At 42.1% G+C, this 72,089-nt stretch overlaps 1 protein-coding gene across 13 annotated transcripts; it reads left to right on the top strand.

Moving 5' to 3' along the window:
• Positions 1-12,678: 12,678 nt before the first annotated feature.
• On the top strand, positions 12,679-71,698 carry FBXL4 (F-box and leucine rich repeat protein 4). Of its 13 annotated transcripts, none has more exons than XM_061623405.1 (11): positions 13,330-13,550; positions 13,867-14,030; positions 16,056-16,126; positions 21,544-21,678; positions 29,070-29,669; positions 35,431-35,776; positions 38,274-38,518; positions 50,962-51,175; positions 56,427-56,498; positions 62,182-62,494; positions 68,695-71,698. In XM_061623405.1, the coding sequence occupies exons 5-11, from the start codon at positions 29,179-29,181 to the stop codon at positions 68,856-68,858; spliced, it is 1,845 nt and encodes a 614-aa protein (XP_061479389.1). In that variant the 5' UTR covers positions 13,330-13,550; positions 13,867-14,030; positions 16,056-16,126; positions 21,544-21,678; positions 29,070-29,178; the 3' UTR covers positions 68,859-71,698. The 13 variants fall into 13 exon arrangements, with proteins under 13 accessions (XP_061479384.1, XP_061479391.1, XP_061479389.1 ...); XM_061623403.1 differs by lacking the exon at positions 16,056-16,126 and adding an exon at positions 14,637-14,808; XM_061623402.1 differs by lacking the exon at positions 16,056-16,126 and adding an exon at positions 14,637-14,824.
• Positions 71,699-72,089: the final 391 nt, after the last annotated feature.

Raw genomic sequence — 72,089 nt, 5'->3', positions numbered from 1 at the left:
TGTTCTCACAGTGGCCAACCAAAAGCCTGTGGGTAGCAGGGTTGTGGAGTTGGTACACCAAACCTTCGACTCCGACTCCTCTATTTTTCTACTGTCCGACTCCGACTACACCCCAAATTGCTTCCAACTCCACAGCCCTGGAAAGGGCTGTAAGTGTCTTTTTAAATTGGAAGCTCTCATAGGAGCATTTTTATCGGTGCCTGAATATGCGCTGATCTTGGCATCAAAGCATTTGTCTTCATCTGGGTCCTGTGTCATACATTGACACACAAAATGTTTTCCATCTTGAGTTATGGTGAAATGCTCAACTACAGCTGACTTCATGGAAAGCTTCTTTGACATTTTGAATTTATATTTTTAAAAATTTGTCAATCAACATTTATTTTGAAGCCGGAGTCAGAGTTGGTACATTTCTACCGACTCCGATTCCACCAAAAATTGCTTCTGACTCCGACTCCACAGCCCTGGTGGGTAGCCCACAAGCAGGACCAGAGTGCAAGAACTCTCTCCCTTCCTGTGGTTTCAAGCAACTGGAATTCAGAAGCATGCTGCCTCTGACCAAGGAGGCAGAGCATAACCATCATGACTAGTAGCCATTGATAGTCTTATCCACGTATTTGCCTTATCCTCTTTCAAAGCCATCCATTATGTGATCATTATATGAACTTTGATTGGCTTATCTACTGAAAAGTCTGAAACTATCAGAATAATTAAATTGATGGGGGAAATCCTTCAAATTCACTTTTAGCCCCCCCCATTCCTCAAATCAGCCTCCCCAACCATGTGTCAGTCAGATGTTTTACTACAACTCCAATCAGCCCCAACCAGCATAGCATATAGTCAAAAACATCTGGAGGGTACCAGATTGGGGAAGACTGTCTTAAACAATCTAAATTGTAGCCAATGCAAAGATATTAATGCCAGACTTTTTATTATTCTAAACTGTTCCAGGAACGGCATCCAAATTTACATAGCCATTTATTTCTATGGTAGCAGGAATTCATGCTAATTGTACATTAATTCCTAGGATGAATAATTGAGGTATCAGACACAACACCTCACCCCCCCACCTTAAATCTTGTTTAGTACTCAAAGTAACAATTTCTAAGCCATGAGTTAATCAAGAAAACTATACATAGGTCTTCATTAGCATACCAGAAATCAATCCACAAATGATAAAATCACTGAACATGCAGACTTAATGGTGCATAATTGAATCATGCTTAACTCATTCTGAACACATCAGTGTCTTCAGGTTTCACAGAAATTGTAATTTTGTAGATAGGAGGTAACAATCATCTACCTCAGGGAAAACATATCATATATACAGTTGCCAGGTGTCCGGTTTTCACCCAGAGACTCCAGTTTCTGGAGGTTCTCCCTGGGTCTCCGGGTGAGTTGCCCCAATCTCTGGACTCTTAGCTTTCATTTTTTAAAAAAATATGTTTCTAGGTGGTCTAGTTCAAGAGATATACAGCAAAATGTCACACACCCCATAACTTCTGCTAGAAGTCAGCTGCTCTAATCCCCACCCTTTCAGGTTTAGGGTTGTGATTGACTAGATTTGCTGACCTCTGGGCAATAGCTAGAACCCACTGAAAATCCTGAAAACAGATTCCTTTTCCTGTTTGTTTGCACATCAGAAGCTGAGTTCAGCAGCAGCATAATATACCAGGAAATCTAGAACTGAAGATCACAGCAGGGTCTTGGTAGGCATACACAGTAAACAATTTCAGTTATTATGCTTATAATTAAAGTGTTCATGCAGGTTTTTTAAATTACTTGCAAAAATAGCATATTATACATTTTATCTAATAATTTTTAACAAAAAATTGAAAAAGTGCATTTGCTGCAGCTAGGGTTGCCAGGTTCAGGGCCTGAGACGGGCAGAGGGAGGTATGGTGTTATGAGAGGGACATGCCAGGTAAGGGGAACGCGGCCCAGACATGTAGTGGCTGTGCCTTGTTCCGGTCCCTCTCATATCCGCAGGGTTGTTGGTTGTCCTCTCAGCCAACCCTCAGATCTCCAGTTGCTGCTTCTTAATGCCAGATCGGTACAAAATAAAACCTCCCTCATCCATGATTTGATTATGGATGAGGCAGCCGATCTGGCATGCATAACCGAGACCTAGGTAAGCGAGCAGGGTGGAGTTAGTCTCTCCCAGCTCTGCCCACCGGGGTATTTGGTTCAGCATCATGGGAGATCTGAGGGTCGGGGAGGTGGGGTTGCTGTGGTCTATAAGAGTTCCATCTCACTCACCAAGCACCATGTCCATGCAGTTACGGGTCTGGAGTGTTTGCACCTTGTGTTGGGCCAGAGGGACAGACTGGGAATTCTTTTGGTGTACTGCCCACCTTGCTGCCCAATGGCTTCCCTAACTGAGCTGACGGAAGTGGTCTCGAAGGTATTGTTGAGATCCCCCAGACTATTAGTACTGGGGGATGTCAACATCCATGCCGAGGCTTCTTTGTCTGGGGCGGCTCAGGACTTCATGGACGCCATGACAACCATGGGGCTGTCTCAACGTGTTAGTGGCCCAACACATACATCGGGGCATACTCTCAACCTTGTTTTTACTACTGGACATGGGGATAGTAATCTGGATGTGGGGAGTCTTACATCTCTCCCTTTGTCATGGTCAGATCACTGCTTGCTGAAGTTTAGACTTTCAGTGGCCTTTTCCCTCTGCAAGGGTGGGGGACCTATTAAAATGGTCCGCCCCCGGAGACTAATGAATCCTGATACTTTTCAAAGGGCTCTGGGCAATTTTCCAGCTGATAGGACTGGCGCTCCTGTCGAAGCCCTGGCTAATCTGTGGAATGCAGAGATGACCCGGGCAGTGGACATGATCGCTCCTGCGCGCCCTCTCCTTTGTAGAGCTCATACAGCTCCTTAGTATACTCTAGAGCTAAGAGCGATGAAGCAAGATAGGAGACGGCTTGAGCGGAGTTGGAGACGAACTCCCGACGAATGCAATTATGCGCTGGTTTGTGCTTCTACCAAGCGGTATGTAGGTGCGGTGAGGGCGGCGAAGAAACAACATTTCGCTGCCACTATTAAGTCATCTCTCTCCCGCCCAGCGGAGCTTTTTAGAGTTGTCCGAGGGCTACTCCACCCTGGCCCACAGGACATGGTAGATACATCGGTAGCCCACTGTAATGAGTTTGCTAAGCACTTCCAGCATAAGATCTTATGCATTCGTCGGGACCTAGATTCCCATTTTATGACAGTTAGTCCTAATGAGGTGTCTGGAACACAGTCTAGTCATGTTTTGTTGGATGAGTTTCAGTAGGTTCAGTTCGAGGACGTGGACAAGGTGCTTGGACAGGTACGTGCAACCACTTCGGTACTTGATCCTTGCCCCTCTTGGCTTATAAAAACTAGCAAGGATGGAACAGCTGGCTGGGCCAAGGAAGCGATAAATGCCTCTTTACGAGAGGGAATGGTCCCTGGCTGTCTGAAAGAAGTGGCGGTGAGACCACTCCTGAAAAAACCTTCCTTGGACCCAGAGGACTTTAACAACTATAGACCAGTGGCAAATGTTCCATTCTTGGGCAAGGTCTTGGAACGAGTGGTTGCTGACCAGCTCCAGGCGCTATTGGATGAAACCGATTATCTAGATCCATTTCAGTCGGGTTTCAGACCTGGTTTTGGCACTGAGACGGCCTTGGTCGCCCTGTGTGATGACCTATATCGGGAGAGAGACAGAGGGAGTGTAACTCTGTTGATTCTCCTTGATCTCTCAGCGGCTTTTGATACCATCGACCATGGTATCCTTCTGGAGAGACTTGCGGAGTTGGGTGTTGGAGGCACTGCTTGGCAGTGGTTCCGCTCCTACTTGGCGGGCCGTCTCCAGAAGATAATACTTGGGGAACATTGCTCGACACCATGGGTTCTCCAATATAGGGTCCTGCAGGGTTCGGTCTTGTCTCCCATGCTCTTTAATATCTATATGAAGCCGTTGGGTGCAGTCATCCGGAGTTTTGGAGTGCGTTGTCATCAGTACGCTGATGACACGCAGCTCTACTTCTCCTTTTCATCTTCTTCAGGTGAGGCGGTCGATGTGCTGAACCGTTGTCTGGACGCGACAATGGACTGGATGAGAACTAACAAACTGAGACTCAATCCGGATAAGACTGAGATGCTGCTGGTGGATGGTTTCTCTGGTCAGATGGTGGATACATACCCTGTCCTGGACGGGGTTACACTCCCCCTAAAGGATCAGGTTCGTAGTTTGGGAGTCGTTTTAGACTCTTCCCTATCACTCGAGGCCCATGTAGCCTCGGTGGCACGGAATGCGTTTTACCAACTTCGGTTGGTAGCCCAGCTACGTCCCTATCTGAGTAAGGAGGACCTTACATCAGTGGTTCATGCTCTGGTAACCTCACGTTTGGACTACTGCAACGCGCTCTACGTAGGGCTACCTCTGAAGACGGTTCGGAAGCTACAGCTAGTGCAAAATACGGCGGCCAGACTGCTAACAAGAACTAAGCGGTCTGAGCATATAACACCTGTTCTGGCTCGCCTGCACTGGCTTCCAATATGCTACCGGGCCAGATTCAAAGTGTTGGTATTAACCTATAAAGCCTTATACGGCGCGGGACCACGATACCTGCAGGAACGCCTCTCCCGTTATGAACCGGCTCGTACACTACGGTCTACTACGAAGGCCCTCCCGACCCATAGGGAGGCCCGGAGGGTAGTAACAAGATCTAGGGCCTTCTCAGTGGTGGCCCCCGAATTGTGGAATAGTCTCCCCGAGGAGGTACGCCTGGCGCCGACACTATTATCTTTTCGGTGCCAGGTTAAAACCTTTCTCTTCTCTGAGGCATTTTAATCTAAGTTATTTATGTAAATGTTGTAATTGGTATTTTAGATGATGTACTTTTATATTTGTTATATTGATCTTGTAATTTTATTATTGTATATGTTTCTATGTTTGCCGCCCAGAGAGCTGTTTGCTAGTCGGGCGGGATATAAGCTGAATAAAATAAAATAAATAAATAAATTTAGAAGAGAAAGCCAGCCAAGTGCAGGTGTTCTTGCAACACTGTAATGGGAAAAACCACAAGGTAGAATTCTCCCTTCCCCCTGCACAACTTTTAAAGATACAGAAGACCTCTTGGAGGCTGGGCCATTTTATTTATTTCTGACCTTACTCCCTTACATCAATAAGAGCAGTAACAGTAGTTCCATGTGCTCAGCTCAACCCCTTAAATTCACTTATGATGCACCTTGCTGTTTGCATGATGGTTTTATTCTTGCCCAATAGTGGTAAAAGAGAGTTCACATACTGAGAAGTGTGGCTGCAATCGTTGTTCCCAAGCTGCTGCCTATGAAGGTAGGCCAAATAATGTGTGGTTTCTCTCTGTCAGTTATTACTCACTAGAACTGGGTTTTTAATTTTTTAATAAGTGTTGTCCAGGCTTCTGGTTTTTTATCCTCTTTGTTGGCTGAAAAGCAACAGAATGGAGACCTATTGGGGTAAACAGGCAATTCACTACAGCAGACTTTTTAAGATAAAAAAGTGTCCTGAGTTACACAGCATTTTTTAATTTTGTTTTTCAAAAAACCATTTCAAAGCAACAACTACCCAAAGGAGGAGTACAAAATCTCTCCAGAGTACAGCTTTTTACTACTATAATTATTATCTTCAACATTTACTACCTGCCCTTCACCCAAAGGTCCCAGGGCGGCTTATAATCATTTAAAAATATAGCATTAAAGACAACAAAGCCACAAAATAGGGTAGGTCCTAAAAATATACGTCTCAGGAGTCCAAGGCCAGGGTAAAGAGGAGAGTCGTTAGCATTCACTTAAAACAGTGAAGTTGCCAGATGTACCTCACAGGGGAGGGAGTTCCACAACAGGGGCCATTACTCAGAATGCCCTCTCCCACGACACCAACCCCCTAAGGTTTGCAAAGGTGATGGAACTACCAGAAAGATCCTCTCTTATGATCTCAACATCAGAGGAGGTCTGCAGGAAGGAGGCAATCTTTCAGGTATTTGGGACCTCAGTGGTTTAGGGCTTTAAACACTACTGTGAGCACCTTCAACTGGGACCAGAAATGAACTGGCAACTGCAGCTGTTTTGAAAGAGGGGTTATATGAGATCTAAAGGGAACCCCAGACAGTAATCTGGCTACTGCATATTGGACCAGTTAAATCCTGGTCCAGGCAAAGTGAGGGAGACCCTCAAAGTACCCAAACAGCAGAGAGTGAAAAATGAGGAATTTTTGTTGCAGCCCAACACGTTTCAGGTGTTGACACAACCCTTTGTTGTACTTTTGCAATCTGCAAAAGTATATATAAAAACATCATTAAAATCAATTACAGAGTAAATTCTAAAATACAGAAAGAACTAAAAACATATATCTACTCAAAACAAACAAAACAAGACTCTTCATGATGCTGACAAATGCTAGAATACAAAGGAAAGGACAACCAAAATGAAACAAGAAATGGAAACTAAAAACCTTTTATTGGTTATACATAATCTCCACAAAAAAATATAAAAATGTAAACAAAGCTGTTAGCAAAGTAGGATTGACTATGATAGAGAATATGGAAGACAGAATTAAAATAGAAGACTCAGAATACCTTGTGCAGATAGCAAGCTGGTATCTCATCAGTATAGCAGACTAGATCCTTTAAAAACAGCTGGCTCTTAAAGGAAAAAAGATAAAGAGCACATCCACTCATGTGGGTGAAGTCACTTACTGAAAGCAAGTGGTTTCTGAATTCTAAAAGGTATATGATGCTGATTTCATTGAGAGTAGCTACTTCTTAAAGGTAGACACAAACATCCATATGGGCGGCACTAACTGAAGTGGAGTGAAGAGGACAATAAAAAGGGAAGAACAAGAGCCCTATTCCAAAAGATTAGAGAAATGAAAGGGAAATTTAAACCAAGAGTAGGGATGTTGAATAATCAATAAGGAAACCCACTGACTGACTGAGATGAAATAAAAGGAAGATGGAAACAATACACTGAAGAACTCTATAAAAGAGATGCCAGGATGTCAGATTCACTCATGGAGGAACCGTATGATGAAGGACCAGAAATTTTAGAATGCGAGGTGAAAGCTGCTCTTGAAATACTTGGAAGAAACAACTCAACAGGAAGAGATGGCATACCAATAGGATTGCTACAAGCTACTGAGACTGAATCTGTCCAAATTTTGACAAAAATTTGTCAACAAATATGGAAAACCAAAGGATGGCCCGCAGAGTGGAAGCGTTCAATATACATCCCAATTCCAAAGAAAGGGGATCCCAGGAAATGCAGTAATTGTATTGCCTTAATATCTCATGCAAGTAAAGTAATGCTCAAGATTCTACAATAAAGGCTTTTACCATATATGGAGAAATGCCAGACATCCAAGCTGGATTTAGAAAGGGAAGAGGCACCAGAGATCATATCGCAAACATATGTTGGATAATGGAACAGACCAAGGGATTTCAGAAGAAAATCACCCTGTGCTTTATAGATTACAGCAAAGCAGGTGTTGAAGCTCTTGTCGTGCTGTGGAACAATGAGGTGTGTTGGGCTGTTGACACAGTTGCCCGACTGCCCTCTCCGGCATTGTGGAGCCCAGTTTGCACCTTAGTACACCAGTGAGAGCTAAGGGCAATGAAACAGGCTGGACAACAGCTAGAGCACAAGTGGTGAAAGACGTGCTGTGAGGCTGATCGTACATGACTAAAACATCATAATCGTGCCTACTGCATGGCAGTGAGGGCAGCAAAGAAGGTCCACTTCTCTGCCACCATTGCATTCTCAAGTAGCCGTCCAGTGGAACTTTTCTGTATTATCAAGGGGCTGTTGACATCCAGGAAATGGAGTTTTAAACCCTTCAAAGGCCCTTCACAAGGCACTTTGAGGATAAAGTTGCTCACCTCCGTAGCAATCTTGATGCCCCATCCACATCTAGTATAGTCCCTAGTGAGGTTTCTGGTGCAAAGTCTGCAGCAACTTCTTGGGATTGGTTTCAGTTTATGCGGCCTGATGACGTGGACATGCTTGCGATGATGCAGCCAGCAATGTGTCCTCTCCATCCTTGCCATTTGGGGCTTATTAAAGCTTGCTGAGGGAGTTTGACTGAGTGGATCCAGGGTGTGGTGATCCGACAGCTCTTGAAAAAGCCCACCCTAGACCCATTGGTTTGTGACAACCACTGCCCAGTCATAAATACCGCCTTTTTAGGGAAGGTGAGTCAGAGGGTTGTGGTGCCGCAATTGCAAGTACTCTTGGATGAAACAGATTATCCTGACCCATTCCAATCTGGGTTCAGGCCTGGTTATGGGACTGAATCACTGTCAACCAAAAGGAGAGGGTTCCTATTGCAACAACAAAATACACAAAAAAGTCACTACTCAAATTTGCAAAGGAAAATGAAAAGCACTCTGGCATGCAGCTGAAATGAAAACTAGCAAAACAATAAAAACAAGCACAATGACTGTAAATAGTGGAATAGATAAATATATTAAGAGGCCCAAAACATGGGACCTGAAACAACATGTAACAATGCAAAATGCTGCCACAGTGAATATACTGTAGTAACATGAAAAAATATACAAGACAGTTATTCCGGATTGTTAAACTATTTCAATGCTTCTTCAGACATTCATACTACTCAAATTTCAGCAGCCAGCCTTGAGTCTCCCACAAATACCTCCACTGAAGAGAATGCAATGTATATAAGTTGCCAATACTGCAGCTCAACCACTATCTTCTTTTGGAGGTGATATGCCCTCATGTGAAAAAAATAGCCACTTCTAATCGGGAGGCTCCCGATTTTTTCAGTAGCCCGGGGCTGCTCCCGGATCCATCTTTGTTACTAGAGGCCCGGGTGACCTCAGTGGCTAGGAGTGCCCTTTACCAGCTTCAGCTGATAAGACAGCTATGGCTGCTTCTGGACAGGGATAGCCTGACCACTGTTGTCCATACACTGGCAACCGCCAAGCTGGATTACTGTAATGCACTCTATGTGGGGCTGCCCTTGAGGTTGGTCTGGAAGCTGCAGCTGATGCAGAGGTATGACTGCTCACTGGGGCAAAGTATCGCCAACATGTTACCCAACTGCTGAAAGAATTGCACTGGCTGCACATTAGCTACAGGGCTAAGTTCAAGGTTCTGGTTTTGGTGTAGAAAGCCCTATACAGCTTGGAACTAGGATACCTTAAAGATCATCTTACTCCTTATATACCTAGTCGATCACTATACTCTGCAGGTGAGGGCCTCCTACAGATACCATCTTATCAGCAGGTCCGTTCCGCACAACATAGGAACTGGACCTTTAGTACAATGGCACCTACCTTTGGAATTCCTTTCCCTTAAATATTAGACAGGTGCAGTCTCTGTTAGCTTTTTGGCGCCTACTGAAGACATGCATCTGTGTTTGAATTCCTTTTTAAGATGTTTTTAAAGCTTTTGTAAAATATTTTTTAAAGATGTTTTGTTCTAATATATTTTAATATTTGTTTTTATGATGTTTTATAGTGTTTTTGTTTGCTACCCTGGCCTACTGGGACGAAGGGTGGGATACAAATGTAACAAATAATACTAATAATATTGATTACATAGTGTTTTTGTGCATGAAGAATACCTCCCCCATACTCTAGAACTCAAGCAGTCCCAGCAGCTGCCAAAGGTGCTGCTGAAACACAAACCTTTCCTAAAATAACTTTTGACATAACAGCCACAGGCAGCTATTTATCTTATGATGATTTCCTACAGTACTTATTTAACTACCACATGGGAAGTTGGTTGTCTGCAGCTTTTGATCACATGGTGTTTTTTCACAATACTGAGTGGCAGGAAATGTTGGAAAGAGAAGCATGATAAAATTCTTATTATTACATCGCCAATTGTTGACTGCCTCCCTATGTGTTGAATGTATGGTAAGGAGCCATGGGGCAAATGATCAGTGCTCAGAAATAGGTTACAAGTTACCCTGGTTAAACACAGGGGTGGAAAACCTTTTTCAGCACAAGGGCAAGATTCCCTTCTGGGCAGCCTTTCAGGAGCCAGATCATAGTGGTGGGCAGGTTCAAAGGTAAAAGTGGGTGGATCAATAAATATGAAATGTACCTTTGTACAGTAAGCTAGCATCCATACCCACTCATACAGCACTTTCTATCTTCCATCCAGGCAAGCAAGAGCCATTGTCAGAGTTCAAGGACACAATCAAGCCAGGCAAAAACACTCAAGAGATTGCAAAGCAGGGCTACTGAGGGGTGTGACTGATGGAGAGGGGGTGTGGTGTGGCGAGAGTCCTCAGGGACAAATACAGGGGCTTAGGGGGGCGCATTTGGCCCCCAGGCCCCATCTTCGGATCTAACATGGCCAAGGGAGCCTGGCCTTAGCTACAAGTCCATTACCAATGGTGGGAGAAGGGCTGAAGACAATAATGTATTTATGGGCATAGAGCTTAAGACGGGGAAGCCCTGGGCCATGTGGGATGCAATGGTATTGCACAGAGGACATCCTTTTGCTTTGGTTCATGATTTGTCCTGGCCCAAACCACATTTTGGGATGGGCACCCAAAGTTACTCATTTATTTTGCTACAAATTCACATCTTCCTGAACTCCAAAGTAAAGTTTATAAGTCATTAACCCAAATGGAGACAATAGTCAAGAAATCAGAAGAAGGCTAGGACTGGGGATGGCAGCTATGAGAGAACTAGAAAAGGTCCTCAAATGCAAAGATTTATCACTGAACACTAAAGTCAGGATCATTCAGACCATGGTACTCCCGATCTCTATGTATGGATGTGAAAGCTGGACAGTGAAAAAAGGGGATAAGAGAAAAATCAACTCATTTGAAATGTGGTGTTGGAGGAGAGCTTTGCGCATACCATGGACTGCGAAAAAGTCAAAGAATTGGGTGTTAGAACAAATTAAACCAGAACTGTCACTAGAAACTAAAATGATGAAACTGAGATTATCATACTTGGGACACATAATGAGAAGACATGATTCACTAGAAAGGACAATAATGCTGGAAAAAGAGAAGGGAGTAGAAAAAGAGGAAGACCAAACAAGAGATGGATTGATTCCATAAAGGAAGCCACAGGCCTGAACTTACAAGATCTGAACAGGGTGGTTCATAACAGACGCTACTGGAGGTCACTGATTCATAGGGTCGCCATAAGTCGTAATCGACTTGAAGGCACATAACAAGAACCCTAAAATAAACACTGGAATACCCTACATCATCTATCTTCATGAGAGGAGAACAATAAATAACTTGGGATGCTCACCCGAAATGTGTTTTGGGCTACCACAAATCCTACACGTCTACAGTAGAGCATCCTCTATGAAATACCTTTGGATCCTGCCCAACCCAGAACTTCTTGGAGGGCATGGCATGTTCAAATGCATCTATGCACACCACAAATAGCCAAAATATATAGAAAAGTAAGTAAATGGGGGGTGCCCCCCAAATTGTGCTCCGGGCTGCCACATATCATACACGCATGCATACAGGAGAGTGTCTTCTCCCAGGTGCCACTAGATTCTGTCCAGCCTAGAGTTTCCTGAAGGAGCAAGGCTCAGTCAAGTGCAACTATGTACAGTAGCCAAAATATGTAGGAAAAAAATAAGTAATTGGAGGTGCCCATAGAAATATGCCTTGGGTCACAACAAATCATGCTCCACACATTTGGAGAATGTTCTCTATGATATGGCGCAGAGCTTCATCCAGATGAACAAATGATGGACAAGAGCATCTACGCATAGGTTCGAAAGTCAAAGTATGTAGAATACACACACACACACACTACTGGGAGTGCCCACACAAAGATATGCTTTGGGCCATCACATACACCCACGCATCCAGGAGTGTTATGCATGAAATTTTATTTTAATTATTTTTTATTTTCCAAAATGCAAGCTTATATTGAATACACTGGATTTCAAAGCACATTTTTGACAAGATGAACAATAGTAAGAACCCCTTAACACTCCCCCCACTGAAAGTTTCAGGTAACCAATACAGAGCAATTGTTTGCTTGTCTGAATTTGTCACTTGTCTGAGCCCACAAGAGCCTCCCTTCACAAGCTCCACTTGAGTCTTCGGGTCCCTCCCTTCTCTCTTTACTACCTGTTCTCAATGCACTTCGTCTTTTTCTACCTTTTCCCTCAAAGTGAGGCTGCAATTCTATACTAACCCCACCCACTTGGAGGTAAGTCCCACTGAACTGAGTAGGCCTTATTTCTGAGCAGACATGACTAGAATTGTACTATAAGCCAGAACATACAAACTCCCCCCGTCCCCCGTCTTGTGCCTTTCCCCCGTTTCCTAAACCTAGTTGCCTGGGACTAAGTCCCATTGACCTGAGTGGGACTTATTGCATTGAGAGTTCTCAAATACTGTACTTCAGATACCTAGTCTCTTTCTCACCCATCCACACTTTCTGGTTCCCTCTCTCCTTCTGCAGTGACTCGTCTGAGTCCACAAGAGCAGGCTCTTATCCCCCCCCCTTTCTCTTTCGCTGTCTCTCTTCATTAACTCTCTCACCTCCTCAGCACCTTCCCTCAAGTTCAACTCTGAAGTTTCATTATGCTGGCCTTTCCTTTCTCGCTGTGCTCAACTTCCCTGTTCTGGCTCTGAGGCTGCCACTTGATCTCATTTCCGGTTAGTAGCAGCAGCTGCTACAACCGAGATTGGCAGAGGCTTGTCCGTTCCTGTTGAGAAACTTGCACACATCAAAGCCACATGGAGAGAATGCTGGGGCAGATCAACAGCTGAGAAGAATACCCTTTAAAAGGCTTAAAGGTTTCAGGCAACTGCTTTCTCACGAGTAGCTGTACCCAGGTACAAGACAACATGCGAATTGCTCTTCATTTTACCCCTCTCCTTTCTACACGGCGTGGGACCGCAATATCTTGTGGAACGCCTCTCCCGCTATGAACCGACCCAGTCACTTCGCTCAGCGTCTAAGGCCCTCCTCCGGGTACCAACCCATCGGGAAGCCCGGAGGACAGTTACTCGATCTAGGGCCTTTTCTGTAGCGGCCCCGGAATTGTGGAACAGCCTCCCCGAAGAAGTACGCCTGGCGCCGACGCTTCTATCTTTTCGGTGCCAGGTTAAGACCTGGCTATGCTCCCAGGCATTTTAATGTGTTTAATGTTACAATTTTAAATCTCTTTGTTTCAGTTTATTTATTGTGATATTTTGTATTTCTGTATTTTTAATCTTTTGTACACCGCCCAGAGAGCTATTCGCTATCGGCGGTTTAAAAATGAAATGAAATAAATAAATAAATAATACAGCCGTCACGTCCTTCCTACCACTGTCGTACCACCTTCAAGTCCCGCCTCCTTCCCGCCGCGACCTCACGCAGCCGGGTTGATCGCACCTTCTTCCTGGCGGCAGCTCCGCCTTTTTACAAGGCCGGGGAAGGGGGGCGTTAACCATTTCGTCTTTTGCCGTGTAGGGTTTTTGGTTTTTTAAAAAAGCACGCGAATCTCTTAGAGACTCTTCTGCTGTGACATTTAGGCTTCCGCTGTTTGGAACGGTAGCGCGGTGGCTTGAGTGGGTGGTAATGTCGTCTTGACCGGAGAGGAAGGGGGGGAGATGGGGGGGAGAAGAGCGCGAGAGGAGCAACCGCCACTCGCAGGACGTTGGCTGCGGGCTGTAAGAACGCGTGCGTCGCGTGCGTGTGTGTGCGCGCGCGCGCCGTTGTTAGCCCGCTGCCGGTTGGTAAACAGACGCTGCCCCATCCCCCATCCCCAACGGTTCTTGGGCGTCATCTGGTGCTGTTATTGACGTCTCTCTGTGGGCAGGCTGCTCAGGGCAGAGCGCAGCGTCGTGAGGCCTGACGGTAATAGGTGTGTTCATCCCACTTTCCCCTGTAGGCCAATACTTGACATCGCCTGTAGAGTGTTCATCTGGCAGTCTCTGAAGGCAGGGCCGGTTCCTGGTTGTTGGAGTTCCTCTGGGCAATGTGCCTTTGGTAGATCCCTGTCCTCGTCTCTCCAGCGGGCCCGATCCTCCCTACTACACCACCTAAAGAGAAAGGGTGAGTGAGTGGGCCACACGCTCTCACTCTGGATGACGGCTCTGCTTCTTATAGGAGCAGCTCTCTCTGCTTATGTGCCACCAGCTTTGCACACAGTGTAAAGCCTTGTGCCAAGTCCTTTAGCATGTGGGCAGTATTCCTTGTTAGTCAGCAACAGGGCCTATTTTCCTCTAAATGTTGGAGGATATACTATCAGCATGGACAGTTTGGTCTGTTTTGAGTCAGGTTGCCCTATATTCTTTAAGCCTTCCATGGTTGTGCCATTGCTGATATCAGCATTATTCACAGCTGGGTATGAATTAATACTCTGGGATGAGCGGTCAAATGTAGTGGGATGCCTGCCCTTGGGACACAGAGCCTAAGATCACACAAAATGTGAATTTAACAATAAGCTACAGTGGCATTGCAGTACAACAGCATGAAGTGTAATTGAGGAAATAGTTGTAGCTGAATCACTGCTTAATATCATTAGAAATCAGGTATTTGTATTATACAGTGCTGGAGAGAATATATTAATATTAATATGTGTATATTTTGGAAATTTCTCTGTTAGTTTTACTAATATAATTTGAGTGAACATAAAGCTTTTCTGATCTTGATCCCAAGATAAGTCAAGATAATCCATTTACTGAAATGCCTAGACTCCAGTCATGCAGAGTCCACCAGGCCTCCAAAATTAAACACTTTGGGTTCAGCTTCCTTAAAGTTTATTTTGAAAATAAAAGCATTTGCAAGTGTCCCAATCATCTGAAGGTGTCAGGCATTAACTATCTGGACGGTAAGCATTAAACCAGGTGAGCAGCCTTTTTTCTCCCTGTTGAGGGCTGCATGCTGGCTGAAGCCAACAGTTGGTGTGGCCACACACTCTTGCCATAGGTCTGAACTGGTAGCTTGTATGGGGCTTTTGAAATTAGATGGAGGAGTGTTGGGCCACAAGTTGTCCACCTTTGCATTAGAAGGACAAGAAAAGCCAATGGATGGTAGCATTATTCATTTACAAAAGTATTTATACACCCCTTGCTTGGAAAACAGGATGGTATACAATAATATAAAACTTTGAAAGCACTACAGAACCACCATTAAAATGACTGGCTACTCAATAAAATTTTAAACTGAATATACCTGTTGGCATAAAAAAGTTTTCAAGACATGCCTGAAAGTAAAAAACAAGATTGCCTGCCAAATTTCTTCTGGAAGAATTTCCCCAGGGTGGGACTGGTAACACTAAATGCCTAGTTTTTAGTTGAGGTCTGCTGGGCCTCTAACACAGGGCATAACTAACAATGCTCCACTGTATGATCTTAGTGATCAAACAGGGGTATAAGGGCTCAGGCGGTCCTTAATATATCCTGGACCTGAGTTGTTCAGAGCTTTGTGCATCAACATAAGAACGTTTTTGCAAATTTAAGTGTTTTTCCCTTACCTGTTTTTATGGTGTTTCATTTCTTGCCTTAAGTGTGAAAGAGCTGTTCATTTCCACAGTGGATAGGATCTTATCTAATTAATAATTATTAGTGATTTTTATCACATGGATCAAGCTACCTTGTGATTTGATTTTAATAAGGCCTAACCTTGGATCTTCATAATTTAAAATTGCATGTACTATTTGATTTTGCTTATTGGAGTTTATTTCTGTATGTACTTCAAACAGTAGTGAGGTGTAAATGAGCAATACCTGTTAGTCACTTTAGAGGCTTTGACATTTCCTTTTAAAGTGGCCTTCTAGCAAAACATTATTTATACCCCACCTTTCTTTTCATGATAGAAACCCAAGGTGGCTTACATATAGTTCCCAGGCAGGCACTGACCAGACCTCACCCTGCTTAGCTTCAGCAGGGTGCTCGTTAATGTGCCTTCAGACCATAGCCTGGGACCAACAATATTGCAAAACATATTGCAGACCAGGGTGCTATTTACATTTGATACCTCAAACAGTAAATCCTGCAAGTTACTTAAACTATGAGAATTTAGTCTGAAACTTATGATGATGGAGTGGACTGTTGACGCTGATTGATCTCTGTTCAGGTTCAGAACATAGTGCCAGCATACCAGTTGCTGGAGATCATGTTCATGTCTGGATTGTGGACCTTCTATAGGTATGTTGCTTGTCCACTGAAAACAGAAAGCATCCTGAACTACATAGGCCTTTGGTTTGTTTCAGCAGGGCTCATCTTCATGTTCTTAAACCTGAGCAGATAAATCTAGACAATTATGCAGTCTCTTCATTTTTTCTTATGGGGAAAAAAGACTACATGGAAAGGAAGAGTTGTCAAAACAAAAGCTTTCCATTTCCTTTTCTACTTTGATTAATAATCTTAGAGTTATACAGTACTGTTGAAATGATGAAGGAAGCTATTGCCAACTTCTTGGCTTTGTCTTCAAAGAAAAATAAATAGTTTGCCTTTAAAATGGAGGGATCATTTAGTTCTGTGTAGTGCATGTTCTAGTAAATGACTTGTTACACAAACACTGCATCTTTAAAGAACTGTTCCATAATCCCTGTTGCAGATTCAACAGGTTATAAGCACTTCTCTGTGCCATTGAAGATAAACCGCTAAGAGCAGAGACAAGAAGATTCATTTGGGGCAACTTTGCTCATAACTTTGAAAAGATGTATATTTGTCAAAGTGATTCTGGAGTTAGTAAGGCACTTTGAACCTTTGTATTCTTTTTATTAAAATACAGGTTCATTTCCCCCCTTATGTTAATTGGGCACGTATAGTGTGTGAATATTGCCGCATGGCTGCTTAGAGTAGTGACTATGTTTTTCAAATGGATAATGTTGTTCAATATTTCTGTGCAATGCCAAAGCCATTTTTATTTATGTATTAACTTGTTTTATTTTGTAGTGCAAATTTTTAACTAAATAGATGTATTAAATATTTAATTTATAAAATGTATTTTAAATACTTTTTTATGCGTTTTGATTTACTGAGTGTGAATCATTTGGGTGTCAGTTTGAATCTTTGGACAACTTGATCTATTTGTTCACTATGGGCACCATTCTTCATTTGTCATCTATGGTGATGGAGCACCATTAATTAGAAAAAGGCAGGCATTCCATGTAATGCAACAAAATTCAACAGTGTTTTTAATGATGGCAGACTATCTAAAAAAAAAGTAAAGAAAAAAATAATAGGCCAGATGCCTCTAGTGTGAGGAGTTAATTACAGAATCCATTCTATAAAAATGTTCCTGGTAATGTGTGTCTGTTGGAATTGCTTTTTAAGGTTTTTTTAAAGCTTTTTAAAAAATATGTTTTGTTTTAATATATTTTGAAGTCTGTTTTTAAGATGTTTTGGAGTGTTTTTAGTGTTTTAAATGTCCTAGGCTCCTTCTGAGAGGAAGGGCAGGATAGAAAACTAATAAATAAAATATTTTGCATGATTTCAGATGCAAGATATTGACATCATGCCTTTTCGTCAGCCTTGTTTATTTTAAAATGACTTCTAAAAATGATGTTATATGTTTTAGTAAAGCATGCTTTCCTTAATAGTGAACCTAGAAGACAGAAATTTATAGCAGTCATTGCAGACCCAAATAGTATCAGACAGTCTTTTACTTTTACTACTACTACTACTACTACTACTACTACTAATTTTATTGATCACCCTTCATCGGTAGATCCCAAGGTGGGTCACAGCTATATAATATACATTATTAAAAGCAGTTTAAAACAAATTTAAGGTTATTTAATATCACTAAATATGTTTATAAACTTTTATTATACAGCCACGAGAGTGGTTGTATGCTATAGCCTGAGGGGATTTTTCACATTCCGCAATGTTAAATTGAAAATACCCCCCATGCCATTCTGATGCTTCCCATAAGCTCTTTTCAAAACAAAACCTTACAAAACTTATAGTCCTGAACTCAGAAATGCTTGCTTAACAACTCTCTCAATTTTCATGGCGATCAAAGTCTAGAGAGAGAGAGAGAAAAAAACCAGACCCCTTTTGGACTTTTTTCTCTGAGTTCTCATAATCCATTGAAATTCATTAAAAATCAGCCATGTTCACAGAGGACCTGTAATCCTGTTACTGACTTTACACCATACTCTGACCTTCATCTTCTGCAGTTTAAAAGTTAAAAAAATGCCTGGCTGATTTTTAATTAATTTATTACATTTTGGCTGGAACCCTATGATAAGCCCAGGCATGATCAGTAAGAACCAACTGTTAGAGTTCTAAAAGCTGGACTCACAGCTGCTTGGCTTGCCTAATCAGGGGGCCACACCCACACCAGACTTTGATTTTACTTGAGACAGTCATGGTTTCCTTCAGAGAATCCTGGGAAGTGTAGTTTGTGAAGGGTGTTGAGAGGAGACTCATGTTCCACTGAGAGAGCTTCAGTGGCCAGACTGCTTTAACAGCCAGCCACTCTGATTGAAGTCTGTGAGGGAAACAGGGTGTCGCCTAGCAACTCTCAGCACCCTTCACTAACTACACTTCCCAGGATTCTTTGAGAGAAGCCATGACTGTCCAAAGTGAAATAAAGGCCTGGTGTGGATGTGGCCAGGGACAGCTTTGGTTTAAATTTGGGTGGGAGGCTACATGTGCCTGCTGTATAATAAAAAGGTGTGGGAAACGCTGAAAAGCAATGATACTGTTCACAGTTTTTCCTTTTGGAAAGGAAAGGGGCTTCCCCTCTGCCCAGTGCCCACCCAATCTCCTTCCCTCCCTGCCCCTCTCCCAGGTCAGTGTTGGACTACGGCCTAGGAGACCAGGGCTTGAATCCCCACACAGCCATGAAGCACACTGGGTGACCTTTGGCCAGTCATGGCCTCTCATCCTCAGTGGAAGGCAATGGTAAAACTACCTCTGAATACAATTTACCATGAAAACCCTATTCATAGGGTCAACACAAGTCGGGATTGACTTGAAGGCAGTCCATTTCCATTTTCAAACATGATTGCACAGAAATAAATTCTATTGAACTTCAAAAGTATGCAAGTGATCAAACCCACCCTCCCTTCTCCTTCCTCCTATTCCCCCCTCTTGCCCCTTCCCTCCCTCTTCCTTTGCCCCTCCCTACCCATCCCCTTCCAATCCCCCCTTCCTCCTCCTCCCCCCACTCCCCTTCCTCCTCCCCATGGTCAGTTTTACCTATCTTAAGCATGATTGCAAGGAAGTAAATGCCATTGAACTCTATAAGCATGCAAATGATCAAACCTGCCCTCCCCTCCCACTTCCTTTGTCCCCCTCGAATATGCTCCTTCCCCCTTCTCCTCCTCCTCCCCCTATCCTAACCATGATTGCATAGGAGTAAATCCCATTGAACTCAATAAGCATGCAAATGATCAGACCTGCTTTTCCCCTCCTTCCCCTCTCCCTCCCCTCTCTTCCTTCTTTCTCCTCCCCTGCTCACTCCAGCCCTCTCTCCCTCTCCCCCTGGTCACTTTTACTATCCTAAGCGTTATTGCATGGGAGTAAATCGCACGTAATTCAATAAACATGCAAATGATCAAACCTGTCCTTCTCCTTCCCTCCCCCTCCTGCCTGCTCCCATCCCAGTCCTCCCCTCTGCATGTCCTCCTCTCCTCCTCCCCTCCCCATCCCCTGTGGTCAGTCTCACCTATCCTAAGCATGATTGCAGGAGAGTAAATGGAGTGGATCAGTCCACTCTCAGCAAACTTGCACAGGATCCCATTTCTTACCTTCCGGATTAAAAAGCAGGGAAATTCACTAATAGGCAAAAAACCTTGCGGTTTAAGGACATACCTATAGCCCACAGATATTTCTATCAAACTTTAAAAAGCGGGGAAATAGGGCAGCTATAGTGAATGCACCAGGGGAGCAGGAGACCTGACCTCCTCTCAGATATTGGACTGCCCCACAAATTTTGTCAAAATGCAAACACAATTTGGGTTGGTCTTTCACAGTCCAATCCACTTGCTGTGTAGCGTGGAAGAATTTGGTAACGTGCCTCTGAGCATATGGTGAGTGGTGGCAACACCTGAAACCTGCCCAAATAATAGAAAGAAGACATGTGCTGTGCTGATCTTGTTTTAGCAGGGACGAAGCAACATTATTAAAACAGTTGATAGAGTTGAGATGGTCACTTTAAATATGTCTGATTTACTTTGCAATTTTAGTGAGGTTTCCTATAGGAAATCATTTTCTTTTGTTTCTGTTTCTGTGAAGATGTGAAGTACAGCAACACTTTGCAAAATTTACACTAAAAAAATTCCAAACATAATTGTGGAATTATTTCTTTATTACATTTGTATACCGCCCCATAGCTGAAGCTCTCTGGGCAGTTTACAAGAAATAATGGCACTGATGTCTGCAGAATAGTCTCCAGTGGACCTCAGGAGTGTCTCGATTTGCACAAGATAAAACAGTGGGAGGTGAAATATATTCTAGCAAAATTCTAGGTGTGCTCTATGTTTTTAATTGACCACGCCCACCTTGCCTTAAATAGTGGTTTAAACATAGCAGGCTCAAAACATGCATCCTCTTTTTTCCAACGGCTGGAGTCATTGCTGAAGTAGCAACATATTGTAATCAGTCTGATTTTACATCAAACTGCAGTATCAAATTCAACAGTTAATGCACCCAAAACAGAAATAGAACACAAAAGGCTGTCTTCACCATCATATGACAATGACCAATAAAAAGGCTTTGAAATTAATAAAAATAAATTTGACACAGATTTCTAGGATGAATAATGAGGGAAATAAAATTTTCTAGTTTAGATTCTCTGTAGAAACATTACTAACACAGGAAAGAAGCAAAGTAAGAAGAACACCAACAAACATACAAAAATATAATAATTCTCTATTTTTGGAGATGACAGGTGTTGCCACCACTCACCATATGCTCATTGAATGAAAGAAGAGTTTGCAGAGCATGTTAACTAATTCTGTTAGTGGGTGTATTTGGTGGGCTACATTGTTCTTACCACTAGAGATGCATCTATCAAGTTTTACTGCAACATAATGAATTGGAAGATGTTTTACTGCTTGTTTTACTCCTAGCCAATATAGCTTGACACTTGTGTTCATGCTGGTCTTATTTATAAAGAATTTTGTGAATGTGGAAGGTGAAATGACTGTGTCCCACAGGTGACAGGTTTGTAAAGACAGCAGTTTAGATCAAGACTAAGGCTGTAATTCTGTGCACTCTTACTTGGGAGTCTTTCATTTGGCCTCAGTTACTTCTGCCTAGGATAGAGTTTTAAGTTTGTTTTACGTGGGTCTTGTTGAAATCAATGGGATTTCAGTTACTCATGACTAACCTTTCACGCTTAATGTCAGTGGGATCCAAGAGTGACTTTGAAAGCAATCCTACACGTATTTATTTGGAAGAAAGTCCCATTGAGTTCATTGGGGCTTACTGGTAGCTGAGTGAGTAGCAGTAAGCCCCACTAAACTCAATGGCACCTGATGAATTCACGCTCAGTTGATCCAAAATATATAAAACAGTGATAATAACCTTACTTGAATTTATATTCCACAGTCATTCAAAAAGCATTGTTTTGTTGCTGGACTATCATTTCTTTTCTCCCTCAGGGGATGTCCTTAATGGAGTACTATTTCTGACACCTGAAGTCTAAAGTCTGACCTTGCCAGATGGATATATGGAAGACAATGAAGATTTAGTGGAGTCAGATTATTCTTTTAGAGTCAACTTGTTGTTCTGCTAGGGTGAGTGCTCTGGACTGTTGGTAGTTAACCATGGGTACTGTGGGGAGGAGAGAGACAGTGGTAGAAGCCTGTCTTTGTATAGACTAGTTTTGTTAGAAATTTGCTCAGAGTTACAATGCTTTCGCCACCACTTTACTGATTTCTGCTACAAGACACTTAGCAAAGAGGCTTATGCAGAATAGACTTGCTTGTTTTAAATCAGGAAAGTATGGATAATAGCTACTTCTGGATACAAATAGGGTGCTCTGGAGAAAAAGAGTAAGGGGTTCCTGTATCTTTTACTAGAAGGGAAGATGGAATTTCAGCAGATGTAGCTTGTCACAAAGCTTGATAGTAATTACTGCAATAATTATGGCATTTTCCATATGAGTCTGGCCCTCACTGCGGGTTATAGCTCCACCTATCGTGCGAAGGCAAGAATGTCTTTGAAGTCAAGACTAGGGGCGTCAGGCCCCTCCCACTCTCCAGTTCATTCTTGCCTTCCTACGAACAAGATTGAGATTTCAATAGCATAGCATTTAGCTAAGTCTTTGGTGTTTGTGTTTTTGTCTGACAGGCTGTGAAGGTTTTGTTGTTTGTGTGTATCCAAGTGCTTCCCTTCCCTCTGTCTTGTATTTAACACTGTTTGTGTGAAATTCCTGGGGAATTCCCTTGGGGGGGGCTTCTCCTTTGCCCGGGCCATTTCTTTCCCTGGCTTTTAGCCTTAGATCTTAGAGAGACTGCGGCTGCGGTTCTCTCTATTTTTAGCGGGAGCTTGCGGCTGCAGCTCTCTGCTTTACCCCTCATTTGTTTTAGTGCCTTCAGGAGTCACTTTTCCCCTACGAGGCCGTTTGTTTCACTGCCTTCCCGAGCTCTGCTGCGGCTTTTTGCCTCCTCGCGGACGTCCCTTTAAATTCACTCCGGGAGCTTGCGGCTGCGACTCTTGCCTGGGAGATTTTTCAAGCCCCGGCTGTCGCCCCCAGACTTGTGGCTTTAAGTTCTCGCCGCAATAGTCTCTGTAGTCGGTGGCGGCGGCTTCCTCTACCGCTCCTTAGCTGCTACGGTGCCTCATTAACGAGCCGCGATTTCGCCTTTCAGCCACCGGCTATCGCAAGCTCATGAGACTGTGCTAGACAGTTTTTCTGTCAGTTTCGTTGTCGCCCCTCAGTGTCCGCCATTACTCCTCCGCCATTTTGAGTGTTACTTTTCCCGCTCCGTTACGGGCGCCATTTTGTTTGTCCCGTTCTTTTCCCGCCCTTTTTGTTTAGACTTTCCTGCACTACATAAAGGGGGATTTTTTACCTTGAGAAAGCTTTTCTTGTATGTGAGTTATAGATAGGACTACTTAGCCCTACAAGAGTTCCTCTGTCACCTGGCTTCTACTACTGCCTATTGCAACAACTGACTCTCAGCAGCTATTGAACGTCAATGGCTCCATCAAGGCTGTGACTGTGCTCCAACCTATTTGAACTGCAAAGAGGAGGAATCACTCGTGGCTGTGCAGGCGGCTCATACGGCAGCACGCTTTTTGAACTGGACATTCTGCCCCCTTGTGGCCGTGTCACAGCCAGTTGCTACTGTACTAAACACAACTTAGTTGAACTGTACATTCTGCCCCCTCTGTGGCCGTGTACCAAGCCTGAAATATAGTCTGCATTATTCTGACGCTATTACCATCGTACATTCTGCCCCCTCTGTGGCCGTGTACCTAGCCTGAAGTATAGTCTGCATTATTTTGACGCTGTTACCATCGTACATTCTGCCCCCTCTGTGGCCGTGTACCTAGCCATCTGCCAGTGCATTCTACCCCCTCTGTGGTCGTGTACTGTGCCTGTTCGGGTCTCTACATTCTGCCCCCGCTGTGGCCGTGTACTGCACCCATAGTAAATATAAGATGGCGGAACAGCCAGACATGTCTCACACAGCCAAGCCACAACCATCTAAGGCAACTAAGACTAAGCATACCAAAGCACTGGCTAAGACTAAACATCTTTCCAGCCACAGCAAACCCAAGCGTCCACGCTATGCTTCTGTTCCGACCCACACCACAGCAGTCCAGGAACAGCTGACGGATATATTTCATCCCCCCGCTGCTTCTTCTGATGAGGAGGACTTTCCTGGCTTTCCTACTCAGCCACCGCTTAGCCAGCCTCCTCCCGCATTGCCGCCCAGGGCTTATCCTCCGTCACAGGCCACTGAGCCACCTTCTCAGGCACAACCATCTGCCTCAACGGGGCTGCAACTGTCCCATGAGTTCCTTTCGCAACTTCAGGGCATGCTATCATATTTCACTCAAATGCAGTCACCACCACAAGTCCCCACCGTACCTCAACGCACGGTGGATCAACGTGTGTGTCATGAGGCAAATCCTTCCTGCTCCCCAAATCCTTTTGACGTAGCTAGAGGCAGATGTATTGATGAAGTTTCGTATGGGGAGGAGTCAACCTTTGCTGATCACCCTGAAGGAGACGACTGGAGTGACTATTCGGAACATGAAGAGCATACATCATATCGCTTGTTCAATGCCTCCGAGTATCAGCCTCTAGCGCGCAGGGTAGTTAACATTCTTGGTCTCCAAGCTGCGCCTCCAACAACTTCCGCTCCAGCTACTAAAGCGGCCAGGGTCCTCAAATCCCCTGCGCCAACCGAGCACTACATCCCGGTGCCGGATCCCATTGCCAAACTGGCCACCGAAGAATGGTCTCATCCATTCCAAACTCGCCGCTTCAAGAACCTGGCTGACAAACTGTACTCCCTAGCTCCTGACTTTGCCACCAAGCTAGCCGTCCCCAGCATAGACGACCCAATCGCTAGCCTAGTTTCACGATCTCTTTTGCCTAGAAAAGGAGAATCCCAACTAAAGGATGCTACTGAACGAAGATTAGACTTCGCTCTCCGCAAAAATCATGAGGCCACTGCCTTCTCCATGCGTGCCTCCGCATCAGCTTCCGTCTTCTCCAGAGCAGCAATGATGTGGCTGGACGATCTTCTAGAGGACCCTAACCCTGATCCTGTCTCTCTCAGAAGGTCACTGATAAAGTTGCGCAAGACAGCGGCGTTTGTAGCTGATGCCACTTTGGATGCCACTCAACTGGGGGCACGAGCCATGACGGCTCAGATAGTTGCTTGACGGACCCTCTGGCTTCGCCACTGGCAAGCTGACTCTACGGCCAGAGTGAATCTCTCCAGGGCATTTTACTCTGGATCTTTGCTCTTCGGCAAGGAAGCTCTAAAGGCAGTGCTGGTTGATCCCAAAGACGCTCACAAACCGGTTTTGGCCACTGTCAAAAACACCGATCATAGGCCTTTCAGGCGATTTCCCCCCTTCCGCGCTAATCAGCCCTTTCGAGGAACGCGGTCAGGAGGACGAGGCTGCGACTTCCGATCCTATGACTCCAATTCCTTCAGGGGAACCTGGAACCAACGTTTCCAGGGCAGAGGTCAGTACCAAGGGCGCAGAGGTACCTCATCGTCCTCATATAGGGGAGGGTCTCGCCAGCGCAAACAGTTCTAATGCACTTCCTGTTGGCGGCAGACTACTTATGTTTGGAGACCAGTGGCTCCGTCTGACTAAGGTCGCCTGGATCAGGGACCTTTTTTTGTTCTGGCTATGCAATAGAGTTTTGGGCGACTCCACCAGACAAATTCCATCTGTCCCCTTGTCCCAGGGCGCCAGCCAGGCACAGCATCATGCAAACAGCCATACATCACCTCTTGGACATAGCAGCGATAGAGCCAGTCCCTACAACAGAGAGGTCAGAAGGGGTATACTCCCTCCTATTTGCTGTGCCCAAACGAGATTTGTCATGGAGGGCGGTATTGGACCTCAAGTTCGTCAACCGTTTTGTAACATACCGCAGGTTCAAAATGGAATCCCTCCACTCCATTACTGAAAGCCTGCAAGAAGGAGACTTCCTGGTTTCTATCGACCTAAAGGAAGCGTATCTCCATGTGCCCATTTGCATAGCCCACAGAAAGTTCCTTCGGTTTGCTTTTGGCCCCCAGCATTTTCAATATAGAGTGATGCCATTCGGCCTCTCCTCTGCTCCGCGAGTGTTTACCAAAGTACTTCTCACCTTAGTGGCTTACCTCCGGATTCAAGGGGTCCATCTCTACCCATATCTGGACGATATTTTAATACGGGCGAGCTCTGAGGAGCTGGCTCATCGTCATTTAACGCTCACCCTCAATGTTTTACAGGCCTACGGCTGGCTTGTCAGCTTTGACAAAAGCCATCTTCAACCGACCCAATGCCTACTACATCTAGGGGCGATGTTGGACACCCTGCAGGCGATGGTGTTTCTATCTCCAGATCGCATAAATGCCATCATAAACATCGCGGGCTCCTTGATGCAACAAACAACCACAGACGTCATGCTTCTAGCCAGGGCGCTCGGAATGTTCATCTCTACCATCCATATTGTGCCATGGGCTCGAGCCCACTCTCGCCACCTTCAGTGGGCTTTGTTGCCTTTTCAACAGGACATTGCCAACTCCAATCATCGCACAGTTCCTCTGAGCCCCACACTGCGTCTTTCATTCCGCTGGTGGACGAGGGTCCAACATCTTTCCAGAGGCACTCCATTCAGAGAACCTCGCAGGACTGTTGTCACCACGGATGCCAGTCTCATCGGCTGGGGAGCACACTGCAACTCCCAGTACGTTCAGGGAGCTTGGTCCACAGCAGAGCAGACTCAGAACATCAATTGGCTGGAGCTCAAGGCGGTCCACTTAGCTCTAATTCATTTTCAGTCTCTGTTCCCTTTGGACCATGTCCTCATCCGAACGGACAACACGTGTGTAAAATCACATTTGAACAGACGGGGGCACCAGGTCCCGTCCTCTGCAGGACCTAGCTTCCCTTATCTTCGTCTGGGCAGAACAACATCTACAATCCCTAAAAGCAGAGCATCTCAGAGGGATTTGGAATGTGACAGCAGACTGGCTCAGCAAACAACAGGTCATTCCGGGAGAATGGAAACTGCATGCGACCATATTCCAGCGTCTCCAGCGTCGGTTCGGCCTCTTCTCGATCAACCTGTTCGCTTCCAGTCGCAATTACCAGCTTCCCAGGTACTTTGCCCGATACCTGGACACAGCAGCGGAAGCAGTGGATGCTCTGTCCATACCGTGGCCAGACGGTCTTTTGTACGCCTTCCCTCCGATACCGCTGTTAGCCAAAACGCTGCGGAAGGCGCGGTGCGAGAGGGCACAGTTGGTTCTGATAGCACCATATTGGCCACGCCGACCGTGGTTCTCGGATCTTCTTGCAGTGTCAGTGATGGATCCTTGGACACTTCCAGTCAGGCCAGATCTTCTATCCCAGGGTCCAGTATGGCATCAGGATCCCACTTGGCTCAACCTAACAGCGTGGCGTTTGAACGGGGACATTTGAGGTCGGCGGGCCTGTCTGACGCTGTTATTGATATTATCTTAGCCTCGAGACGACCATCTACCACCCGTATTTATCAACATACTTGGGTGGCCTTCTCCAGGTGGTGCCAGTCGCACCACTGCGATCCATCCCAGGCCACTCTGCATCAGGTGCTACAATATCTCCATAGCGGCTTTATGATGGGACTCAGACCCAACGCTCTATGTCGACATGCGTCCACTCTGTCGTCCATTCTCTCAGTGTCCTCCACTGGTGCCCCTATTTCCTCACATCCGTTCATTAAACGCTTCCTCAGAGGCATTGCTTTACGTTCACCAGCCGTAGTTCACTGTTTTCCCTCATGGAGTCTGTCCAAGGTCCTCCAAGCTTTACAACGCCCTCCGTTTGAACCCATTAGGACTGTGCCTCTACGTCTACTGTCCTTCAAGGTCTTGTTCCTGATCGCCATCACTTCTGCCAGACGGGTTTCGGAACTGGGCGCATTGTCTTCTGCCCGCCATCTCTGTGTCTTTCACAAGGACTCTGTTGTGCTGAAAACTGATCCTTCCTTCCGTCCCAAGGTCAATTCAGTTTTGCATTGCAATCAGGACATTGTACTCCCTTCATTTTGCCCAAACCCCACTCATCCTCTAGAGAAGGCTTGGCATTCGTTGGATGTTCGGAGGGCTCTCAAGACCTACCTGTCTAGGACCCAGGAGATTCGACGAACGGAGTCTCTGTTTGTATCCTTTCATCCAAGGTCTATGGGGCATAAAGTAACCAATTCTACCTTATCCAGTTGGTTAAGGGCATGTATTACTTTAGCATATGAGTCCCTTAAGCTACCAGTTCCAGTTAGTATAACAGCTCATTCTACTAGGTCAGCTGCCACATTGGCTGCTTTTGCTACTAATGCTCCTGTTGCTGATATTTGCAGGGCTGCTGTTTGGTCTACCCCACACTTGTTTATAAGGCATTATAAAATAGATTGTTATGCCTCTGCCGATGCCTCTTTTGGCAGACGAGTGTTGCAACAGGTTCTTAATGACGATTAGCATGTGGGTGGTCCCTCCCTATTATGGGCTGCTTTGGTACATCCCGCAGTGAGGGCTGGACTCATATGGAAAATGGACCATTGGTCTCACCTGAAGGGTGATTTTCATATGAGTACGGCCCTCACGACCCTCCCAGTTGGAGGATGTACAGATATTTTACTAAGCTGTTATATATTACTGTTACACTATTGTATTTAAAGTTACTAGTGAAGTCAAGACTTCTAGTTCTGTTATATCGCTGTTAGAGTCATGTTATTATGCATGCTATTTTCCTGCTGGCAGGCCTGTTGGCCCTGTTCTTGTATTTTTAGATTTTTCTCTATAGACTCGCTGCGAATGAACTGGAGAGTGGGAGGGGCCTGACACCCCTAGTCTTGACTTCAAAGACATTCTTGCCTTCGCACGATAGGTGGAGCTATAACCCGCAGTGAGGGCCATACTCATATGAAAATCACCCTTCAGGTGAGACCAATGGTCCATTTTTGTAAGTTTGAGAATTCTATGTACTCTTTCAGCCCATTTGATCAATGTAGCCCATTGTCATTTTGACCCACAGTGGTCTGCTAGTCCATATTTGGAATGATGTGTGGAGTACTGTACAGCATAGCTATATAATAGTGCATATTAGGTGATCCTGCCTTTTTTTAGTAGCTTATGTTCAGCAGCCATTCCTGGATGTCTTTTCTTGCATAAAATGTCAGTGTTCTTCTGAGTAGATGTTTCAAGATTATCATTCTGAAATTAATTGAATGCTTTTTCACTATTACTGCTGTGAAGTTGTGAAAACTAAGATTTCAAAGTTTGCTTTTAAGGCAGTATGCCATTTTGTTAGACACTAGTAGTTTGATTAAATTTTTATTAGCTTGCTTTTCACATGTAATTATCGCAGTAGCAACTTAAAGTTGGCCAATGATAGCCAGTAAAAGCAATTTTATTTATTGAGTTGTTTTTGGTATTGACTGTGCTTTGTTTTTGTTATGTAGGTGCCCGGTATTTTTTTAAGCATCTCACAAAGAGGTAATGCATGTCTCTTAAAGATACCTGACCTTTAGCAACTTTTTAATACCTATCTGGACTTCACCAGCATTTCCCATGTTAACAGTTCTGAGCATGTTTTACTACATTCGCCTTCAGCAACAAGCCAGGACAGCTTCAAGGGGAGAACTTATGAACAATCGGAGAGCTGTTGAATCAAACAGAACTTTACCTATTGATGTTGAAGTAGTCCAATATGCCAAAGAAGTGTTGGATTTCAGTTCCCATTATGGTAGTGAAAACAGCATGTCATATACCATGTGGAATTTGGCTGGAATTCCTAATGTATACCCTAGCTCTGGTGACTTTACACAGACTGCTGTATTTCGAACTTATGGAACATGGTGGGAAATGTGTCCCAGCGCACAATCACCATTTAAAAGGACACCACCGAGTTTCCATAGCCATGATTATGTAGAACTTGCTTTTGATGAACCAGTTTATCCTACAGCAATACACGTTTTGGAAACATATCACCCTGGTGCCGTCGTTAGGATTTTGGCATGTTCTGCAAGTCCTTATTCCCAAACTCTGCCTACTGAAGTAAGGTAATTCACCTTATTTTCCTTTTCTTGGTATGGGATGTCAAAATAGTTAAATTAGAATGTCATCTTTTTAAAAAGAAAAGTGGGTAGTTTTTAAAAATATTTCCTGTCTTTTATGACTGAGAGATAGTTACAGAAGCATAGAAACTATGGTTCAATCAGAGGCTGACAATTCCGTTATGTATTATAATCACAGCACTGGTAAGAGTTATGATACAGTCTTTGATACTCAGTCACTTCAAGCAATTATCTTACAACTAAATATAAAAAATTATTTATACATATGTATATAGTCTTTGCATAATCAACTATGCCATTTTTTAATAACTTCTGGGTTGAAAAATCAGGTTCCTGGTTATTAAGTCAGTTTCTCTTCCTGGGAGAAAGGGCAGGATATAAATCAAATAAATAAACAAATAAACGATTTGTTTGCCTCTTTGCAGAATAATGTTAAAGGGGAGGGAAACTATCCCCAGAAGCTTGAAATATTTTCCCAACCTTGTAGATTTTTCATGGGCTTTGCAACCTTCCCAAAGGTATTTAGTGATCCTGAGTTTACTTGACATGATTTTACAGTGCCCAGACTCTATCTTGAGGAAATAGATTTGGATTGTGTTTTACCCCCATCCAAATGCAACTGGTAACTTTAAGGTGGTTTTTAAAAAGTGGTTAAAGGTGGTTAAAAAAAGTAGGACATTTGAGCTAAAACCTAATAGGTACACAACCATGGCATTAAAATAATTTACTGGAATATCAGTATTGCATTTTGCATGTTAAAAGTTACTAATCCAAATGACACCAATATTGAAAAAAAGCTTTCCTCATGTTAGGATCTATCACACTCCAGTGGGTGCCCTCGGGGCCTAGGGTCCCAGTTCTACAGATGTAAGCCTCTTACTAGCACTTACTACCACATACAGGCTTTCTGGTACAGCACATAAAAACTAACCAAATTCAAACACAGAGAATCTATAAGTCCAAACGCAGTCCAGAAGCAAGGTCAAGAAACAATCCATAGTCAGTACCACAGAGTATTCCACAAGGTGCACCATCCAAAACAAGAGCAAAGAGCCAGAGCCCTGCATTGTTTCTAGTAACTAGAAGACTCACGAGGAAGACCTTATATACTCTGGCCTCCAAGAGCACACCTTGACCACACCTGCTGGCAGTGAAGGAGTATTAGGAATTGCTTACTTACAAGAAGATACCTTACTCATGAGTAGATAAACTTTGAATCCATAGACAACTACTGTGCCATCACTCTTTGGTCTGGACCCAAAGCTGGCACTCTCGAGGACTCCTCTTTTCCACCAGTTCTTCCTCAGTTATCAACCAAGAGAGCTCTTCAAAGGGATCCTTAGCATTGGATTCAGGGAGCCCTGTTTGCTCGTTAAGGTCCTTGACCTGCTGGGTGTCTTCTTTGTCCTCTGAGGACTCAGTGTCCAGCACCATGTCAGGGCTAGGCATGACAGAAGACAGATGGAATCTTTAAAGTGCCATAGCTCAAAGTGTACTAGGGCAAATGTAGAGGCCTGCAGTTAATACTGGACATTTCTAGCTAATGCTTTTCTGATGACAATCCTAGGAAATACCTTTGCCTGAGGTCTTGGAGAACTGGTGAAAATCAGAATGTTGTTGTTGTTAAGTGCCTTCAAGTCGATTATGACTTATGGCGACCCTATGAATCGGCGACATCCAATAGCATCTGTCATGAACCACCCTGTTCAGATCTTGTAAGTTCAGGTCTGTGGCTTCCTTTATGGAATCAATCCATCTCTTGTTTGGCCTTCCTCTCTTTCTACTCCCTTCTGTTTTCCCCAGCACTATTGTCTTTTCTAGTGAATCATGTCTTCTCATTATGTGTCCCAAGTATGATAACCTCAGTTTCACCATTTTGGCTTCTAATTGTAGTTCTGGTTTAATTTGTTCTAACACTCAATTATTTGTCTTTTTCGCAGTCCATGGTATGCTCAAGGCTCTCCTCCAACACCACATTTCAAAGGAGTTGATTTTTCTTTTATCCCCTTTTTTCACTGTCCAACGTTCACATCCATACATACAGATTGAGAATACCGTGGTCTGAATGATCCTGATTTTAGTATTCAGTGATACATCTTTGCATTTGAGGACCTTTTCTAGTTCTCTCATAGCTGCCCTCCCAAGTCCTAGCCTTCTTCTGATTTCTTGACTGTTGTCTTCATTTTGGTTAATGACTGTGCCAAGGTATTGATCCTTGACAAGTTCAGTGTCCTCATTGTCAACTTTACATAAATTTTCTGTTGTCATTACTTTAGTCTTCTTGATGTTCAGCTGTAGTCCTGCTTTTGCGCTTTCCTCTTTAACTTTCATCAGCATTCATTTCAAATCATTACTGGTTTCTACTAGTAGTATGCTGTCGTCTGCATATCTTAAATTATTGATATTTCTCCCTCCAATTTTCACACCACCTTCATGTTGGTCCAATCCTGTTTTCCGTATGATATGTTCTGCATATAGATTAAACAAATAGGGTGATAAAATACACCCCTGTCTCACACACTTTCTGATGGGGAACCAATCAATTTCTCTATATTCTGTCCTTACAGTAGCCTCTTGTCCATAGTATAGGTTGCGCATCAGGACGATCAGATGCTGTGGCACCCCCATTTCTTTTAAAGCATTCCATAGTTTTTCATGATCTACACAATCAAACACTTTGCTGTAATCTATAAAGCACAGGGTGATTTCCTTCTGAAATTCCTTGGTCCGTTCCATTATCCAACGTATGTTTGCGATATGATCTCTGGTACCTCTTCAATTTCTAAATCCAGCTTGGACATCTGGCATTTCTCACTCCATATATGGTAAAAGCCTTGTTGTAGAATCTTGAGCATTACAGTAGGGCCCCACTCATACGGCGGGTTACGTTCCAGACCCCTGCCTAAAAGCAGGACTCATTCAATAGAATGGTGCCCGAAGCCCAAAAAATGCCGTAAAAGCAGAACAACCTCCGTATGTGTGGGGCCTTACTCTAATTGGAAGTTGCTGTATTAGCAGAATGCTGAAAAGTGGGTCCCTACTGTACTTTACTTGCATGGGATATTAAGGCAATAGTTTGAATTACTGCATTCCCTGGGATCCCCTTCCTTTGAATTGGGATGTATATTGAACTCTTCCAGTCTGTGGGCCATTGTTTAGTTTTCCATATTTCTTGACTAATTATTGTCAGAATGTTGGAGCAACTGAATCTTGGTGGGCCAGTAGTTTTATGTGTCAGGTTACTTTACATATGTTCATTATTGTCATAATCATCTAATTAATTGAGGCTTCAATCAAAGTTCATTTTATTTAATTATTTATTTTATATCCTGTCCATCTTCCAAAAGGAGCCCAGGGTGGCAAACAAAAACACTAAAAACCTTTAAAAACATCTAAAAAAGTAATTCCAACACAGTCACAGCCTGGGAGAAGGTCTCTACTTTAAAGGCTTGTTGAAAAATGAAGGTCTTCCATAGGTGCCAAAAAGAAAACAGAGATGGTGCCTGTCTAAAATTTAAGAGGAGGGAATTCCATAGGGTAGATGCCACAACACTAAAGGTCCGCGTCCTGTGTTGTGCATAATGGACCTCTTGATAAGGTGGTATCTGCAGGAGGCCTTCACCTGCAGAGCACAGTGATCGACAGTCTTTCAGGTAGCCTAGTCCAAAGCTGCATAGGGCTTGTACACCAAAACCAGAACCTTTAACCTGGCCTGGTAACTAACGGTCAGCTAGTGCAGTTTTCAGCAGTGCGTTGCCCCAGTGAGCAGTCGCACTGCCACATTTTGCACCAGCTGCAGCTTCCATACCAACTTCTAGGGCAGGCCCACATAGGTTGCATTACCGGAATCCAACCTGGAGATTACCAGGCTATCCCAGTCCAGAAACAGACGCAGCTGTCTTACTAGACAAAGCTGATAAAGGCACTCCTAGCCACTGAGGTCACCTGGGCCTCTTGCGACAAAGATGGATCTAGGAGCACCCACAAACGACAAACCTGCTCTTTCAGATGAAGTACAACCCCATCGAAAGCAGGCAATTGACCAGTTATCTGAACTCAGGAACCACCAGTCCATAGCCTCCATCTTGCTAGGATGCAGACTCAGTTTATTGGCCCTCATCCAGACCACCACCAAGTCCAGGCACTGGTCCAGGGCTTGGACAGCCTCTCCCAATTCAGATGTTGCAGAGAAATGGAGCTGGGTATCGTCAGTGTACTGCTGACACCTTGCCCCAAATCTGATCACTGCTCCCAAGGGCTTCATGTAGATGTTAAATAGCATTGGGGACAAGATGTTACCCTGCAGCACCCTACAACACAACTGCCAGGAGGCCGAAAGACAATCGCCCAGTGCTATTCTCTGAAAACGACTCTGGGGGTAAGATCGAAACCACTACAGTGTCTCTGATACCTGTTATTGCACTCTTTTTTGCTCTGTCTGTTCAGCACATATACTTTTAAACTGAACGTTCCTGTCTGATATTGTTTCATCCCAGTTAAACTTGGTTTTTACTAGAAATTCCAGCAGTTCTTGTCATAATAAAACTCTTTAATATTACGTTCTCAAATGGCCTTGACACTTCTATCTGACTTGTGCAGGTATTAATCTTTTGTGTCATTGATTCCTAGCATAATTGTGCTGTGATGCATATAGCTTCAATATTACCAATTAAGCTGTGGTGTCACTATTGAAAACTTTTTCTCCATTAACAGTAGAACATTGCACTCAAATGTCAGATGCGAGCCTTCTCTAGGAGTCATGTATATCAATAACAGATATAATTGTATCCTCAAAATATAGATTTATTTTTACAAATAGTTTCATACCTTGAACTTTTTATTCAAAAGCAGCCTGGAAAATTTCTAAAGCATATAACTCAAAAAGTGGTACCTTCTAGAATGTTGTCACAACTATCTCCATTCTAATTGGATATAGAGCCTTCTTACCATCTGTGAGTACCATAGATCCTAATTTGCTATTGGTACATTTTCCAAGGTGAATAGCCCTAGGCAACTTTATTTGTCAAGCCTCAGTTCTTGTTGTGTGGAAAGAACTTAATGTTGAAACCTAGTCTTCATTCTGGTGATCATGTAGGTGTTACCATAATGGATGGCTAGTAGCTTTTTCATTATAAAACCATTCCTCAGGCAAAATTGTTCTTGAAATGGATTAAGAATTCCATCCTATTGAGCTATTTCAACAATAACACCTATCTTAAAACTTTTATTTTTAAAATACTGGATTGCACAACTTGGACATGCACTAGGATGAGTTGGCCTCCCAAGAATAACCATTTCTTCAAGCACGACTGCCGCTTCAAGGTTAAAGATTACAGTGCCCAGGAGAAAAACTTCCAGCCACAAAATGTGTGCAGTACACATAGCCAGTGTCTGAAAAACATTCACATACACAAAAGTTCCACTTATGACTTCAACTACAATTACCTGAAATTCTTCAAATGATCCCTTACATTGTTTACTTATTGAAATGCATATTCACTGAGTTTGTTATCTGTTTTCACACCTAAACCTGTATAAATCTTGATATGTTCAAAGGAAATTAACTCTTCAGTTATTTGACTTTTTTCTGTGTGAGTTATTGGTTAAATTTTGTAAACTAGAACACTTAAGAGTGATTTATATCAGCCACATTTTTGTGTTTTTCATACCTGAACTTAATGTAATCGCTTATATTTATCTTTTTGCTTCTAATAATGTTACAGTATGTGTGGGGTTTTTTTCATAGATGGGATATCCTTTGGTCAGAGCCGCCTACCAAGGTAAATTCACCTCATGGACGTCGGTTTACACCCAGTATCAAACAGATAAACTTTCCTACAAACCTAATTCGTCTGGAAGTAAACAGTTCCCTTTTGGATTATTACACTGAATTGGATGCAGTAGAATTACATGGTTTAAGAGAGAGGCCTGTGCTTTCATGTAATACTTCATTGATTGATATGAATGATCTGGATGATGAAGAAGATGAAGAGAGAAAGAGCTGCAGCATGGACAGTCTTAATAAGCAGTTTAGTGCTGCTGCCTTCAAGGAATGGACAACTAATGGATACTTTGATAAATTGCCTTATGAGGTAAAGGAGTGGGGATTCTTACTAGACTGAAGCAGAATTACCATAGAAGTTAGAATACAGTGGTTCATTGCAGGTTCACATACGTGGGCAAGGCTTCACCTGCCCATGTTTTTTTTAAAAATCCCATTATCTTGCTGTGTTTTAGGAAACCATAGTTTCTTTCACAGTTGTGTTAAACAGATCCAAGTAATGTTTCATCAAAATTCCAAAATCCAACAGAATGCTAGCTAATATTTATTATTGTTATTATTATTAAACTTTGATCCCGCCCTTCCTCCCAGAAGGAGCCCAGGAAATATTTGTCCCCCATGGAAGTAGTTATCTTCTCTTGATCTGTTACAGAAGACATTTACAAAGTGTAGTTTGTCATTGGTCATCATGACTGTGATAAATGTGTTTTAAATGTTTTGTTTGTTATATGGTATTGATTATAAAGGAAGCTAACCCAGTTTTTGGAATTTCCTTTACTTTGAATATTCAATTAAATCAAATTGGGGGATGTATATTTTGTTTCCTCTTGGAAGGAAAAAAGGTTGTTACTGAACATCCCTCCAAGGTTCTTTTATTTTATGTAAACAGACTGTTTGAAAAGAAAAGAGAAAAACAGAAATAGACAGCAGCTGCAATTTCCCCCCCAGTAATACATAATAACCACAATGGTTTGAAAGAGATTCTGCATGTTATAATACTAGTTTTCAAAAGCAGATATTCAACAGCATTCTGGGAGTCATTCTGAACACATCATGTCTCCTCACATATTCATTATAGTATCAAATTATGCTTTATGCTAGGGTACACATGCACACAAACACATAAAAAGCACATTTCTGACAGACACCAGACTCTAAAGTAGTAATGATTAATGGCTGTTAGGCTGTAGGCTTGGAACCTGTTATCTTTGTTTAATCAAAAGCAAAAAAAAAAGTACTTCAGTTACATCTTAATGTCATAATCTTACTGACATTTCATTATACCCTTTTCATTTCAGGTATCATGAAGTGTAATTTTAGTCTAAAATGGGATTAACTTTTCTGGTGTTGATACTGACATGTTAAGAGATTTCTGTCTTTAATGCAGAGTTACTGATGTGTAGATTAACAGATACATTAAAAATGAAATTAAAGGGGACATTATTGAGTTTTTCATAGCCTTAATAATGCTACAATAGAAAAAATATGAGAAGTATAATTTTGTTCTCTTTGAAGATTACAATTTTATTTTTAAATCTTGCTTTACAGTTTTCATTGCAGTGGCAATGAATGTTGTCACTTTACCAGTAGGAACATAGGAAACTGCCTTATACTGAGTCAAGCCATAGGTCCATCTTAGCTCAGTATGGTGTACACTGACTGGCAGTGGCTCTCCAGGGTTTCAGGCAGGGTTCTCCCGGCCCTACCTTGAGATGCCAGGGATTGAACCTGGGACCTTCTGCGTGCAAAGCAGATACTCTATCATCAAGCTATGGCTCTTCCCCAAGCTACAGATCTTTGATTCACTGCTGTGTTGGTTCACAAATAACAGCTTGATCATATTTTTGTGACAATAAAAATGCTAACTTTGTTTTTTATGAGTGACAACAGCTCATAGTATTAGACTTGGGAGATAACTTGCCTCTTGCACAGCACTGACCTGATTCCAACTCCATCATCAGTGCAAGCTATTGGTAACCACTTGTGCTTTTGTAAAGTAAGTCACTCTGGAATCCTGCAAATCCAGAAAACCAAAATTATGTAAGAAAGCTAAAAATATCTCTTTGGCAACAATTGCAGCAGACTAGTTAATGTGAATTTTGGATCTTTGCATATTTGTTAATGACAGACTTTTCTAGTGACATGAGCTTGCGATGTTATACCTGACTCTTGTTTTGGCTCTGTGACGACATATAAGTCAGGTGGCCATTTTCTGAACAACTAGTAGTTGAGGTTATTTCTAATATTTATATCTTACATGTAATATTTAATCCATGGGGTCTCGGAGGCTAACTGTTCTTTTGTATGCATAGCGGACACAATCAAGCCGCATTAAATTCAGTGAGAGTGAGTTAAGAATGTTCTTTACTCTCTCATTGAAATTAATAGGTTTTAAAAAGTAGTTCAGCATGCCCAATAATGAAATAGCTGATTTTGCATGTTTGTGTTGGGAAGGCTGTGTGTGTTTAAAAGGAACTCAACGATGTTGTTGTTTAAACTTGCAAACAAAATAGAAATATTCATGCATGATTTAAAAAAAATCTTGAAAGAAAGAAAAGCAGATTTTTTAAAATAAACAACGAATGTTGCTTATATACAGTAAAAACGAAAAACGGGGTGGGGGGAAGAAGCACTAAAAAGAATGACTAGGAATAGAACATTTGTATCCTGTACTTTTCCCCTAAAATAAATTCATCTTTTAAAAATTAGTGAAATAATGGGGTATTATATGGTAAACTACAGTGGAAAATGTGACTTTTAAAGTATTGAATTATGGTGCGATCTACTTTTCTGTGCTTTTAATTCAGCTCATCCAGTTAATTTTGAGTCACCTTGCAGTCCCAGATCTATGTAGACTATCGCAGACGTGTAAGCTACTATATCGGCATTGCTGTGATCCTCTACAGTACATTCACCTCAGTTTGAAACCTTATTGGGCAAGGATAAATGACACAGCTCTGGAATATCTACAGTCTCGTTGTATCCTTGTCCAGTGGCTGAATTTATCTTGGACAGGAAACAGAGGAACCATTTCTCTATCTGCTTTTAGCAGGTCAGTGTTTATGTTTGAATGATGATGTGCTCAATATTTGAGAACCATCCTCCACCTCTGCTCCCCAATTCCTGAAGTAACCTTTCAGAATAGAGGAAATGTTCTCTTGTTTCTTTTTAACATGGCCCTAATCTGGCAACAATAATTCGAGATCAGAAATGGGTTTCTGCACATGGATTTGCAGCAGCAGAGGGGATGCAATGTGACAAATATTTATATTTTAAGCAACTGGCTTTTGTGCATGCTTTATTCCCTGTTAGAGGCAGTGTTCATCTCTTGGAAGTGCAGGGAGACTGTAAGGTCAGACTTCCTCTTTGTAGTCTCTTCCACTTTCTCCCATACCACTCTCCTTCTACCTGCCAAACAGTTAGGTGGCTTTGACATCTCAAGACATAAGTGTAGAGATGTGCGAACAGAAACCTAAGTAGAGCAAGTGGACTTGCTTCAGCTGTGCTTCAGGTTTCTTATATCATGGCAGTAATTTCCTATCTGAGAGAAAGAAGGAAAGTTTACTGGGTCAGAGAAGGTAGACTTCCTGAAGGAGAATTGGGAACATAATCTCATTTCTAAAAGATTAACAGTAACTATGATGCTAGCAAGGAAAGTTGTATTAAGAATATTGCAATTCTAAATATTAGTGCCAGGATTTGGATTAGATGGGTTTCAATTTAGTCCAGCCTTATGATTTTGGGATAGGCAACCTAGCCAGGGCAGCAAAACTTGAGTTCTCAACCTTTTATCCAGTCAAGTGAAATACCGGAAGAAGTATTGGTTCAGATTTGCATCACTGGTTACAGCTATCCAGCTTTCCATTTATGCAAATTCTCTTTTTCTAGGCGATAAACTCTATATTATATGACTATCAGATGGCTTATGAGAGCATGGTCAGCTGAAGAATATTAAAGCTTCTTTACTAGAGTGAGAAGTCAAGCTAGTGCAGATAGAATGATCCTATTTTCCATAGGAGGAATGCCATCATGCAGGTTATAGCTCCACCTATCGTCCGAAGGCAAGAATGTTTCTGAAGTCAAGACTAGGGGCGTCAGGCCCCTCCCACTCTCCAGTTCATTCTTGCCTTCGTCCGTGCAAGATATTTAGCTAGCTCTAGATAAGTGTTTGTGTATTGTGTGACAGAGTGTGGAGTTTTCTGTGTGTGTATTTTACGTTGTTCCCTTCCCTCTGTCTTGTCCTTTACAACTGTTTGTGTTACCATTCCTGGGGAATTCCCTGGGGAGGTTCTCCCTTGCCCGGGTGATTTCTTCCCAGGACAAAGCCTAACGGCCCTTTCAGAGAGACCGCAGCTGCGGTCTCTCTTCCTCAGCGGCGGACGCAGCTTTAACTAAGAACTGCGGCTGCAGTTTCCTACCCAGCTCCGCCGCCTCTTTTTTGTGCCCTTACGATCGGGAGCCTGCGGCTGCGGCTTCCCTTTGTCTTCGGCTTTTTTCCGGGGCGGCGTTTCCATTCTCCCTGCCAAGAGCCTGCGACCGCGGCTCTCCGCCTCCCGCTCTTAGCTGATTCTGCTCGTTAGGCTGCCTTGCCTCCCCCGACTCGTCCGCGACACTTAATATCTCGCCGAGTTGATCTCTGCAGTCCGCGGCTGCGGCTTACCCGTTTCCCGATACTATTCCTGCTACGGGGGTTCGCTGGCCGCTCTGCCTCCTTGATGGAGGCTTACCTACCTGATTTTACAGCCGCGATTGCGTTCCCAACCCCGCGGCTGGAGAACTATTTAAACACGTCTTTTTGCAGTTAAAAATTTCTGACAGCCCCTTTTCAGCTACTAGTGCTCCTCGCTGTCCGCCATTGCTCCTTCCTTATCGAAACCATTGTCTCTGTGCAACGTATCCGCCATTTTTGATTAAAATTTTCCCGCTGTTTTCACGGGCGCCATTTTGTTTGCCCCCTTTTTTCCCCTCCCTTACTGTTTAGTCTTTTTCGTCTTAACAGGGGGCCTAGCTTGAAAGAGCTGTGACTGGCAGTGAGTGTGTGTGCTGCAGATAGAACCCTATAGTGCCAACAGTTTCTTCCTACTAAATCTAGCTGCCTATTGCAACTATTCGACCGCTACAACTATTGAATCTACATATTCTCATTGACTGTCTCAAGGCTGTGGCTGTGAACTAAGCTGTTTGATTTGTACATTCTGCCCCACTCGTGGCCATGTACTAAGACTGTGGTTATTGTGCAACGCTGCCATACCGTGCAAAGCTGTTCGAAAGGGTACATTCTGCCCCATCCGTGGTCGTGTACCAAGGCTGTTGATACTGCAAAGCTGTTTGATCTGTGCATTCTGCGCCATCTGTGGCCGTGTACTAAGACTGTTCATATTGTACATTCTGCCCCACCCGTGGCCGTGTACCACCGCTGTATTAATTGTACATTCTGCCCCATCCGTGGCCGTGTACTTAGCCATCTGCCAGTGCATTCTGCCCCATTCATGTGCCATGTACTGAGCTTGTTCGGGTCTGTGCCATTCTGCCCCATCCGTGGCCGTGTACTGATACCCTTTAAAAAGTATATGATGGCTGAACAGCCAGAGACAACCCAGGCAACCAAGCCAAAACCATCTAAAGCGGCCAAGCATAAGCATTCCAAAGGCGTTGCCAAAACTAAACATCTTTCCAGCCACAGCACATCCAAGCGACCATGCTATGTCTCTGCTCCAGTTCCCGAGAGAACAACTCATGAACAGTTAACGACTCTATTTCATTCTCCTGCTGTTTCCTCTGATGAGGAGGACTTTGCTGGTTTTCCTGACCAACCAACGGTCAGCCAACCTGGGGCTTACTCATCTTCACTGCCTGTGGGGCCGTACATACCGCCGCCTCTACAAGAGCAATCCTCTACATCACCGGAGCTACAGCTGTCTCATGAGTTCATATTACAACTTCAAGGCATGCTGTCGTTCTTCGCTCAGAGACAGTTACCATCACAAGTCCCCACTATCCCCCAGCACAGTGGGGATCACGTTGTACACAATGAGACTTATCCATCATGCTCCCCAAATCCTTTTGACATTGCCAGGGGCAGGTTTGTGGATGACTTTTCTTGTGGGGAGGAGTCCCCATTTGCTCTACAAGCCAACGGAGACGAATGGAGTGACCAGTCAGAACATGAGCAGGATGCATCTTATCGTCTCTTTGACGCCTCAGATTATCAACCTCTTGCGTGCAGAGTATTAAATGCACTTGGTCTTCAATCTACGCAAACTGCAGCTGCCACTCCCACTATAAAAGGGGCCAGGGTGTTGAAATCCCCCACACCAGCAGAGCACTATCTTCCTGTGCCAGATCCCATTGCTAAACTGGCCAAGGACGAACCGTCTCACCCCTTACAAGCACGTTGCTTTACTGCCCTTGTGGACAGACTTTATTCTTTGGCTCCGGACTTTACCAACAGACTAGCCGTCCCTGGCATAGACGAGCTGATTTCCAGCCTAGTTTCCAGATCCCTTTTGCCAAGGGAAGGAGATTATCATTTAAAGGACACCACTGAGCGGAGTCTGGACTTTGCCTTACCCAAGAACCATGAGGCCACCGCCTTCTCTATGCGTGCTTCTACTTCAGCCTCAATTTTTTCCAGGGCAGCGATGATGTGGCTGGATGACCTCTTAGAGGATCCTAATCCAGATCCTGTTTCTCTGCGAAGATCACTGATAAAATTGCGCAAGACAGCTGCTTTTGTGGCTGATGCCACCTTGGACGCCAATCAGCTCGGAGCACGCGCTATGGCAGCTCAGATTGTTGCCCGACGGACCCTCTGGCTTCGTCACTGGCAAGCTGACTCTACGGCCAGAGTTAATCTATCACGGGCACCTTATTCTGGCTCATTACTCTTCGGCAAGGAAGCCCTAAAGGCAGTGCTTGTTGACCCCATAGAGGCTCGAAAGCCTGTCTTGGCCATGTCCAGAAACGTTGAGCGCAGACCTTTCAGATGTTTGCGCCCCATACTGCACGTCTCAGCCCTTTCGAGGAACGTGGCCCGGGGGACGAGGCCGCGATTTCTCAACATACGATTTCCGCTCCTCCAGAGGAGTCTGGCCCAGACGCTTCCCAGGCAGAGGTCAGTACCAGGGGCGCAGAGGTTCCTCAACGTCCTCATACAGGGGAGGGTCTCGCCAGCGCAGACAGTATTAGCGCAATCCCGGTTGGGGGCAGATTGCTTATGTCCGGAGAACATTGGCTGCGTCTGACTCAGGTCTCCTGGATCAGAGAACTTTTTTGTTATGGATATGCAATTGAATTTTGGGCAACACCTCCAGACAAGTTTCATCCCTCCCCCTGGCCCAGGGCACCAGCCAGGCACTGCATCATGCAGACTGCCATACATCACCTCTTGGACATAGCGGCGATAGAGCCAGTCCCTACAACAGAGAGGTTGGAAGGGGTGTACTCCCTCCTATTTGCTGTGCCCAAACGAGATCTGTCATGGAGGGCGGTATTGGACCTCAAGTTCATTAACCGTTTCGTAAAGTATCGCAGGTTCAAAATGGAATCCCTCCACTCCATTACAGAAAGCCTGCATGAAGGAGACTTCCTGGCTTCTATCGACCTAAAGGAAGCGTATCTCCATGTGCCTATTTGCATAGCCCACAGAAAATTTCTTCGGTTTGCCTTTGGCTGCCAGCATTTTCAATATCGAGCGATGCCGTTCGGGCTCTCGTCTGCCCCGAGAGTATTTACTAAGGTGCTACTCATACTAGTGGCTTACCTCCGGCTTCAAGGGGTCCATATCTACTCCTATCTGGACGATCTTTTAATACGGGCGAGTTCCAGGGAGCTGGCTCATCGCCATCTAACGCTCACGCTCCATGTCTTACAGGCCCACGGCTGGCTAGTCAACTTCGACAAAAGCCATCTCCAACCAACCCAACGTCTACAGCATCTAGGGGCGATGTTGGACACCCTGCAAGCGACAGTGTTCCTGTCCCCAGATCGCATAACTGCTATCACAGACATCGCAAGATCTCTGATGCACAAAACATCAGCAGACGTCATGCTTCTAGCCAGGGCTCTAGGAATGTTGGTGTCCACCATTCATATTGTTCCATGGGCTCGAGCTCATACTCGCCAGCTACAGTGGGCCTTGCTGCCGTTCCAACACGACATTGCCAGCTCAAACCATCGAACAATTCCCTTGAGCCCCACACTGCGTTTGTCATTCCGCTGGTGGACGAGGGTACAACATCTCACCCAGGGCACTCCGTTCAGAGAACCCCGCAGGACTGTCATCACCACAGATGCCAGTCTCCTTGGCTGGGGAGCCCACTGCAACTCCCAGTTCGTTCAGGGGGCTTGGAACACAGCAGAGCAAACTCAGAGCATCAATTGGCTGGAACTAAAGGCTGTCCACTTAGCTCTGCTTCATTTTCAGTCTCTGTTCCACTTGGACCATGTTCTCATTCGAACGGACAACACGTATGCCAAATCTCATTTAAACAGACAAGGGGGAACCAGGTCTCTTCCTCTGCAGAACCTAGCTTCCCTCATATTCGACTGGGCAGAGCAACATCTGCAATCCTTAAAAGCAGAACATCTCAGAGGAATTTTGAATGTGACGGCAGACTGGCTCAGCAGACAACAGGTGTTCCCTGGAGAATGGAATCTTCATCTGACCGTGTTCCATCTTCTCCAGGGTCGGTTCGGCTCCTTCTCTGTCGACCTCTTTGCCTCCAGTTGCAATTGTCAACTACCCAGGTACTTCGCTCGATACCTGGACACAACAGCGGAAGCGGTGGATGCCCTGTCGCTACCGTGGCTGGATGGCATATTGTACGCCTTCCCTCCAATACCACTGTTAGCCAGAACCTTGAGGAAGGCGCGGGGCGAGAGGGCCAAACTGGCACCATATTGGCCCCGTCAACCGTGGTTCTCGGATCTCCTTGCACTGTCGGTGACGGATCCTTGGACACTCCCGGTCAGGCCAGACCTCTTATCCCAGGGCCCAGTATGGCATCAGGACCCCAGTTGGCTCAACCTAACAGCGTGGCTTTTGCACGGCGACATTTGAGGTTGGCTGGACTGTCTGACGCTGTTATTGACATTATCTTGGCCTAGAGACGACCATCCACCACCCGTATATATCAACATACTTGGGTGGCATTTTCCAGGTGGTGTCAGACTCAGCACCTCGATCCTTCACAGGCTACAATACAACAGGTGCTGCGATATCTTCATGGGGCCTCATGATGGGACTCAGACCCAACACATTGCGTCGACATGCGTCCACTCTGTCGTCCATTCTCTCAGTGTCCTCTACTGGTGCCCCTATTGCGTCACATCCGTTCATCAAACGCTTCCTCAGAGGCACTGCTCTACGCTCACCGGCTGTAGCCCACCGTTTTCCCTCATGGAGTTTGTCAAAGGTGCTGCAGGCTTTACAACGCCCTCCGTTTGAGCCCCTCAGGACTGTGCCTTTACGTCTGTTGTCATTCAAGGTCCTGTTCCTGATCGCGATCACTTCTGCGAGACGAGTTTCGGAACTGGGCGCATTGTCTTCTGCCCGCCATCTCTGTGTCTTTCACAAGGACTCTGTTGTGCTGAAAACTGATCCTTCCTTCCATTCCAAGGTCAGTTCAGTTTTCCACTGCAACCAGGACATTGTTCTTCCTTCATTTTGTCCGAATCCTACCCATCCTCTCGAGAAGGCTTGGCATTCGTTGGATGTCCGGAGGGCTCTCAAGACCTACCTGTCCAGGACCCAGGAGATACGATGAACTGAGTCTTTGTTTGTATCCTTTCATCCAAGGTCTATGGGGCATAAAGTAGCTAATTCCACCTTATCCCGCTGGTTGCGTGCATGTATTACTTTAGCTTATGAGACCCTTAAGCTTCCAGTTCCAGCTAGTATAACCACTCATTCCACTAGGTCAGCGGCCACTACGGCTGCTTTTGCTACCAACGCCCCTGTTGCTGATATTTGCAGAGCTGCTGTTTGGTCTACTCCACACTCGTTTATAAAGCATTATAAAATAGACCGTTATGCCTCTGCCGATGCCTCTTTTGGCAGACGAGTGTTGCAACAGGTTCTTAAGGATGATTAGCACGTGGATGGTCCCTCCCTGTTATGGGTTGCTTTGGTACATCCTGCATGATGGCATTCCTCCTATGGAAAATGGACCATTGGTCTCACCTGAAGAGTGATTTTCATAGGAGGAATGCCATCACGACCCTCCCAGTTGGAGGAAATTTGGATGCCTAGTTGGAGGATACCTAGATTTCTTTTCTAGGGCTTTTATATATTCCTGTTACACTATTTTATTACATTCACTAGTGAAGTCAAGACTGCTATTAATGTTATATCACTATGTTAGAGTCATGTTATTATGAATACTGTTATTGTATTATGTCTCTGCTGGTAGGCCAGTTGGCCCTTTTTTCCTGCACTTTTAGATATCTCTGTGGACTCACTGCGAATGAACTGGAGAGTGGGAGGGGCCTGACGCCCCTAGTCTTGACTTCAGAAACATTCTTGCCTTCGGATGATAGGTGGAGCTATAACCTGCATGATGGCATTCCTCCTATGAAAATCACCCTTCAGGTGAGACCAATGGTCCAATTCCTCTTTATCATAGTTAAGGAATGGTGATGTACTTGCTATCAGCGAGTTTAACTGAAGCTCTGTTTGCACATTCACAATACTGTCAAAAGACAGAAAATGTTGATATACAATGCAGAAAAACAGTAATTCTTTCATGCTTAGTTGAGATGGAAATGCTGGAAATCATGGAAGACTGAACGACAATCTGTTTGTACTCTACTAATTTAAATGTGTGGTTTGCCATTCTTAAGCTAATCTATTAAAATTAGCAAAATGCATTTCAGACATTATATTTTTAAGAAGTCATTTGCCATCTAAAAGTTATTGGGTTAGATCTAGACTTGCCTTCTGCAATTGAAAGGTCTCCTGGTTGTGATCAAGTGAGGGAACCCACTGGAGAAAGGGACAGGAGCAGTTTTTTCTGATTTCCCCCATAGCTCCTCAATATCAACTCCCACACTGTTTCTGAAAGTTCCCTAATCTGCTGGTAGAGGCTTTCAGGGGCTACAGGGGAAGGAGGAATCTGCAAAACTTGTCTCCCTCCCTGCTTTCTGTAATGGAAGCATCCCATGAGTAGAACTCTGCTCATGGTTAGCCTGGGTCCACCCTATTGTGGTGAACATTTTATTGGGCTGCAGGCCACAAAACATCTTACTTTTTTTTTTAATCCTGTGGAGCAGTGAGTAAGTTTTCCTGGATTTTAGTTTTTAGGTAGCATGCCTAGTGTTTATATCCTTGGGGGTCAAACTTTAGATGAAATTTATAGTGTCATTTAAAAATAAATAGATAACTAGATATTTGTTTGTTTTTCTGAAAGCATTGAGTATTGATAGAATATGTATTAACTCCAAGGAAATAGAACAAATTAGAATAGTGATCTAAGAAATCTGACAAGCAAAGAATATATTACCATGAGAGGACAGAATGCTTCAGGCATGTGAACATCCTGAGGCAAAGCTGAAGGTAATTTAACTTAATGTCCATCTCCTTAGGGCAATATAAGAATGTCATGATGCTTCACTTTTGAGAATTACTAAGTTTGCTAAACTTCTGTGGTTGAGCTAAAAGGGGAGTTTGGGAAATGCTAAGTGGGACAATAAATCAAATATATTATGATATATTTGAATAATTTTATATTGCTGTATCAATGAAAGAATGGCATGTGAAAAGAAAATAATGCATAATCATGTTACATGTGGATAGTTTTGTTTTGGCATTAGCAGAATAGTATTTTTAACACTTCTTGAAATGTCAGTTGTAGGCAGGGCTGTGGAGTCGGAGTCGTGGAGTCGGAGTTGGGAGCAATTTTGGGTGGAGTCGGAGTCGGGAGCAATTTTGGGTGGAGTCGGAGTTGGAGTCAGTAGAAATGTACCGACTCTGACTTCCAAATAAATTTTGATTGACAAGAAGCAATTTTGGGTGGAGTCGGAGTCGACAGTGGAAAAATAGAGGAGGTGGAGTCGGACAGTGGAAAAATAGAGGAGGTGGAGTCGAAGGTTTGGCGTACCGACTCCACAGCCCTGGTTGTAGGGAGAATGAACTTTGTACTGCTGCATAATATTTACTATTTTTCTTAATTATTATTTAAATTTATTACCCACCTTTCTTGTCATGGATTATCAATACCTTGGCACAGTCATTAACCAAAATGGAGACAATAGTCAAGAAATCAGAAGGCAGCTAGGACTGGGGAGGGCAGCTGTGAGAGAACTAGAAAAGGTCCTCAAATGCAAAAAACTAAAAACTGAAAACTAAAGTCAGGATCATTCAGACCATGGTATTCCCGATCTGTATGTATGGATGTGAACGTTGGACAGTGAAAAAAGCAGATAAAAGAAAAATCAACTCCTTTGAAATGTGGTGTTGGAGGAGAGCCTTGAGCATACCATGGACTGCGAAAAAGACAAATAATTGAGTGTTAGAACAAATTAAACCAGAACTACAATTAGAAGCTAAAATGGTGAAACTGAGGTTATCATACTTTGGACACATAATGAGAAGACATGATTCACTAGAAAAGACAATAATGCTGGGGAAAACAGAAGGGAATAGAAAGAGAGGAAGGCCAAACAAGAGATGGATTGATTCCATAAAGGAAGCCACAGACCTGAACTTACAGGATCTGAACAGGGTGGTTCATGACAGATGCCGTTGGAGGTCTCTGATTCATAGGGTCGCCATAACTCGTAATCGACTTGAAGGCACATAACAACAACAACAACAAACCCACCTTTCACCCAAAAAGGTAGGTTACAAAAACCTAAAATCACAACATCGCAAAAAATAGGGTGGGTCCTAAAAACATACATCTCAGGTGTCAAAGGCCAGGGTAAAGAAGTGTGTCTTCATCATTTGCAGAAAATTTTACAGTGACGTTTCCAGATGCACCTCTGTGGGAAGGAAGTTCCACACCTTAGGGGCTGACACAGAGAATGCTCCCAGGCCACCCCCCTCGAACTTCTGTGTGGCAGAACTACCAAAACATCCCCTCTGCTGATCTCAACACCTGAAAGAGCCTGTAGAGATAGAGGCATTCTTTCAGATATTTGGGACCTAAGTGTGTCAGATTCTTTCGGATTACCAGAGATGAGATGCAGACAAGAGGTTTGCTTACAAAGAGTTAAAATTTATTGAGTAACTTACAGCATTCAGCCAAGTATTCCCAATAAAAGTGGATCAGTCCCACCGCTCTGCAGTAGCGGACGTCAGAGACTGAACACCCATACTGGGCACAGATCAGGTTTATATAGCATAAATCTTGGCACATAACATTGGCATACACATGCAGTTACATATATGATTGATGAGAGTATACACTTTGAAATAACATATTATGACATATAATTGGCTGTTCTGATCTTTTCACAGAACATCTTCAAAGCAAACTAATTGCTAAAAACTATAGTATCGTTCCAGGTGCACCTTAGTATCCTCCCTTGGCAAACTTCATAGCTATCATCTTTATCTTCATCTCTACTAACAAGCATAGTTTATCATTGACCGTTACCTGACTTATGTTCTAGCTGCACTATCTGCTCATTGACCGTCCTTCGACCCATCCATTGAATCTATGCCTATCAGGGCTCTCTGAAGTTTAACAAGGTACTTGCCAACATCATACTAAGCAAGCCAACTATAAAATACCTACTGATTAACATATACTTGAATACATGCCTAATTGGGGTCCTTTAATATCTTTACGCTAACAAGATACATTCCCAACATTATACTGGGCAAGCCATCATATCCTCATTAAAACACCTAGATACTGCAGTTGGCTATGAGATGATCTGACATACCCAAGGATGCTGGGGCCTGAAAGGAAATGCAGGCTTCCAGGCAAATCAAACTTTTAACTTTAAATCTGTTCTATTATGCTAAGGCCTGAAAAGGATACAAGCCTTCAGGCTAGCTCACAAATACTTATTGATCAGCTTAAGGCTAATATAACATGCTGGCACAGGGTGTACACTAAGTGATTGAGGGCTTTAAACACTGATGTGAGCACCTTGAATTAAGCCCGGAAACAAACAGGCAACTGATGCAGCTGTCATAGAGCAGCGGTTATATGAATTCTGAAGGGAACCCCAGCCAGTTATCTGGCTGCTGCATTATGGACCAGTTGAAGTTGCCGAGTTTAAACCACCCAGAGCTGGTTTAAACGCTTTTACTGTTTATATGCTTCAGGAGCAAGAAATACGTCTTGAGTTTTAAGTAGCCATCTCCTTTAAAAGTCGACATTTCTGTTCCTTACTTTGTAAATTATGATTAAAACAAAATTTATATTTATTCTATGTTCTTTTTTTGTTTAGTCAGTGAAAATCAAGGGATGCTTATATTAAGAATTTTTCTAGAAGTATTTCACTGAATTTGAATAGAATTGGCTTTCCACCTAATGGGTTATATTCAACTAAGTCCTACTCAGAATAAAAATTAAAATTAATGAAATTTATGAAAATTTAATGAAAATTCATTAAAATTAATGAACCTAAGTTAGTCATGTCTATTAACTTCAGTGGGTCTACTATGAGTAGAACTAGTGTTGAACACCACCCAGTGCTCTTAAACTTTGTAATGTAGTAGCGCTATAAAATTGGCCTCTAGAAGCCACTTCTTATGTTAATGAAATGTGTATTAAATAATGTGATGCTGAAATTCTAAGACTTTTGTTTGCTTCAAAATTTCAATTGTATGGTTCAGTGACGACTACTGATCTTTAATGAAACAAAATGCTACTGCTTCCGGACTCCTTTCTTTGTATGCCACAGTTAATCCATGAACAGTAATTTCTTCCACCAACATTCTCTGGTTCCCTGGGCTCCCTGACCCCACATCACAGTGACAAGCCCCAAGCTGAGGACATAGATTATGCTTTGGGGACATACGGAGTTGCACTGTCCATCTTTGCAACCCTGAGAACTGCTTCTTGGGTTACAAAAGTTTTACAGAGAAAACACTTCAGTTTAGTAATTAACATAAAACCCAAACATAAATCATATTTGATACACTGTGGATTTTTCCAGACACATACATGGGAAGCTGCTATTGTCTTCCTACTATATACATGCAGTGCAGCATTTCTGAGTGCTAACTTTGCAATATATGAAGTGGACCTCAGCTTTCTACTCTTGAGTGTATTGTGATGCTTGCCTCTTGCAGTTGTAAGACTGCTTCCTCTTAATCTTTGGAGTTCATTATGCTGACCCCTCACTTCTGTGTTTAAGCTATTGCTATACTAATAAGGCTCCCTGTTAGGCTTGCATAGCTTTGTCCCTGAGCTGCTGAGACATGGCAGGGGAAATTACTGAACTTTGCCAAGTTTTTTATAAACTACTATAAGCAAGGAGTCCAAGGACACTTCTTTTCCTACTGAATTAAATCACATAACAATGTTCTCTTTACAGGTTCCTAAAGGTTTGTGGTTCAGAACTAGTGCGCCTAGAATTGTCTTGTGGACATTTCCTCAATGAGGCTTGCTTGGAGGTTATTGCTGAGACATGTTGGAATCTTCAGGAATTAAATCTCTCCTCCTGTGATAAGCTGCCACCTCAAGCTTTCAATCACATTGCCAAATTGTGCAACCTTACACGTCTAATTCTTTATCGAACAAAAGTAGAGGTAGGAGCAATATTTTTTCTTGTATTTTTACCAGTGATGATAATAGTCAGATTTGAGAAATATAATAGAATATAGTGTCTTTGAAACAGTCATGTTGGAAAAAATCAGAAAAAAACTCTTAGGGTGACATCCAACACCACACATGGAAATTGCCCTGTGCACACACCCCAAATCTGTCTCGGGATTCTCCAGTACTCCAGAGCAGATTTGGGGGGAGCACAAAGGTCTTTGGGGGGGAGGAGGAATCCATTCTATCAACAGCATCCATTCTGTTGGTGCATGGACACCATTGGATTTAGCATTTAGACCGTAGTTAACAAATTCAGTTTGCATCTGCTAATCTACGATACATTCGTAGTTCACCGAATATTTCTTCTCCCTATTCCTAGAATTTTTAATGTGTATAGTGGGAATTCCATTCCCTCCATTCTGTCATGTGAAGTTTAGCTTGCTCTCTTCTGGAATGCTGATTGCTTCTTTGGTGTCCTGAGATTCATTCTAGAAAAAATCAGAAAAAATGCCATTTCAGAAATTTATAGTAATGGGGGTTTCTCAAACTATGTTCATTCTAAATTCAGCAAACTGTTGTGCATGTACCCTAAGTTTCCTACTTCCTGAGTAAGTGACTGCCAAAACAGCAATAATAATGCCAAATTGACTGCCAAAACAGTGATCGTGATAATTTTGTTCAATGTTTTAGCTTCATCAGTAATAGAACTCTATATTACTAACTGAGGGTAGAACATAATTAATGTATCCTGATCTCTGTTTTGGCAGTCACTTACACACAGATTTAACTACCGCTTGTATACTGCAGGCATAAATACCTTCCTTGCTGCTACTGGAAAATATACCTTTTGTAATCTACGGGCTATTAGTGTGTGAAGGAAGAGGTTCATGCATATCATGCCTCATTTTTCAGACTTAAATTATTGGCTGAAATGGCAGCCAGTTTCACTGAAAACAGGTTTCATTTTGCCCCACATTCACTCATACACCTGGCCAGTTATCCCTGTGTTTGGCCAATAGAAGACCAATTTTACCATTTGAGAATGCCTTTTAGAAGATACCCAGTTTTCTACTTAAACAACCCAACTGTAGTTTCCCTTCATGAATGCAATCTGCTGTTTCCAAAATCAAGTTCAGATTGTATATAATTACTTCTTAAATATTCTTACTTTTTGCAAGCACTTACTGCAAGTTATAATTTTGCTTCAGTCATCTAAGTAATCTATATATTCTGCTAGATTAGGACTACAATTATTCTCAAAAGAGTTTTGTGCTGGTTGTCTCGGTACTTGCTGACTCTTTAATCTTTTATTCATTGAATATGCATTCACAGCGTACTTCCAGAATTTGTTGGCATTGATGCATTTGAGGTGCACAATGGACAATAAAAGGACTTTGTTCATAGTAATTTGACAATGCACATCATTATTTTGGTTTGTATATGTATATTATCTTGATTTGATTATCATCTTAAATTTCTGTTTCTACTTCTGTGTTGGAGCCAGCATAATCTTGATAAAGCAATCAATTCTATAATTCTAGTACTTTAACATTTGAATATATCAGAATGTTGCATGTTTTAAAAAATGAAGTATCAACTCAAATTTCATGTAATTAACTACCTGACCATTTAAAAAAAATCATATTCTACATAAGAATTGCTCAGTTTAGAACTTCTTGCAAACCTATGTTTGTGTAATTTTATATTTTGTACAACATGGTAACATCTTAGAACTGGAATTGGAATAATGAGGCACAGGTCTATCTGCTTGCAATCTAGTTTCTAAGACATCTGGAATTTGGGCTCATGCTGACTGAATCCTTTAATTTAAAAAAAATCATATTCTACATAAGAATTGCTCAGTTTAGAACTTCTTGCAAACCTATGTTTGTGTAATTTTATATTTTGTACAACATGGTAACATCTTAGAACTGGAATTGGAATAATGAGGCACAGGTCTATCTGCTTGCAATCTAGTTTCTAAGACATCTGGAATTTGGGCTCATGCTGACTGAATCCTTTAATTTTCTGGCCACCTTGAAAGGCCGCCTTGCTGCACCCAAAAGGGGTTGTGTATTCCCTGAAGTATAAATGAGGCAACAGTATACTTTTTTCCAGTTTTCTAAACATGCATGCAACAGTCATGTATTCATGGCTTCAGACAGTTTTCCAACCATTGTATTTTGACATTTGTAATCACTGGGGTATCAAATGTGTGCTGTATCAGACATACAATTTTCTGCATGCCTGCTTGTATGGGGTGAATCAAGCTTAGTTGAGCAGATACTTTTCCTTCTTTCCATTGGCACTCATAACAGCTGCCACCACCATTCAGGTAGTATGGGGCTCCCCACCTGCCCGTAGCACTATTTCCATACTGGGAAACAAATATACTGGTTCCTTATCTACATCTGCTAGCCATTTAATGGCAAGATATTTGTACTTTAGGAAAAGTTGTTTGTGCAGGCTTGTGGGGCTGGGGGGAGATAAGAGAACCGGCAACCTACAGGGAGTTGATGAGGCAGGCTGGTAAGTGTGCAAAATCCATGCTAAGTCACAAAATCTGGGTTGCTACAAGTATGGGTACAACTTCCACTGAAATTTCACAAAGTGGCCATATTCAGCAATCAAATTCTTATTCATGAGCTGCTTCCACTTGCACACAGCCCCTTCATGCCACTTATCTCCTCTCTTCGCATGAGCAGAGAAACAAGCCAGAAAGCTTCAATTAATAATGGCTTCCCATTATTTCTGAACCAGAAAACGATGGTTAACGTCTTCCAAACAAGCCAAGATTCACAAGCCTGCTTTAAACCATGGCTTTGTATCTTGTGTGTGGTCGCACAAGGCTCATGCATATCCTGGCCTATCAAGTCAAGAGCTGATGTACAAACTAGGTCACTGTTAACAGAAGTAATTGTACAACAAGGAAAAACAGATCATCTGAATTTCGTTCAAAGTGTTCTGTTTTAAATGCATCATCAGCTCAGTTAGGCACCAAGGTGAATATCCATAAATGAGGAGCTTTTATAGAATAGACCATTGTTTTATTTTCTCTTAAACAATTCAGTAAAGAAAATTTCTTCTAGAGAAGCCAAAGCACAGTACACTTTGTTTTCATTTGCAAAAACACGTACTTGTAAATATGTCTTAAAATGTCCCCTCCCCTTTAAATGTGATTATACAACGTGTTCGTTTTCATTTCAATTATCCAAATGTTACTTTCCCATGTGGGTGGGAGGAATTGTATTTCATTTTAGCAACCTTGCACAACCCCATTGTATGAGAAGACCAATTTTGGTACCTAAGGTCAAGTTAGGTCATGATAATTCCGGTTTGTATCCAGTAGAACAAGGCATGTACAATTATAGTCAGCATTATATTTTATTAGTCTGGCTTTCATTTTCTGTCTGAATGCAGAAACATATTTTATAATGGAACCTTAGTCTTGCAAATAAAACTACTTGACTGTACAGCTACCCTAAGTTTGCCTTATGACTGAACACCCTCTTCTTCAGAGTCATACAAGCCACATCTAAGCCATGAATTAGGGAGCACTGGTGTAGAAGCTTTGCATCATATGCTAAGCATGTGAGAGAGCAAGTTCGAAATGATATAAAAAGTGGCCAAACTGAACTACCAAATAATGTATCTAATGGAACACTGCTTTCATGTTGTTTTGAGATAATTATCTTTGCTGTATTTATTATTGTGTTTGTGTAATGTAAAAATCCAATACGCCTCATGGAACCTATTGACAGTTGTTTCTTTTAATGGCTGATACGCTGTAACTTTTCACTATGGTCTCTGCCCTTTTCATTCTTTCTTCTCCTCTTACAATGTAAAAATATTCTCTGGAGGCTAAACCTATTCACTCATCAGCCTGTACATTAAACTAAGCTCAGTTAGGACTCATTTGTGTCATTAATAATCAATAAAAATCAATTGTCCATAAAGACTACAGTACTAAAGAGGTCATCAAACTTAGGTTTGAATACTGAAATTCAGTATTTGCTTGAAATAGTCAATCGCTACATAACTTTTAACAAGATTCTAAGTATTGACAATTGTCTGGGAAGCTTTCTGTTTACATTTTAAATAGTAACTAGTTGTTGCATAACACTGCAAACTATGATATTAATATGACATTGCAGCAGACATTCTGGTTTAAGATTGAAGGGATAAGTAGTTATAGTGATTAAATAAGACTCATATTCACTCCTCGGCATTGGTTAATTATTAGATTTTTAAAATATATTTTTAATAGTAAACATTCTGGAAAACAAGGCTTTCCCAAGCTTTTATAAGTACTACATTGAGCAAGTGCATGCAGTTTGTATTGTTATGGTAAAATATAACATTTAATTTTTATACTGTATTAGAAGTAACTCATTCAGACTTTTTTATTTAATTCTGTTGGTCCCTAACCTGTTCTTTCCCTGTCATTCAAGCATGTTTCTAAACTAAAAATCACACTAAGGTTAAAATATACAGTACAGAAATCTTTATTTCGGGAAAACATAAACTCCTATATATAGGAGATAGATACACACATACATATATAAGAATGCTCACAACCTCAAAAAATGCCATTTTGCAAGGTGCATCAGATTCCCAGTAAAGACCCTTAATGTTTTAATGATGTGGCACTTCACCATAAACATGTTTAAAATGGCAGAAACATAACTGTAAAGTGCACATTGTATTTGTTTCCATCTGTATGTTGCTAGTGACAGGTGCTCAATGATTGTCAGTATCCTTGTCAGCAAGAGCATACTGTGACATTAAAGTCACCAGCTCAATCCTTATGCTGTATGACTCTATTGGCAGTTCCATCAGGCTGTAGCCGATCAGTGAATGTCAGAGATGCTGCACTTTTCTGGGATGTCACCAGCCCTCTCTGTTTTTGGTTTGGCCTTGCTTGTTGTTTGAACTTACCAGACTTCGAAGAGTTTTCCTGAGGGAAATGAACTGATAGGTCAAGGGAATAAAGGTGTCTTTAGGGCATGCAAAACCACATCCAGAGTGACTTATTATATAAAGGCTTGTAATGATTACCTTGACTCTAAGCCAATCAATTATTACAGCATCTGGGGACTCATTAAATGGCATTTATGGTGTCTGTTACCTAGGTTTTGAGCTGAATTTCAGGAAAAGTGGTGACAGCCTTTAATGTCTAATTGACCCTTTCTCTTTGTGTTTGCTTTATATATTTGCTTCTGATGTGTTCCCCAATGGCAGCAAACAGCACTGCTCAGCATTCTGAACTTCTGTTCAGAGCTTCAGCACCTCAACCTGGGTAGCTGTGTAATGGTAAGTTTTAAAAGTTCAGATTTTGTGTATGTTACCAGAATTTAGTCTTTCCAGCTCAGTTATAGAAAAATCTAATGGCTTGTTTTCATCCTTTCATGTCAATACACGTTTTACAAAAATATAAAATGAATGTCCATCTGCCAAGCTTAAAGTTATATTTTACCACTTAGATTACTTTATAGAAATTGCAGGAAACTTCCTGTGTATGGTTACAGATTTTTTCCCCAGTCTCGTGAACAGCTATTCTCTGCCTGGCTTTGATATTTGATAAGAGCAACCGTGTGCATGATTTTCAGGCTGCTTTTTCATCACAGATGTGAAAAGACTTGCCAGTGCATTTAAAAGATAAAATACTTGCATACATCCTAATGCCAGACCTGGAGAGGCCTGACCTTCTGAATTTCCTATGACCATGGAATGTGATACTGAAGGCTTTGTAACCACAGAAGTAGAAACAAAAGAAAAAACATTTGCCTTTAAATGTTGCTTCCAGACTGCTGCTACTTTATAGTTGCTTACTGGCAAATTCAGTACACACAATCAAAGTGGATTTGGCGCTCTTGCACAACAACATGCTTCAAAACAAAATTGGATCTCTTGTAATAAGCAAAGTGACAGGGAAATGCACTGGAAAGTATAAAATACAAATTAATTGATGCAGTGTCTATGCCCTGCAAACAAATTATATAATACTAAAGTTGGAAAGCACCTATAAGGCCATCGAGTCTAACCCCCTGCTCAATTCAGGAATCCAGCTTAAGTATACCCAACAGGTAGTTGTCCAGCTACCTTTTGAATGCCTCCAGTGTTGGAGAGCCCACCACCTCCCTAGGTAATTGGTTCCATTGTTGTATCACTCTGACAGGAAATTTTTTCTGATGCTGAAATCTGGCTTCCTGTAATTTGAGCCAATTATTCCATGTCCTGCACTCTGGGATGATTGAGAAGAGATCCTGGCCCTCCTCTGTGTGACATTGTTTCAAGTACTTGAAGAGTGCAATCATATATCCCCTCGGTTTTCTCTTCTCAAAACATGCCCAGTTCTTTCAGCCTCTCCTCATAGGGCTTTGTGTCCAGTCCCCTATCATCCTTGTTGTCCTCCTCCAGTTTGTCTGCATCTTCCTTAGAATCATAGAATAGTAGAGTTGGAAGGGGCCTACAAGGCCATCGAGTCCAACCCCCTGCTCAATGCAGGAATCCAAATCAAAGCATTCCCGACAGATGGCTGTCTAGCTGCCTCTTGAATGCCTCCAGTGTCAGAGAGCCCACTACCTCTCTAGGTAATTGGTTCCTTTGTCGTATGGCTCTAACAGTTAGGAAGTTTTTCCTGATGTCCAGTTGAAATCTGGCTTCCTGCAACTTGAGCCCATTATTCCGTGTCCTGCACTCTGAGACGATCGAGAAGAGATCCCGGCCCTCCTCTATGTGACAACCTTTCATGTGCTTGAAGAGTGCTATCATATGTCCCCTCAGTCTTCTCTTCTCCAGGCTAAACATGCCCAGTTCTTTCAGTCTCTCCTCATAGGGCTTTGTTTCCAGTCCCCTGATCATCTTTGTTGCCCTCCTCTGAACCCATTCCAGTTTGTCTGCATCCTTCTTAAAGTGTGGTGTCCAGAACTGTACTCAAGATGAGGCCTCACCAGCGCCGAATACAGGGGAACTAATACTACACACGATTTGAAAACTATAATTCTGTTAATGCAGCCTAAAATAGTATTTGCCTTTTTTGCAGCAACATTGCACTGTTGGCTCATATTCCGCTTGTAATCAACAACAATTCCAGGATCCTTCTCACATGTATTATTGCTGAGCCAAGTATCTCCCACCTTATAACTGTGCATTTTGGTTTCTTTTTCCTAGGTGTACTTGGCACTTATCCCTGTTAAATTTCATTCTGTTGTTTTCAGCCAAATGCTGCACCCTATCAAGATACCTTTGAATTTTGTTTCTGTCTTCCAGGGTATTAGCTATCCCTCCCAATTTTGTATCATCTACAAATTTGATAAGTATTCCCTACACCTCCTCATCCAAGTCATAATAAAAATGTTGAAGAGCACCGGGCCCAGGACCAGGCCCTGTGCTACCCCATTCATTAGCCCACTTTGAGAAGGAACCATTGATAAGTACTCCTTGAGTACAATTCTGTAGCCAACTGTGGATCCACCTGATAGTTATTCCATCCAGCGTATGAGAATATCATGGAGCACTTTGTCAAAAGCTTTGCTAAAGTCAAGATATATTGTGTCCACAGCATTCCCACATTCTATCAGGGAGGTTACCTGATAAAAAAATGAGATAAAGTTAGTCTGGCAGTATTTGTTCATGACAAATCCATGTTGGCTTCTAGTGATTGCATTGTATCCAGGGTGCTTACAGACTGACTGCTTTATAATCTGCTCCAGAATTTTCTCAGGGATTGATGTCAGACTGATTGTGGTCTGTAGTTTCCAGATTCTTCCTTTTTGCCCTTTTTTGAAGATAGGGACAACATTAGCCCTCCTCCAGTTATCCAGCACTTCACCCATCCTCCTTGACTTTGCGAAGATAATACACAGCAGTTCTGAGAGTTCTTCAGGCAATCCCTCCATTACTCTAGGCTGCATTTCCTCAAGCCTGGAGAGTTGAACTTGTTCAAAGTAATTAGGTATTCCTTGACCATATGTCCATCAATATCAAGATGCAGTCCTGCCTGTTCAACATTATTTATTTATTATTTATTAGATTTATATCCCACCCCTCCTCCCAGTAGGAACCCAGGCTGGAGCCCAGTGCAAGTGAACTTCACATTTGCCAGGAGGGTCGTAGATCCTGTTTTGGGAGAAGACTGAGCCAAAGTAGGCACTTCTGCCTTTTCTTTGTCATCTGTCATCAGTTATATCTACCCAAGTCGTATTTACCTTTCTGTGTTAAGAGTTCAAGTTTGTCTTGTTTGTTTCCTATACTCTGGGCATTAGTATACAGATTACCTCCAAGGTTACATCTTCCTCCCCCTTAGGATTTAGTTTAAAGCCCTCTTGATGAAGTTCTCCATGCTGTGGTCAAACACATTCTTTCCGGTCCTTGTGAGGTGCAACCTATCACTTGCCAACAGTCCATCTTCCAGGAAGTGTAGCCCGTGGTCCCAGAATCCAAATCTCTCACATTGGCACCACCTTTGTATTTTTGTTTCCCTTTCTTCTCCTCTTTTAAGTACTGAAGGATGGATGAGAAAACTATCTCAGCCCCAAAGTCCTTGAGTTGCCTTCCAAGAAATTCAAAGTCTGACAAGATTTCCTTGTAGCTCCACTTGGCAGTATCATTAGTTCCCACATGGATGAGAAGAAAAGGATACCTGTCAGTGGGCTTTATGGGTGATGACAACCCTTCCATCACATCTCTAATCAGTCCTTCAGGGAGATAGCATACCTGGCAAGTCCATGGGTCTTCCTGGCATGCTTGGGTTTCAGTCGCACACAATAGGGAGTTTCCCACCACCACTACTACTACTACTACTCTCTAAATCAGAACGAATGCTCTGTAAACAACCAGTGTTATATAATAGGGGTCGGGAACCTCTGGCCTGTGAGACAATCTTGGTCCACCAATGGGTCATATTTGGCTCTTGAGGCCATTTTGCCAAAACTATGCCCACCTGTCAGTCCCCTGACAATGAAGCAGACCCCTTCCCCCTGCCCTTTAGATAAACTTTGATAGGTGGGCAAGACTAAACAGCTCTCAGTCACGTGACATCTTTGTGATGTCAAATCTGGTGATTGACCACCCAGAGAGCTTCGGCTATGGGGCGGTATATAAATGTAATAAATAAATAAATAAATAATTTCATGGCCAAGGGTGTGGTAAGTATATACATAAGGCTTGATTTGATTAATAAATTAGTTGAAGAATATTCAGGGTGCCACTCGTGTGGAACATAGCTGAAATGACTTCATCGACATGATTGCCATCCATATACTTTTGCCATGAGATAAAATTTTCAAACATTATGCTCCTTGACCATATGGAATTGTTTCTACAGAAATTATCACATGGTTTATCCCAGACAGTCATGTGGATGCCTCCCAAATCAATCTGGGGACACATAAACAATAAATAGCATTCCAAAAGATCTTGAGATGATGTATTAAAACATACAGACTATCAAAAGAAAAATGAAATCAAGTGTACAGTGTTACATCAGAACTGACCGATGCTGGATGGTACAGTGGGCAGAAAAGCAGCATACAATTATCTGTACTGAACAGCAACCAAAAGACTCCCTTACTGGCTGGTGTTCACTGGAAATAATTTGTGCAGCATCGTGCAGGCATCCTGCTGGTGATAACATTGGCAGAGATAAGTGCTCTTAACATTATCAGCCTATGTTAGACATTGCTGATCATTCTGTCTGAGTAGTGGCAACTATTTACTGCATTCTGCCCTACTTCTCGTGCTGCCACTGGAACTAACTTTTAATTTTAGGTTTCCAGTGACTGTTGACTCCTGTGAAGACTCCTGCTTTTTAAGTCCTGGAAAATTTTTGCTGTTGTCCTTTAAAGTAAAATACAACGATTTCTATGTTATGATGACTAATTCCTCTGATTTTTTTTTTAAAATACACTTTTATACATGTATAATCTTAGAGTCGGCAACTTCTTTACTGATTGGACATCTGGGCCAGATGGCATACCTGCCACTTCTTGTGGACATGTTATCCTTTCTGTGGGTTGCAATGATGATATACTGTTTAGAGCAAGGATGGCTAACTTTTTTCAGGCTGATGGATGCATTGACCAACCCTCTGAGGGCTGACAGAAAAATGGGCACGGCCAAAGCAGACAATTAGCACCTTCTATTTTCTTTCCATCTATCATCTGTCTGTTCCCTTCCTTAATCTTCCCCTTAATCCCTCCAAACTCGTTCTGTTTGTAGTTTCTTTTACTTTCTTTTATTATATTTAACAGATTGTTTTTCCTCCGAAGTCAAAGTTCTTTAAAGTCCCTTTCCTACCCACCCAAAATTCTCCCAACTACATTTAGTTTGCTCACAAATACAATCAATAGATGATGATGATTTCATTACTTTTATTGCTTATATTCACTTCACTTCTGTATACTGCTGGCTGCATTGCTTCATCTGCTGAAGGCATCACAGTGGGAGAAACAATGCAGCCAAGGAGTGAATAAAAGTGAAGTGAATGGGCATTATTAATAGTGCACCCAGAAGCAGCAACAGGAAATAGTTAGATGTTGGGAGGGTAGAAGCCCCAAGGTACTTAGAGAAGCTCCCCAAAAGGTACAGAATTGCCACAGAATTGTTAGGGTGGGGGTCCTTGTGGGCAACCCATAACCTCTTCGTGAGTTGTATGCAGGCTGCAGATTAGCAGTGCCTGGTTTACAGGGCCAAGGCTACTTGACAACTTCATGAAGATACAGTAGCGATTTTATCAGTCACAAACCAAATAATCTGAAAGCTAGTCAGACAATATGGTTTACAACAAGGATGTAAAGAACTGGGTTCTGTATAAAGACTGGTTGTTTGTTCCTGCATGAACACCCTTAAAATTAGTGGCACTTATGCTTGCATTTGAGACCTCGGTCAACGTGTCGAACTGTAGCTGTGTTTTTATAAAGAAGGTCATGTTTTTAAAAACATGAGTAAGGGTAGAAATAGCAATATGTTCAAAATGGATGTTATTTCTTCACAGATTGAAGACTATGACACAGTTGCTAGCATGATAGGAGCCAAGTGCAAAAAACTTTGTACACTGGATTTATGGCGATGTAAAAACATTACTGAAAATGGAATTGCAGAGCTAGCTTCTGGTTGTCCACTGTTGGAGGAGCTTGATCTTGGATGGTGCCCAACACTTCAGAGCAGCACTGGCTGCTTTGCAAAACTTGCACGTAAACTCCCAAACTTGCAAAAGCTATTTCTGACAGCCAACAGGTCTGTGTGTGACTCTGACATAGATGAACTTGCCGCAAATTGTATTAATCTCCGGCAGCTTGATATTTTGGGTAAGCAGCCACAAGAACACTTGGATTTTCTTTAATTCAATTGATTGTATCAGTAGCAGAAGAAAAAGATGTTGTATAAAATAAGATGTGTTCTTCAAAATAAATACTTGATTTAAGTATCTCCTCCCCTTTTCTGCCATCAGATTCACCATAAAAATTGTTCATGCATTTATTCCTCAGTGGTTCAAAGCATAATGAAATACGGGGTTATAACTTTTTTTTTCTGGATTGTGTAACAGGCTGCAAACTGGTCTAATCATTTTCCTTTCGCTGCTAAAGAGACTAGTTTTCTGATGATGTCCTGAAAAACATTCAACTGCTATTGCCAGTTTTCAAAAGCCCTTGGAATTTGAATAGCATGTGACAGGGTATATTTATAAAGTGTGAACTTTATGATCAAACAGTTTCTTGCAGATCATTGAATCAAGCTCTCTATTAGGCTTCAGGCACAATCCAACTTGCATTTATGCTGAGTTGAGGAGTGTTGGATGCAGCGGATCTCCAGCTAAGCTGGCTGGGTCCTGGCTCAACTACACCAGTGGGACTACACCAGTGTAAGTCCCTCAGCCTGGCTCAACCGGGCCATCCAAGACCAGTGCAAGTGAAGCTGGCATAATGCTTGAAAAGGGGTTGTGTTGGAGAGGGATGGGCCAAAGTGAGGGGACTTAGATCACATCCAGCTTGTGTTCGGAGTGCTCCTACACGTCCCAATCCAGGCAAAAGTTATGGTGGGGAAAAGGTTGATCTAATAAAATAATTGTAGTAGAAGTCAATGGAGAGGGCTTACTCCCTGGTAGGGGTATTTGGGAGAAGAGACTTTTACTTTCTGGTCCCCGTGCGCAGATCCTGGCTGAGTCAGTATTCAGCCAACCCAGAGGCTCCTGAATGGCAATTGGATGCGGCGGAACTTTGGCTTCCCCTGAGTTTGATTGCTCTGTTCTTCCTTCAAAAAGTAAATAAATTACAATTTTATTTTAAAAAATAACATATATTTTCATTTTTGTTAAAATTTGTATGGGAAACTGTCCCATCGACATTCTCCAGCTTAAAACTAGCTGTGCACATACCTCCCGATCTAATTTGTGGCTCCGATCTGTACGTACAGATCAGGCCCAATCCAGTGTGGACAGATTTGGACCCGACCCAGATACGGATCACAATCCAGATATTACAAATCTTCAGAAATCTTCAGAAAACCCATTGACTTACATTGCAAAATTGAAATGGCCACAACCTTTTTGTTTTTTGACCTAGACTCATGCAATTTGGAGACATAGTAGCTGCTGTATAGGTGAATAAACCTGCCAAGTTGCAGATGGATAGCTCCAGGAGTGTTGTTTCTAAAGTTTTAAATGTTTTAAAATTTAAATAGACTTAAATTCAATTTGATGAAATGGTAGCCTCTATAGAGTGAATTAACCCTGCCAAATTTCAGATGGGTAGCTCTTGGAGTTTTTATGCTAGCCACCTTTAAATTTTGATTTTTCCATTTTTTTAAGACTATGAATGATCAGTCATGCCAGTTATAATGAGTCTGTGTTTCTCCTGTTCCTTTCTTCAACATTTTGGGGAAAAAAATGAGGGTTTGGTTTTTTAAAAAAATAGGTTTGCCATATTAGGCACGATTGGGTAGCTTTAGATAGGCACAGGCTGGCAGGACCTTGGATGTAATATGTATATAGAGATGTGAAATTTGGCAACATCGTAGCTCCTGTAAAGATTAGCCCTGCCAGTTTCATGCTAACTACCTTTGAAGTGTGCTTTTCCCAAAAATGGTTTAAAAAAAAAAAAAAACCTTGTCATATAAGAGGCAGACGGCTAACAGCAGTAGTGAGTGAGGGAAACATAAAAATACTATTTAATATTAATAATATTCACTGTGGTTGGCAATTGGAAACAATAATAATAATCTCAGAATGCTGGCACATATGCTCACAAAGTTGGGCTGGCTGGCTGGCTAATAGTACTAATAAAAGAACTATGTAACCCCACAAGCTGGCTGAACAATACTGATTTCAGAATACTGTGGTTAAATATGCCCACAAGGTTTAATAGTAATTCTTAGCAATGAGAATTGAACAAAAATTTTAAAAAAACAAAAAAACCCACAAATTTATAAATAAGGATGGGACTGGGATTTATTGGGAAAGAACAGAATAAATGCCACCCATTCCCCACCAAACATTTCTAAGAGACAGAACTTAGAAAAGATTTTTGCATTTTAAGGCCTCGCCTCCTCCAAGCACTGTGATTGGAGAGTGTTAGGTGGGGTAAGAGTATTCTAGCCTTCCTCCTTCTCTCCCCATCCTGGTGTTCTCCTTTATGGTGTTGTAATTGCTCCATTTCAGAGAAACTCTGTCTGGGTTCATTAGAGATTGTTTTGAGCTACAGGTCTGTACAAATCTTTACACATTGATTCAGAACTAGGCAAACCTCTCTGTAGAGATTTGTAGCTTCTTCACACAATTTGGACAGGATACAAATAGGCCCAAATTGGCCCTATTTGGATTATTATTTGTGATTTGTACAAATACAATGCACAGCCCTACTTAAAACTGTATGTGTGTGTGTTAATTTCAGAACTATAAAGCTTTTGCTAATCAAAATAAAAGCTTTTTTCTGAAGGTTAAAAAGGGACTGTTTCTTTATGTCACATATTCCGTTAGGCATCTTACAATAATGGAAAGCCTTATGTTTTGATACACAATCTAGAAATATCCATACTAAACAGTGCATATGAATGTTCTTATGTATACCGTATAAAGAGGAAGCTAAAACAAAGTTTATTCGTTGACACATAAAAGTGAAGTACTGGTTCTGGTAGTCCAAGCCTAGAAAAAATGATGAGCCAGCATGATATGGGAAGGAGAGAGTTGCCCTTTTACACAAGTGTCATAATGCATGAAATCATAGGCTGCAGGATACTATAGAGATGGGCTGATCCCAATCTTCCAAACAACAGAGAAAAACAATACACTAAAATCCTTGTATAAAGTTGAAACATAGCCTTCCATTGATTTTTCTGTTGCAGTGATTAATAATTTCCAAAGAAGCCTCCACAACATCTCAGTTCTATACGTTTTCTCAGAAATAAGTCTCACTGTGTTTAAGGGTGCATTTAGGATTCTGTTTAGCCCTGTTATTTAGAATTCCAATAGAATACTGATTTGAAATTCTGTTTCCAGAGAAATGCTCGTGAATGGCTCCCATGCAATTTTCAGGAGACTAACCCAGACCTACTTTTTAGGAGGGATGTGGTTTGTTGGATTAGTAATGATTTGGGTGTTTTAGAAACTGTGTGGTAAATCTTTTCCTGTTGTTTTAATTGATCTTAAAATGTTTGATGTAAGCTGCTGCTACAGAAGTGCTGGGGAGGTGGTCAGCATACATGGGGTATAAGTATTAACAATTTTTAATTGATTATTTAACATTTTAAATCCAAACTCTCCAAGGCTAAAAGTGTCTTACAACAATAATTGAATCCATAAAAATACAGATAGATTTGCATTTACTTCTTCTGAGTGTATCAGTGCATTCCATCTCCCATGCCTGTATTTGCTGCCTTCTTGAGCTAAATGCTGTCTTTAAATAATGAAATATTTTCCATAGAGGGAACTAAAATCTCATTATTTTTATTTTTTATTTATTTATTATTTGATTTATATCTCACCCTTCCTCCCAGCAGGAGCCCAGGGCGGCAACTCTTCCCAACTCATCCCAAAAACTCTTTGGTTGGGAAGCTAGTTCTACCCTCTCTCCTTTCCAGATCTCTTGCTGGCACTAGTAATGAGAAATTAAGAAACTACAAGGATGTCACCACAACAGAAATTTAGATTGAGGAATCCATTCAGTTACAGAAGAGATTTGAGATGCACAAATGTATTTTCTCTACTTGCATGTCTGCAACTTGGTCACCTTTTTAAAATTATCTAATAAATATTCATCCCTTGATGATAATCTCAAGTGCAGTTTCCTGTAATGTTCCCCACCCCCTTCCATTCCTTCCTACTTCTTAATCCCGAAATACCAGGATTAGTGGACTGATTAGAGTATGAAAATGGGTGATATGTGAAAGTGGGATAGTTTTGTTCTTTGTCTGCAGGGCACCATATGCAGTGCCATTATGTGATCATTTAAATTGCAGCATATGTGTGGATTATGCTTAAATAAGGGCATAAAACATGCTCCAGAAAAATAAGCTCCCTTTTGATATTTTGACTGCAGCCAGGCAGCATAAAGTACAGCTTAAAAGAATGGTTAGCCATCTGTATGCATACTACATCAGTTGTTATCTGAAATCATTGAATTAAAATCAGTAATTCTAGATATGTAAATATGTAAAACCATTCAGGCATGAAAGGAGGAATAACAATGTATTTTCCCCCTTTTCAAGAATATTTAACTGTACCGTAGATGCTATAAACCCAAAAAACCTCCCACAGCTTCCTAGAATGCCAAAAGCTCCAACTGTCCCCTTCATGACTGTCAAAATCATCAGCTTTCCTTGACAGTTTCAAAATGCATTTACTCAGTTTCTGTACAGAAATAAGCAGGATGTAAAAAGCATTGTCCCCCTCTCCAGAAAGGCACTGTGCACCTGAATTTCTAAGAATTTCCCTTCACAAGGGCTCAACAGAACTCCCAAACCACTCTTTAACCCTTTTCAGTATTCCCTGTGAGGTACCAAGAACATTTAAGAGAATGTTTTGAAGATAATTGTTCCTAACTCATTTAACCGCTGTTAGGATTTGTATATAGACATATGCATATGGTAAATAAAGCAGAGGAATGACAATCTCCTAGTTAGGAAACAATTGATCTTAAGTTCACTTTAAGATGCCTATACAAAAGAATTTTAATCTGTGATTAATTTTAAACAAATTAATTTTAATTTTAAACAAATTGTGGATAGCTAGTCCAATAAGAGCAACATCAAAAATCCAGAACTAAAATTTCATACGTAGAAGTCTCCTGGAAGCTGGAGAATGTAATATTAATAAGTTCACCTTTCGATGGGTGATACAATTTGGTGATCCTCATTCCAAATATAAATAGAGGGGTACTATATGATGCATGGTTTCTTCTGATGTGTTGTTTTGTAAGTGATGTTCCTGTCTGAATATTCATGAGAATACAGTACGTGCATTTGGGGAATTGTGGGTAGAGTCAGCTACTAGAGTAACAGAACATGGAGGAACTGCCAATACAAATGGGTAGGTAGGTTTTAAACATTTCTTTTTTCCTATACATTTCCATTGGTTCCAATGGGAAAGAAGGTAACTATACTCATATTATGCCACAACCTACTCACTTTCAGTAAGAGCTATATGGTTTCATAGTGAATATATGACAATTTACAATTTCACCATGCTTTCCTACAGATTGGCCTAAAACACAAATCGACAAGTCATACTTTTATTTAAGCCACATGACTACTCCCTAGGACGATTGTATGTATACAGTAGGGCCCCTCTTTATGGCGCTTCGCTTTACGGCACTTTGCTAATGCGGCGGTCTCAATTAGACGCAATTAGACTAAAGCCCCACTCATATGGCGCTTGTTCCGCTTTTACGGCGGTTTTTGGGCGCCGCGCACCATTCTATTCAATGAGTTCTGGTTTTCACTTTTCAGCGGGGGTCCAGAACGTAACTCACCTTATGAGTGGGGCCCTACTGTCCATAATCTGGTTTCATTTCTGCAGTTGACACCTGTGGCATACTTCGGGCTGGTCCTAACTTCCTTGCTGATAGGATGGGATCAATCAGTTCATTGAACTGATTTTCCAGTACGAGTCAGACAGGGTAAGAGAAAAGGGGGTTATTAGTGTAAAGATAATTATTGTTATGTGATCTTACGTTTATTTTTTCACATTTTATTCCACCTTTTTCCAAGGAGATGAAATGGCCCTTTTATTATTACAACAACCTTATGAAGACCACCCAGTGAGCTTCAGGACTAACCAAAATCTTCTGGGTTCACTATGCCACACTGGCTTTTAAATTTACTTTTGGTTGTTAGAGAGGCTTGAATTTCTACTACTGATTAGAATAGAAGGAAGCCCCATTAAAGTTAAAGCTTTTTACTGATGATAAACATTTGTAATTCCTCACCTCTAGTAGCCCATTGTATTTTATTTCTTTAAATGTTAAAATTATTTAACTTTCAACTTGTCTTTTCCCTTTTCTCTCTCTTTTTCTAGGCACAAGAATGGTAAGCCCTGCTTCTTTAAGAAAATTGCTGGAGTCTTGTAAAGATCTTTCCTTACTTGACGTGTCCTTCTGTTCACAAATTGATAATAGAGTTGTCCTAGAACTGAATGCCAATTTTCCTAATGTGCTCATCAAGAAGAGTTTCACTCAGTGACTCAGTTCATATGCTGCTATATGGAATTGATTTGACAATTTTGCTTCCTGTGAATTTGTGCTGACTTTTTTCAAAGAAAAAATATTCTGTGAATAATAGGAAAAAGTTAACTCTTCTTGACATGAAGGTTAAATGACAAAGATGTAAAATGCGATGACCCATTATTCTTTGTACGGATTCCAGTTACTGTACTTGGCCAGTGGTCCTTCATATCTGAAATGGAAAAAAATCATGTAATTGTAAGGTGGCATACATTTAAATGCATATTAAGGAGCGTTCAATGTTACTTGGATATTAACATTAAAATCAACTTGTAGCACTATCAAGGAATGAATGAGAGAACTTTATTTTAAGTTTTAGTATTGGTCTCTAAGGTATCTCCCATTGTTTTTAACTTCAGTCTTGATACAAGATACAAAATTTATGTTGGGTTTTAACTGTTGTAATGTTGTGTCAGATTTGTTTGTCTGAAAGCAGGTTTCTTTTGCATCAATGTCCGATTAGGGCTGCCAACTGTAATCAAGGCAATTAACAGAGCAATCTAAGGGTGGGACCCATGATGGAGGAACCTCCAGATAGTGGGTGTTTTCATTTTTTTCTATTTCTGTGGCTTAAAAAATGCCTTCCATTGGGAGGGAAAATAAGTGCACCAGCAACAGGGCTAGCATACTTTCCCTCTCCAACCTTCATTTTGGAGGTGTGTCAAGGGCTCCAAAAGGCTTTGGATCCAGCAGACTGTCCCTGACATTCCTCTTTCCCTTCTTGCCTCCTTCAGAGCACTGATGGAGGTACAGCCACACAGATTTCCACCACTGCAGTGAAGTCTCTGTGAGCAGACCTCTTTTCCCACCCCTTGATCTCCTTGTCTGCCTGTGGAGAAGGAGATTGACAAAGTTCTGTGGCACACAGAATGCCCTCCCAAAGACCATTTAATTGCAGATTTTAAAAAAATGCACCCTAGTTAATCAGAGGATTGACAGATAAATAAAGATCCTGGGATTTTTAAAGAGCATGATACAATGCACGTTATACAAGTATATCAGGTCCTTCCTCTCTACCAATGCTGTGGAGTCGGTACACCAAACCTTCGACTCCGACTCCTCTATTTTTCTACTGTCCGACTCCGACTCCACCCAAAATTGCTTCTTGTCAATCAAAATTTATATGGAAGTCGGAGTCGGTACATTTGTACCGACTCCTCCCAAAATTGCTCTTGACTCTGACTCCTACTCCACCCAAAATTGCTTCCGACTCCACGACTCCGACTTCACAGCCCTGCTCTCTGCCTCAGTGTGGATCCAAAATAAATGGAAAGATTTGGATTCCTGCATTGAGCAGAGGGTTAGACTGAATGATATTATAGGCCACTTCCAACTCTATGATTCTATGATTGCTTGTCTACCATATAATCTAAAGCCAGTACAGGGGCTTATGATCTCAAAGAATTAAGGTGAATATTTTAAATATGAGTAATATTACATTATTTTATTAATACAATAGTATTTAATGTTAGTGATCATAGGTGGAATCCAACACTGCATGAGCAGACTCCTTCTTCCTACTGTAAGCCCTCAAGATCTGGTCCAGAGGGTTGAGGAATCGTCCAGAGCAGATTTTGGAGGCAGAAACTGCATGAGGAACTGCATAGGAGAGGAGACAAAGTAGCAATTCCATTGTATGAGTAGAAACCACTCGTGCATGGACAGTGTTGGATTCAACCTCATTTTTTTTTCCAGATTCTGCATGTTTTATGAACATCCAGCAAGCACATACTATCTGGATTCATTGCAAAGTAGGGGAACACTTAACATTATTACAGTCTGATAAGCTGGACCCAAACATTCCTCTCTCAGTAAGATTCTTTTGGAGAAAGTGAAATTTTGGATCCAACCAACTAAAATTAATTAAGTATAAACCACTTACAAGGTTTAAAATAGCTGTACACCTTTGATTTTAATGAGTCTTTAGCATGTGCAACTTTCTTTGTTTATTTTGTTGGTGTTGCTTATCTGGTAGAAAAGCAGGTAACAGGTTTTCTGTCTCAAGAAGTCTGCTGCTGCAATGCATAGTACCCCAAAGAATACTAAAACGTAAATTGGAAAAGGAGGGTCTCTTGGAGGGCATTCTTCAAAGGAGTAATAAATTCAAGCTGTCAGTTTGATCATAAATTAAGGCTCAATTTTTATTCAAGTATTTGTATTAATACAGCATTCAAAGAAGAGGGGGAGAACCACTTAGTGCTTTTCTAACATTTTTCCAGAACTTTTTCTACAAGTCTATAGAATATTCAAAATAGGGTGTATTGGTCTGCACTCCTACACAGACATCATTATAGGTTGGCATGCTAGTTTCTTCCATTTTACTTTCATTAAAGAAACTGGAGATAATGTAGGATTGCTTAGCAGGTAAAATCCTTACGTTTTCCCTCCCATAAGGTCAGCTATGTGGGTACACAATCATCCGTATCTGTCTGTAGAAGAATGTTACTGACATCCAAGAGATGTATAGAGATGACTACAGCAATTTTTGTGATCATGGTGACTGGAGAACTTGTTGCCACAATTATGGAAATGGCTGCTGTTTATTTTTTGTACTAACCAGTTCACATTAAAGTTTCTCCATGCGTTGAAGTGTGCATGTGTGAACCAGTTTTTAACATATCTAAATTTGAACATTGTACTTGACTGACAGCTATCGTAAAGTTCTGTAAAAAAATATATATTTTGCATCTAAAAATGTTTCTATATAAATAATATCCAGTGTATTTAAGAATTAAATTTCTACATACCTGTGACGGAAGAGTGCTCCTTTGGACTCGGTATATTTACAAAATTTAATATTGTAAAATAAGCTTTGTTTTATATAGTTCAGGATGTGTGTGTTTCTTTAATTTACAGAGATATTCATATATTTTTGTTTAAATAGTGTCATAACTATAGTGACTAAAATGTGTGCCTTCTGTTTTTACATCTAAGGGCAACTGATTAGTCTCTAGACAAACGTTAGGCCAGAATAACAGTATTTGTCCAAGAATAAATTAAGCCTTTTATATGGACTTCTTTGGACTTGTCAGATACTGTGCACTGTTATCATTCAAATGGTTCCTAGACTGGGATTAATTGGAAGGAGCATAGAAGACTTAAGTGTGCCTTCAGACTGCCGCTGTGTGACACACTGTGTGACAGGGATTCAAGTGCATACTGGAACGTTTGTTGTTGTTATGTGCCTTCA

The sequence above is a fragment of the Rhineura floridana genome, chromosome 4 (assembly GCF_030035675.1).
Source record: "Rhineura floridana isolate rRhiFlo1 chromosome 4, rRhiFlo1.hap2, whole genome shotgun sequence".
NCBI classification, from domain to species: Eukaryota; Metazoa; Chordata; class Lepidosauria; order Squamata; family Rhineuridae; genus Rhineura; species Rhineura floridana.
Note: the sequence above shows the minus strand (reverse complement) of the source record. Positions and strands in the feature narration are given on the sequence as shown.

What these genes read in the sequence shown, in the direction of transcription:
- FBXL4 (XM_061623407.1), top strand. Translation starts at nt 29,179, where the DNA reads ATGTTAACAGTTCTGAGCATGTTTTACTACATTCGCCTTCAGCAACAA. An exon ending in TCTCTATCTGCTTTTAGCAG is followed by an intron (nt 38,519 to 50,961) that starts GTCAGTGTTTAT and finishes TTCTCTTTACAG; the next exon opens with GTTCCTAAAGGTTTGTGGTT. An exon ending in ACCTGGGTAGCTGTGTAATG is followed by an intron (nt 56,499 to 62,181) that starts GTAAGTTTTAAA and finishes ATTTCTTCACAG; the next exon opens with ATTGAAGACTATGACACAGT.